Source organism: Perissodus microlepis, chromosome 14 (assembly GCF_051167445.1).
Source record: "Perissodus microlepis isolate ML-2025 ecotype Zambia chromosome 14, ASM5116744v1, whole genome shotgun sequence".
Classification (NCBI taxonomy): Eukaryota; Metazoa; Chordata; class Actinopteri; order Cichliformes; family Cichlidae; genus Perissodus; species Perissodus microlepis.
In genome coordinates this window covers 2,382,014-2,438,574 of record NC_140474.1, presented here as the reverse complement: position 1 = coordinate 2,438,574, position 56,561 = coordinate 2,382,014, and the positions used below count along the sequence as shown (strand labels likewise).

The window sequence follows — 56,561 nt, the reverse complement described above, 5'->3', positions numbered from 1 at the left end:
CCCAGGGAGGCCGAGGAGCGTGATCCCCCTGTAGTTGGAATACAACTGGGGTAGCTCAGGAGGTAGAGCAGGTCATCTGTTGATCGGTTGGTGGTTCGATCCCTGGCTCCTGTCTGCATGCCGAATACACTTGCTCCCCACTTGCTCTCCGATGCATTCATACAGCTTGGTGGCTCCTTCACATCTGGTGTCCACCATTTGGTGCGGGGGTTACCACCACGACAGGCACCAACCACCTTGCGGTTGCAGCTCAGTGCAGCAGCTTCGACAGTGGAGATGCTGAACATGGTCCATCCGGACTCAATGTCCCCAGTCTCCCCCAGGATGCTGTTGAAGCTCTGCCGGAGGTGTGGGTTGAAGATCTCGCGGACTGGAGCCTCTGCTAGACGTTACCAACACACCCTCACTATACATTTTGGCGTGACAGGTCTGTCCAGCGCCATCCCTTGCCACCTGATCCAACTCACTTTATATAGCGGTCATTATCTCCAGATTCAGTTCACACACACAGAGTGACGTTTCTCGTTTCTCTCCCGCAGGCCGAGACTCGGCGCTCTGCTGCACAGAGTCGTTGGCGTTGGTCTGCTCTACCTGATCTTCTCCATCATCGAGGGAATCTTAAGAGTCAACGCTGTGAGTCCCCAGAGCGCTGCAGTACTCTGTGTGTGTGTGTGTGTGTGTGTGTGTGTGTGTGTGTGTGTGTGTGTGTGTGTCTGACATGTTTTTCTCTGCAGGATCGAGGGGACACCAGCAGTAGAGTTTTGTGTGACATAGTGCTGGCCTTCACTGATTCCTGTGTTGTCTGGTGGATATCCTTTAACATGTATTAAGAGAATCATCCTCTCACGCTTATTTAGTTTTCAAAAGATTAATTAAAATCCGTCACACATAAGTGCACATAAATCACTGAAAAATGTATTCATAACCACACTGTCAGGATTTAATAAAGAGGCATCGGCGTGGAGAGGCATCTTTTTGTGTTTGTAGGAGTTTTCCTCTCAGAGTCATCGTTTTGGGAGGAGAGTATTGAAATGAATCATACCGAGAGTTTTTCTTAATTTAATGCAGACAAGAGTCTCTTTTGCACCTGTTGTGGCCGTGTTAGCTTCCATTAGGAGCGTTAATTTATTTCAAATGCCAGAGCGAGGTGTCAGTGCATAACTGGTTTGAGTGGACGGCTCAAAGCTGCGAGCTCCGTGCCAAAGCACGATTTACAGGTTCGGTCCTGTAAATCTCTGCAGGCTTAAAGCTGAGCCCCAAATGTTTCTGCTCTGCACATTTGAACTACATGGACCTAAACTGGGTGTCAAATGCATCCAGGGAGCATCGGCAGTGAAGGTTTCTTTCTCCTGTTTCATGCCTTTTCTTGAACAAACACATTTCTTACAAGATTTTATTTTATTTAGAAGCCTGAGCCCTCGTCAGTGGCAGGTCACCAAAAGTCTTCGACTGTGGGGGGGGGGAAGTTACAGCAGTCAAAATGAAGTAAAACACACCGGATGTATAAGAAATAGCTGAAACTAGTCCAGTCAGATAAAAATAACAATAAGCAAAATGAAAACGTCAATGAGGTAAAAATGGACCATCCAATAAACTAAAATAAGCATAAATTAAAGTAAAAACTGAATTTATAATAAAAAATTCAGCAAAGCAAAAAACCACAGAATTCAACTGACTTTCTTAATATTTTATGACGATATTTATGATATTTAATATTTTATGACACATTTAAGTTGAAATTTAAAGTCCAAACGAAGCGGCTGTTTCAGCTGCAGCCACCACAGGGCGATAAATCTCTGAACACACCGGGTCCTCCTGTTTGTCTCTTCCTGTTTGTTTTTCCCTGCTGGGGGATGTAAATGCGTCCGACCCACTAAAATATCCGATGATGGAGCGACATGAGGGATGATGAATAAACTCCACCCACCTGCTGCACCCTGATGAGCAAAACAAACCTTTTAGACTGAACAGAAGCTGTGCTGCGTGTGGGTGGGCTGTGTGTGCATTTCTCTTCTTCCTCTCACCCTTCTCTTTTCTGTTTACTTCCTCCGTTCTTTTCCTTCCCTTCCTGCTTTCTTGCGTCCCTCCTCTTCCTCTTCATTTTGTCTCCTTCGCCTCATCCTCCGTGTCTTCTCCTGTCTTCCTTTTCTTTCCCTCTCCAGGCTGAAGATGATGTAGTGCTCCTGGCTGCTATTCCTCTGGCTGTGCTCGACTCTACCCTCTGCTGGTGGATATCCGCCGCTGCACCTTCCCCCCTTTCTAGTGAAAGTTTGGCTTTCTCTCCCTTTCTTTTTCACTTATTTCTACCTTGCTACTTTGTTACATATTTAGCCAGAGCTAACTGATACATGGACCCTTGAATCAGAGGTGTCCTTAAACATCAGAGGGTCCGTTTTGAGAGTTACCCTGAAGCACCAGGAGAACTCAAAGCGTGATCGGCACAGAGAAAATCCGACAGGTGCGTCTGCTGTTGGGTTGTTCCTACCTGTGCAGTGGCAGGGAGGGAGTGGATGTTAGCTGAGTGTTAAAGTATTAAATTGTCCTGCGTGTGAAGAGAATGTTGCATGACAAGTTTCAGTCTTCCTCTTGGTGAAGTTCCTTGACCGTGTCGTCACATCTTTGTGAGCCTGACTCAGACGATGAAGCTGCTGCGCCTCAGGAGGAACGTGGTGAAGCTCTTGCTCTACAGACACTTCACCAACACGCTCATCTTTGCTGTCATAGGTATTCAAAGTTCTCTTTGTGTTTAACGGTTTATTTTCATGTCCTTGTTTTAAGGCTGTGATGTTTGTGTGCTTTTCAGCGTCGGTCATCTTCATCATCTGGACCACGAAGACCTTCAGGATGTCCAAATGTCAGTCTGTAAGTACTTCAGCGCTTGGATTCAGTTAAAGCTGCTCTCCAGCTTCTCTCTCTTTCATTTCTTCTTGCTTTCATTTAGTTGGTAAATTTCATTGGAAAATATTTAACTGCAAAAATGAGAAGAATTCCGATTAATTCGATTTATTCTCTGAACCGAGTTTGTTTTTTCTTCCTCACTGCTGAATCTCTCTCTCTCTCTCTCTCTGCAGGACTGGAGGGAGCTGTGGATAGATGACGCTTTCTGGCGTTTCTTGTTCTCCATCATCCTATTGGTCATTATGTTTCTATGGCGACCGTCAGCCAATAACCAGAGGTAGGATGTTGTTTTGGTTTTTTTCTTAATCCCCAGTCTCCAGTTTGTGTCTGTAAAGTAAAGCCGTGTCCTCTGTGTCTGTAACAGGTACGCCTTCAGTCCTCTGGTGGATGAAGAGAGCGATGAAGAGGAGAAGGAGCCCATGATGAACGAGGCTTTTGGTCAGAATGCACACCCGCCTCACTTCTCTCCTCTTTCTGTTTAGCCTGAGATGAAATGAATCCATTAAAGTGGGTTCGTTCGGTTTATTCTTCAGCTTCATGATTCACTGTTCATAATAATCCGTTATCTGATACTCAGTCCATCCTCCGTCTAAGGCGAGCTGTTTTAGCTTTTAGCCCTTTAAACCAGCCTTCTTCTGATTGGATGCCCCTCATTAACAAGAGCTTTGAGGAGCAGCTGTGACCTCATTATTAGAAACTCATTTTTAACACGTTAACGATGTTAAATACGTTTCCATCATTGGAACAGGAGCCATGCTGCACATGTGTGAGGTACCTCTGGTAAATGATCGTCTACGTTTTATTATTTTTCTCACGGTTTGTTTGTTTTTCACTCCTTTGTGTCTCCAGAGGGGATGAAGATGAGGGGCATGAAGAATGAGGCCAACGGCTCAGCCAAAGCTAACAAAGTGGTGAGTCAGAGGAATCCGAACACCGCCAGACATCAGCCCGAGTTAGTGGTTTGGTCACAGAGCGTTTGATCTGTTTGCACAGGAACCTCGCAGCAGCCGTGTTACTGGTCAGATTGTGGCATTAAAATGGTCCTAAAGGCGCCAACAGCACAAACACAGTCCAGAAAAGTTGCTCAATAAAAGGAGAACTAATGATTTATTTAAAAAAATTACAGTAATGAAGGAGGAAATTAGCTGTGGAGACAAAAGCGTATTTCTGTAAACGTGCTTCATTTGTGCTGTAAAGTTTTAACATGACTCAGCAGCTGGAGCCTCCGGTGGACGTCAGAGGAACTGCAGCTTTTGGTGCTCCAGCGTTATCTTAATTTTTTTGGATCCGTTGAATGGATTAGAAACTAAAACTTCTTTTTCTTTTTTTTTTTTACTTTACTCACTAAAGTTTTTACTAAACTGATTATTGTTCAGTCGTTGTAGCTGCTTATTTTACTGCATTCAATCACAGTTTCTGTAACGGCTGATGAACCCATGTTTAGTGTTCAAAGGAAAATCTTCTATTTGCATCATGCAGCATGATCCCTCATGTTTAATCTCCTTAGGATGAGGACCTGAAGTGGGTTGAGGAGAACATCCCGTCATCTATGGCAGATGTGTAAGTCGTGACGAGCGTTAATCAGTGTGAATCTGCTGATTATTGTAAATCAGAAACCTGACACTGAACGTGTTTTCCCTTCCTCGCAGCGCCCTGCCGCCCCTGCTGGACTCTGACGAGGTAAACTTTCACTTCACTGGAAAAATTTGACATCGATTCAAACGTAAAATGAAACTTTCTCCGTCACTGTGGAGAATTTAGAGCACAAAGGCACAAATGGTACCCGGAGTAGACTCACTGGGATCTGACCAGTTGATGGTTTAGTTGTTTTTTTTGTTTTTTTTATAAACTACCAAAGTTATTAAAGTTTAAACTTTATCACAGTTTGAAAATTGTGTTTGAGGCCGCTAACAGATAAATAATAAATGAGATCGTCATCGTTACTGACAATAACCTGCAGGTAACAACGACATTACAACAAAATCAAGCAGCACGCAGCTTTATCACCTGAGTCTGTTTATCTGCGTTAAAGAGAAATGCAGGAAGTGTCTCTGGACATGAGAAGTCCCGAAAGGTCCCCGGAGAGTGTGGGGTCCCCTCATGGGCTGCGAGGTATCGCATTTGAGCCGTCAGAGCTCATTTAATGTCAATAAACTGTTTCTTTTCCAGTTAATTGAAATTCTGAAGTCTGTAAAACTTTGAAATCCACAGGAATATATCATTTTTAAAAGTCACATCTTTTATACTTTAGAGGACAAGGTGCCCAGCTCCTCTGGGATCAGGTGCAAAGTCAAGCAGATGTTTCTATTATAAACTGTGTTTCTATTATAGAGGCCTTTTCCACTTTGGTTTTAAAAATCAACTTTAACATATTAAATATATTTGCATTTAAAAGAGAAACTGAACCAGTGGAACGAAGCTGCAGGGTTTAAATAGTGTTTTCATTTCTGGACCTGTGATTCACCCTGAAACTCCACGTTGTCATTATCACTTTATATTCATTTGTGAAGTAAAGCTGTGGTGGTTTTGGGTGGATCTCCCTCTGGAGACCACAAAGCGTCAAACTGTTCTCACCTGCAGTCTTACTGAGTTTACTCGAAGAGCTCAGTGAACAAACTCGAACTTATTGAGAAACACACACACACATATTCTCGTTTTCATGTTTTGTTTGTGAGGACATCTAATTTACATAATGCTTTCCTTAGCTGCTAACCCTAACCCTCAGCCTGAACCATAACTATAACCTAACTGTAACCCTGACTCTAAAACCACATTTTGAGTCTCAAAAATGCCTTCAGACTCGTGAGGACGGCCACTTTTGTCCTCATAAGTCACTGTTGGTCCCCACAAAGATCTCTAGACAGGTACACACACACACACACACACACAGCTTATGAGCAGCTGGGGGCAGCAGACCCACAGTAGACACCCTGCGCTGCTGGTTACGTCATACTGTTGTTTATCATCCTCTGTGTTGTCATGGTGAGCAGAAAGATGTGACGCGACAGACACGCGGTGTGTGTGTGTGTGTGTGTGCTGCAGCTGTTAATGATCCTCTGAATAAAAACAAAACACATATTTGTATTTTTTCTCATCATTGTTTGTGTGATCAGTAAAAATCCTCCCGTGGCCTCAGACTGACGTCGTTTTAATATCCGTTTGTGTTTTTCCTCGTGTCCTCTGTTGGCTGTTCATTCAAACCATTTTCCAAATTATTTACTCTCTCGTCTCCAAACAGCCTCTTTAAGGCATCCGGCAATCAACAAAGTGCCTCTTATGTAAAATCAATTTCTTACATAAGCAGCCATATGAACGCAGAGGGGTATTAAAACCCACAGAAGATATGAAGTGTGCACACGCTCTGTGTTCCCCGCAGGGCGAGCGGGCTTCGTTCTGCCAGCGAGGATAATGGACGTGTACGTAATGAAGCCGGCTCATCAAAGGGTTAAATTAAGGGGAAATAATGCCTTTAACTCCCTGCTCGTCACCTCCTTTTGGTAGATTATGTAACGCGTTCTTGTTATTTAAGCGATAAATGAGGGCTGAATCTGAACCCAACCTGCCTGTTATGGTAAATTACGCAATTCATCACGATTGAGGAGGAAATTCTGCCTCACCTGCCGTCACCCCGACGCTTTGTGTTGTTTTGCTACCTGAATAAATCCTGTTAACCTGGATTCTGGCAGCTGAGCCAGCGTGTGAAGATTCCTGCTTTGTTTGAAACGCTCGGCGCCCCTCAGTGTCTCTCATGAAAACACGGAGGTGAAGACAGAAGCTGCTCTCTGACCTTCCTTAATCCCCGAGCCTGAAATAACCTGATGTAAAAGAGCTTTTTAATATTTGTAAATGGTGCTGACCTCTGCAGTTTGTCGCTCAGAGAGTGCACCGAGCTGTGCTGTCAGAAAGGCCGGTTCTGAGCAGAACGTTTAGGCTGCAGATCCACTCAGGACCATCGCTGTTTACGTCCACGCTGAGCTCCACTGTCCTGCTGTGGAAACATTTTGACTGCTTGAGAATGTAAAGCAGGGGTCACGTGGGACCAGAACCACCAGAGGATCCAGTTCAGCTCGCCGGGCTGAGTCTGCAAAAGGTGCAAATTTCAGTGAGGTCAACTCCAGTAATTTTAAAAAAGCCACAAAATTCCCCGTGTGGCCATGCAGGAGTGGAACAGCCTGCAGACGATATTCCAGTGTCGAGTCAAAAGGATGTAAATCCTTCCTAAATCTGTCTTTCTGTAAGATATGATACAGATGCTCTAAGGTGGACGCTTCAACAGTCTGTGGGTTAAAGCTCCTGAAACTATAAACGTGCTGATGTGTTTTCTGTTGCAGGAAACGATGACGACCAAGTTTGAGATGTCCAAGATGGAGTGACGCACAAAAGAGGAGCTTTTTTTAAAAACCAAGAGACTGTGGCATCACCGAGAGGTACGCCCACGTGACGAGGAGGAGGGAGAGAGGGAGAGATGAAGCGCTGGATGAAGGAGGGAACCGATGGGAGCGAGAGCTCACTGTCGCCATGTGATTTCATCCCTGAACTTATGAGCTTTGTAAGCCTTGACCTGTACATACGCTGGGAGCAGAGTTGATGCTCAGATCCTTTTATTTCCTGTTTGTACTTATACGCCTCTCTCTGTATACTCTGCATACACAAACAGTATATTTTGACCGATTTAACGTGAAATGTTTTGTTTGTTGGATTTTTCACGTTTACACGCGCAGGTTTTCTGTCTCCTCACTGCAGTGGGTTTTGGGGGCTTTTTAGGTTTGTTTGGTTTTTTTTAAGCTGAATGAAAAAACTGTTTAGATTTCTTCAACCTGCAGAGACTTAAATTGTGAATCATAAAAGTAAAATGTGAGTAAACATGGAGTATTTCTGATGAAGCTGAAGTTTGTCTTTCATGCCAGTTTTGTGTTTTCGTGGAGCTCGTTTAATTCTCATTATTAATTCATAACTTAACGTCCTTCCTGTGCTGAGACGGCTTGTTTGAGTCTGACGCCTTCTGCAGGCTCCGGTTCAGATGCCGTAAAACGTGCGACGAGGCCCCGACGCACAGGCAGGGCTCGCAAAATCGCTAGCCCGACGTCCCGGGGCTAGCGATTTTTCCAGTCGGGCTACCAAAATCTATCTCTGCCCTGCCCGTCGGGCTGTCATAGGAAGGAAAAATATATGTCAATGCTTTTGCATTCTTTCGGAAATGTAGCTGAGTAATTATGTCATTGGCATCGGTGAGCCACTGTCAATATGTGACATATTGAAATTTGAATTTGCGCTTGTTTTTTGCTTTCACTTTGCAATCGCGCGAACTGCGTATAGAGAGCGACAGCACTGATTGGTGAGTGATGATAATTTGTGCACCAATTCCTCTGACATCGTCTTATCACTCATTAGCTTACTATTCAAACATGACAAGTGAAATCTCCCGCAGCTTAAACGTGTGAGAGGTTGATCGCGCAGAGAATCGCTGAGCGTTATGTGAGTACGTGTGTAAAAGCAGCAGGATATATATTTTAGTTCTGCTGAGCCAAATAAGACAGGTCAGGGTGAAGAAGTGACCACAAAACGGAAAAGTTATGACAAATCAGACTATAAGGCAAAAAGAAAGTGCAGCTTTATGGTTTCATGGACAAAAGAATTTCCGTGGCTGCAATATGACGAGCTGTGCGTGCGCATTCGCTGTCAAAATAAAAAAAACGCGCACAAGATGAGAAATGCGCACAAGATAAGAAGGTGCAACGCGTGTTTGCGTACATAAGATTTTCTGGAGGAGGACAGACATTTGTTTAGAACTCTTAAAGATGTCGAAGAAGCGCGTAGTCTCGGAAAAGTGGTTGCAGGAGGTGAGCTGGCTTCAAACAAATGATGAACGCACAGGGATGTGGTGCAGAATGTGCCGTGAAAATCCCACTCTAGCGGACAAAAACACTGCCTTTTATATGGACGCAAACGCGCGTTGCAACTTCTTATCTGGTGCGCGTCTTTTATTTTGACAGCGAATGCGCACATGCGGACCACTTATGTGCACCCGTGTAAATAACATAATGTTCTGCCGGGTGTGTGGTTGGTTTTCCCTCGATTTCTGAGTCGACAAGCGCCTTTGTTACTGGGACCAGTCATTTTAAGAAAGGCCCCCATTAGAACCCATGAGAAATGCAAGAAATGCATCATTGCTCAGTCTGCAATATCTTTCCCAGAACAAACACCAATTGCAAATAACGTACTAAAAATAAACCTGAAAATCAGTTTAAAACAGCGTACTACGTTGCAAAGAGTGAACTACCACTGGCAAAATTTAGCAGTCTTTGCAAACTTCAAAAAGCAAATGGCCTCGATCTTGGTTCCACTTGCCTCTTACCTGTGACTTCAGTAGAAATTTCAAATTCAGGATCTGACACAGACTGATTCATGTCCTACACAGTTCTTACAAGTTCATAGAAATGTCTGTTCAATTAGAACCAAGTATTTGAGTTGATGATTGTAATTTTTATACAATGTTGTAATTTGTGTTTCAACAATTTTTTGATTAATGTTTTGTTTCAGTTCCAATATTATATTTTAGTGTATAATATTGTAAAGGAAACAAAACAGGAAACAAAACATCAATCAAAAAATTGCTCTTTTTTATTCGGGCTACTTAAATTTATTTTGGGCTACCAAAAACTGAAGAGTCCCTGCCCGAAGGGCTACCAGGGATTTTGAAATTTTGCGAGCCCTGACAGGGTTTCGTTACTGCACAGAAATGAGCAGAAAAACGAAACGGCGCGGTCTGTCTTTGGTTCTAGTGATAATTTAGGTCTATTATTCAATCATAATGCCAAAAATCAGACCTCAGAGTCTGGCTGGGGGTAAAATCATAGACTGTATATAAAAGATGCTTTCCTAAATGTTGGCGCTTTGGAGCCAGCGGGGACTGTATTTGGATGAGAGCTGAGGTGCCGCATTATTAGCTAACATGGCTAACACGCTCACATCACAGATACATGCTAATTAGCGCTGAGTCACATCCAAATAAAGTCCTCGACTTTCACTCAGACTTCATGGTTACTACAGTAACCTCACAGCAGCCATATAATTGGTCAGATGATGTCATTAAAAAGGCTCCAACAGTACAAACAAGGTCCAGAGGTCCAGTTCAGGGACTGGAATTAGCCGAGGTGCCAGGCTGGAGCTGCCTGTGGCAGTTTTTAACTTGTCGATTTACTTGTTTCGGCTCCTTTCAGTGTTTTCTGTCAGACTGTGAGAAGTTTAAAGCTAGTTCTGCTGGTCCTCTGCCATAAAAGGTTTCACAGCAGGTGGTTTGATTTTGCAGATTTACGCTGGATTCCCTTCCTGATGCAACCTCACAGGGGAATTGTGGCTCTGGCTTGACCCAGCGACCTTTCTCCTGCCAACTGAATGTATGAATCACAGCCCCGCGGAGCCCCTGTCAGATTTTTTACAAGTCTAAAAGAACCTGCAAACACTCAGACACACCAAAGTAGTAAATTCTCCAAACTCTGGTTGTATCGACAAATTTATGGTCATCTACCTGGAAGGTTGATAGTCTGCAGAGTATTCCTCTGAAAGACACCGAACCCCAAGGTGCTCTCAGATGCATCCACGGCAGTGTGAATGTTAGAAACGGTGCTTGTGTCAGTGAGACACGCTGGATGAAGCCCTTTGAGTGCGCAGTTAAGAACCAGTCCAGTCGCCACACTTGGTTCACTGTCACGACTTGTTAGATCCATTCTTGCCCGATCAGCGTTTCAGCCTGTTGGTTGCTTTGTCGGCTTCTCCTCGTCCAACGTCCAACCACCGACCAAAGATTCTGGGTCAGATTACGATACGGGAATTTTCCTGCCCATGAATCCAAAGTTTCAAGTTTTCTGCAAACTTCAGATCATGTTTCTTGTGACATGGAGCTCCATCATGCTGGAAGGTGCACAGATTGTCAGCAGATTGTTCCTGGATAGTTGCAGGAAGTCGGTCTCTGAGGATTCTTTCAGTGTATTTCAAATTGATTTGTTTGCCGGTAAAATTACCTCTGGTTAGTCTGCACTGCATAAGAGAATTTTTTTTTAAAGGCAAAGTGTTTGAAACAAAACTGCTGCTGACTCACTTTTGGAGCCTCGAGTGGACCCTGGAGGAACTGCAGCTTTTGGAAGACTTGGCTAATGATGTCACAATGGCTGCATCCATCTTTTATATTCAATTCAGTTTTATTTATACCGTGCCAAATCACAACAACAGTCACCTCAAGGTGGTTTATATTGAAAGGTAGACCCTACAATAATACATAAATAGATAAACCCAACAATCATATGACCCCCTATGAGCAAGCACTTTGGCGACAGTGGGAAGGAAAAACTCCCTTTTAACAGGAAGAAACCCTGGAGGCTTCTTCCTGTTTCCAGATATCCAGTCTGTGCTTCAGCCCCGGGAAAATGTCTCCTATTCAAACTTTGCACCATCTTTTTATCTGTCTGTTCGGCCGCCTGCAGTGTGTGTGTGTGTGTGTGTGTGTGTGTTTCAGTTAAAGTGTTGACGCTGACTTGTCTGGATGGACTAAATGCTCCATGAATCGCCCGGATCAGCTGCAGGAAAACTCTCCCTGTGTGCTGCCCGCTCCCATCAGCCTGCAGCGCTTGCTCGCTTTCACAGAAATCAGCTCTACTTTCAGCTTTTTCTCAGTGAGGTTTGAGGCTGGACTTTTATTTTGGAGGGCTGCTGATCCCGAGTCATATTCAGTGTTTTGTGTTTTCTTACATAATGCAGCTGCTCTCATAAAGTGGACCTACAGCAAATCCCGAGCAGATAAGACGGGTCTGACGGTGAGCATTGTCTCATTTTAAATCCAGCGAGCAGCAGCTGTTACAGATGAAAAGTGCGTCACATAAATAAAATCCATGTAATGCAGGCTTTGAGCTTTACACTGGAGTATATGGCGGCGACGAAGAACGAGAAGAGCGAAAGTGGGTTGTTAAATGAAACAGATGAATCAGAACTGGTTTGTAAAAATGCTGCAACTTCACTGGTGTGGAACTGGTTTAGCTTTCGTCCGTCAGATACACAACAAAGCACTATTTTTGGTAGAGCATGCTAGCGGGCCGTCGTTATCACCGTGTTGTTTGGAAAATACGGCACACTTAAAATCATCCTTTGATTTTTCTGAAAGTCGACAGAGCCCCTTATAATCCCGTGTGCCTTATGTATGAATTCTGGTTGTGTTTACTGACCTCGAAACGATTTTATGTGCACGGCGCTCGAAAATCTGTCAAATATTTCAGTGCGACTTTGCTAAGCTACGAAGCCGCACCGCTTGATGGATTGTCGGAGCATTACGGCTATCGTAGGCAGGAGCCTCGCGGAGTGATACGTGCTGTGCTTCAACATAATATTACCGCAGAAAGGGTTTCTTTAAATAAAACAAATTTGGGTTACGTTATCTGTCTTTAATGAAATGAAGAATAGAATTTGTCCAAACTTGTTCAGAGGACGGCTGCTGGAGCCTGGATGTTAGTCTGTGCACTGGTGTTACTTTAATCCTAAAAGCAGAGGCCTGTGGGCCCCGTTCATGTAGGTGTTGCTCTGTAATTAGCAGCTGGTGTCTCTACGTTATAATCCCGATTTGTAATCCGTCTGTTCGGCCTGTTTTTTTCCGTCTTTGACCCGAACTCAGAAAAAGACGACTTTAACCACCGAGCTCCGACATCGTCTCCATCTGCTATTCAGAGCTGTTCCCAACACGAGCGGGTATTATCACACGCCGTCCATTAAGATGTCTTTAAATGACAAAGCAGCAGTTTTCCTCAGGGTGTTTCCGTGTGTGTGTGCACGCTCGGCTACTGTACTCCCACATTATGGCTGTAATAACATAATCCCAGAGATTTGGCCTGACAGCGAGACAGTATGCTGCCGATTTTAACTGACAGCGGGGAATTATCATCATCACACACTTCACAGACGGCGAGACATGTGTCATTACTGCTGCCGTGAGTGTCAACGTTTGGCCCGCGGACCTTCACCCGGACACTCGAAGCTCGACTCTCTAATCTCCACCAGTAAACCTTCTAAATATATACAGCACACGATTTTTCTGTTGCACGGCCCTCGTCTCTTAGCCCCTCCCCTCCACCCTTTGAGACCTATTTGATTTAGGAGTAACAACATCAGGCAAGTCAAATGCTTTTCTTACAAAGGGGATCTATACTGCTGCTCCGACATTCCACTTTCTTTTATAAATGTTGCTCAGATATTGGCTGAAACTCAGCAGGACCAAATCCTCGATGATGAGAGTGAATGGAGCTAAAATGATTTCAGCAATGATTCCTGCTTTAAAACACCAAAGCCTGCATTTTATTGCAGTTATCACAATCCAGCATCAGTCATGGAAAATTACATTTATGTCCTTTAGTTTTCCCTCAGAGTGAACCCGATTGGATCCTACTGGATAGTGTAGTAGTAAGACTACATGCCTTTGGAGTGGGAGTTGCAAGTTCAATTCCAGCTGTGTGGAGGAGGGGACCGCTCTCACGGCTAGAGATCGATGAGGTACATCACGCTACGGCAAGGAGGAGCCAGGGCGGCAGGTCAGGGGGAAGGCGCCATCACCTCCACCCTGAGAATGGGTATCAAGCCCCAAATGATAGGATCATGAACTAGCCCGTTTCCTGTTGTGTGATGGTATCAGGTCCTGCAAGCCCTCACCTGTTGTGTAGGTATCTGATGAGTTTAAGCACGTTTATATAAAACACATTCATTCTGCTTCTGTTGTTCATGAACAAACATTATTTTATGATCTGCATTCTTGCTTCATCCTGGATTTCAGCCACTATGAGGCCCTTCTGTGTAACTGAGGGAACGTGACAGTTAAACTTTGCACAACTTCATTAACTAGAACTAAAATGAATACGCTAAATGGCTACTGACAGCGTGGACTGCTTTCACTCTACTTGTACAAACGTGATCCTTTATTTAAAATGAAGATGTTGCAGAGGTCGCCAAGTCCTTTATAAAGTTTTGATCCACCTGTGCGACACCAGCGTCCGGCATACGGACGTCCTGGACCGTCCACAGGAAGCAGCAGCCGCCTGCTGCCAGATAATACACGCAGATCTACTTTAATACAAAGAAATCTCGTATTATTCCACCCGTTACGTAAAAGGATGAGATTATCGATATGCAGATTAACGAGCGCCCAATCATATTTCAGCATATCGCCCCGCCCTCCCCTCAAACCATAGGAGCCTTCAGGCGTGCAGATAAAAATAGAAACCTGCAGTTTAGTTGTTAGATTTTAGTCTTTATTGTACTATTTCTTTTCTTGACAATTTGCTAGCGGACATGTGAAAACTTGGACCAACAAAACATCATTATTATTATTATTATTTTAATTACAGCATAATCGTCGGTAACAGTGAGAAGATGTTTTTAAAAAATAAAAACAAAAGAAGAATTTAAACCAAACGGGAACAAAACAAACAAACAAAAAGAAACAGTTTGACTTCAATATTCAATGATGGATTTTCTTTTTTTTTCTTTTTTTTCTTTGTTTTAAATTCATGTACACAATATAACAGTCTAAAAACATTAAACACACAGAGCTGAAGACATTGCAGTGTTGGTGGGGAAGTGGCAGTCCTGGGGCGGTTTATATATGGAAGCAACATGGTCCTGCTGTACTGTCAAATATCTACGGGGGGCAAAGATGGGGAGGAAGAAGAAGAAGAGGAGGAGGAAGAGGAGGAGGAGGAGGAGGAGAGGGGGGACTACAAACCAAAATGGCCGTCGATATAAAACTAAGTCTTTTTCTCTCTCTCTCTCTTTTTTTTTTTTTATGTAATCCACCAATCAGGAGTCGGTAGAGCTTCGGGAAGAGAAGGGGGAGGAAAGTGGAATGTCTCGATTTTCATTTTTTATTCTTCATTTTCTCTCGTAGACAATATAAAATCTCACAGACAAGCAAAGAAAGGATTAAGAAAAGAAAAGACTGGATGTTTGTATCGGACAGAGGGGTGGATGGATGACGGATGGGTGGATGAAGGATGGATGGACAAAAAGAAGGGCTTGAATTATTGCTTTCCGAGTAATCATTTTTCTTCTCATCTACATGAATTGCATCTTTCTCTCCGTCTCTCGTTTCTCACCATGTTGGTTTGATAACATGTGATTACTCCATTTATTGGGAGGGATGAAGGGAGAGAGGAGGAGGACGGGGAGGAAATAAGAGGACAAGAAAGTGGAGGAGTTGGGGGGGTGGGGCTCAGAGCTCCTTGCTCAGCGAATCCCGGGCAGTTCTAATCCTCTTTGTGTGGCCTCACACGTTTCCCGCCTTTTTGTCTGGTAAATGATAACAGAAGAGATCGAAAAAAAGGATTAAAAAATTGGAAAAAAGAAGAAGCAACAGTCACATAAAAGGGTTAAATGCTGCACGTGTGTTCAGTGGTTTAGTACGAGGAGGTTGGTCTGACAGGACGCACACAGAGCAGAACAACACAACACAACGACAGCTGACGAGGACAACAATGAGTCGTCACATCATGGAGGATCACGTGACAGCTACTCTACCTGTGCTTGTGCTCTTTGTGCTCTTGACCTTGAGGAGGAGATTTGCCCTCTAGTAAATAAGCCCGACCACCCACTGCAGTCTGTCTTTGCCTCGCTCACACAGAAAAACCTCCGAGAGCGAGCGAGGGAGGAAAGTCTGTCCATACCCAGCTTTTCTCTCCCGTTGCTGTCTCAGCTACAGCTAGTGAGAGCTAGAAGCCACCGGAGGATCGAGGTCAGAGGTCGAAGCGCTGTGACAAAACCGGTGCCTTAAACGTGATTCGTGTAAAACTACCAGCAGGATGCACAGGAGCTTGTGCGATCACGTTTTCATGTAATTCCAGTTTGAACCACAAGATGGAGCCGCGAGTCAGCACGGTATCCAATCTGATCCGAATCCAGCACACATACGAAAGACGGACTGAGCACATCAAGTCCTGTTTAACGCCTCGAGACGTTTTTCACCGTCGCCACCTCTGCGTTTTGAGACCGGATGTGATGAGTGAGCACACAAACTGAAGCACGCTGCAAGCTCATTGGATTAACATCCTTTTCTGAGTCCAACGTGGCCATAATTTACTAAATTAACTCCTTGCTTTATTTTGCCAACGTTAAAAGGCTTTTAAAACATTTCTGCATCACTGATTCCCAAAGTGTGAGCTGCAGCCCCCTGCAGAAAGAATGCGGCTTTAAGGCACTTGTGCACTGGCTTCCCTTCAGACCCAAAAGATGCGTTTTTATATTATCAATGCAGTGACGGTTACAATAACACTTCATGCACTGAACTTGAGAGTTTCCACAAATTAATCTTCCTGCGTTATCGATCATTTCGGCAGCTTGGACTTGCACAGCATCCATATGGAACATAACAGAGAAACCAACTCTGTACTGGCCGGAGAAGAAAGGAGGTTTAAATGCACAAACATGGTAATTCTGTTACTACAGATGTAAAGACATCTGAGTCTTTCTCCAAGAGCTGTGCCACATCATTTATTTGGTTTCCAAACCTCTCACCTTCTCTGCTCATCACACACTGAGCCTTAAAAAGCTGCCAAATTGCTGCAGCATTTTCAGTTGGAAGCTCCACCAGTATGTCAACCAAGCAGCCAATTAGAGGGCTGGAAACTGAAAGCACAGCACCGAAGTGCCAAAAACAGAGTCGGTGTTAAAATGTGCAACTTTACATCAGAAAGAAGCCCGTTCACAGCCTGATACAGACACTGGTCTCACCACCAATTAGGGGTTAGGGGCGTGGCCTCTTTGACTGACAGGTGGACGGTGACACAGGTGGCTGTAGGTGCTAGTGGTCTGCTAGGCTTCACCTCAGCTAACTGGAGTCCCTGAACTGGACCTCTGGGTCGCGTTTGTGCTGTCGGAGCCTTTTGGAGTATTTTTAATGGCATCATGTGACCAATAATACGGCTGCTGTGAGGTCATTCATGCTAGCAGACGGTCCATGAAGTCTGAGCTCCAGTTTTGCTGAGTGAAATTTTAGATGCTTCATCCAAAAATCTGAACTAATTATCAGAGCTGAAATTTTCATCTGTTTTGGTATTGCATTTATTTCCATGCTGGTTCTTTGTGCCACCAAATAAAAACCCTTTACTGAGCGTTTCAGCAGAGCCCAGCTGCTGGTGTCGCAGACAGCTCGGCACACTGTCCTAAACACTGGGCGTTAAACCGAGCTCATTTTAGCAAAAGACTTGGGGCTTCAAAGAGACTCCCCGTGAACTGCACAGCAGCAGCAGGAGGAGCTGCGATCCTCTCTGCGAGCATCTGCCGGGCTGCAAGAGATCAAAGCGAGCCGCTCGCTGGACACCGAGCCTCACGTAGCGCTTGAATGAAGAGGAGGCTGGAAGTGATAAATAATGGAGGAGGAAACAGAGCACCTTCTGGTTCGCAGGCACTTCACCTCCTACTGCTCAGCGTCCAGCAGCTCCTGCCGGCTCCCTGGTGGGAACGGGGCAAGTGGTGGGAACAGGAAGGAAAAGAGCAAGTCCACGGAGCAGACCGCCCCCACGTAAAGAAGAGAAAAGGCTCCAAATGTCAGGAGATGCTAAATTTCACCTCCATCGTCACACTTCCTCGTGCCTGTCCTCGATCCTCTCGTGTGTGGGTCAAAACCTACCAAAGCGACTTCAACATCAAATTAGCTCTAACGGGATGTGCCGCAGAGCAGATGATCTGATATTTACATTTTCATACAAGTCCACGAGCAGCCGGCTTCCTCCCGCGCTCGCCAGCTGAGTCCCGGTCACTGTTGATGGCTTTTTGCTGCTCATCTGTGCATGAACTCTCTCTCTGCTGAACACTCGCAGGCGATTCGCTGCTGAGCAAACATCTACTCTACGACTTACTTAAAGGGATTCAGGAAGAACTGCGTTATGTTTACCGAGCGATCGCCCAGAAAAGCTGGCATGCCTATAAATACAGTGTGTGGTTCTGTGCGTGCACCTTTCAACGTACAGGTAAACAGCGTCAGTCAGTGCGTGGGCTGAATATGGAGCTGGTCACGGTTAGCCTAGCTTAGCTTAACGACTGAATGCAGGCGGGGTGAAACGGTAAGCTTTCAAACAGCTTTGAACCATCAGTCCCAAAATCAGCAGCTCCAGTTTGCCGTCACACCTGTATTTCAGCAGGAGACTGCAGTGAGTCGAGCACCAGTGTAACAGGGCTGTGGTGATATCATAGAGTGTAACGCAAACGGTGACCATAAGCTAGATTTTACCCCGGCTGCGGTGCAGGTCTCTGTCACCGCGGAGGCCAGCAGCTGGTTGGATTGGGGCTTCAAACAGCCACCTCCAGCTCTTTAACCTCTTATTGTACAGGTTCAGTAAGAAACATCTGTATTCACTCATCTACCTGCGCTCTCAGGTGTTTGGGCTGCTAGACTATACATCATCTCTTCTGACCACACTATTAAACTCAGCCAGGTCTTCATGACTCTGCTCCAGGCCAATCTTTCACCAGGACTCTGACCTGCTGTGGAGCTTCATCTGAGTCTAAATAAATTAGATTCAACTCTTTCAAATCGTGTCTTCTTATTGAATTTCAAAGTTCAAAGGAAATCCTGTTTCAAATTCAGCAACTGCATGTTTGTTAAGTCACCTCGGCCGCAGACAGAGTTCAGCATACATCTCAGTGCTAAACTCTGGAGCGCCTGTAGGCGTCAGCTGTTGAGTTCATGGATCTCGCCGCTTCTCTGCAGGCAGCTGTTTTCCTGCTTTTCATTTGTTTTCATTCTGAATCTGATTTTTTTGTATTTGTGACATTTGAGGAGACTGCTCCTCCTCCTGCTTTCAGTCGTTGCACAAAGATAGGCTCCTCCCCTCAGAGCTCCATGATCGCCACGTCTGTGCTAATCTGTGCTAACGTGTGTGTTACTTTACATTGTCACATTTCACTGTATCACGCGCGTGTGTGTTCCTAGTATCTGGCGTCGGCATCATAGCACCCGTTTAACCCATTGTCCACACACAGCTCCTTCTCTAATTGGTCGGTTGCTGCTGACATCACGTTTTGAACAATGACCACGGCCGCCTCTCTTAGATCCCTCTTCCTCATTTCCTCCTCCTCACCCTCCTCTCTCTGGTCATGTGAATCTTCAGCATCGTGACAACCTCCATTCTGCGGAGACTCCGCCACCCCCTGCCCTTCCCCCTTCTCCCCGCTAACAGCTAATGCTATCTGCGTCTGGCGGTCCCTGTGTGCGGCGCGTTTATTGCTATCGTTTGTTAGCGCTTCTTGCCGTTTGCCGTTAGCTTCTCCGTCTTTGCTGCTGCTGCTGTTCTGAGGCTCGTCAGAGTCCCGGTCGGCGTGCTCTAACTCACCGCTGTTCACGGCCGCCGTGGCGTTGATGATCTTGGCGTTGGCCTCATCTTTCACCCCTCCCGCCTCCTTGCTCTTCTTCATGGGGCTGCTCCCCGTCGTCTTTTCCTCCTCCTCCTCCTGGTGATTATGTGTGGCGTTCTCCTCCTCTGTGCCGTTGGAGCAGCCGTTCTCCCCGTTGGTCACCGGAGCTTCGGCCGTCGTCTTCTCCGGCTCCTTCTCCGGCTCCTTCGCCACCTCCGCTCCACTCTCCTCCGCTGGTGTCTTCTCAGCTGCTGTCGCTGCATCTTTGTCGTTGGCCTCCGCGGTCGCTGCGGAAGCTTCGCCGTCAGCGCCTCCCTCCTCTGTCGCCGCCGCTGCCTCTCCTCCCTCTGCGGCCTCCTCCTCCTTGGTGCCCTCGCCCGTGTCCACACTGGTGGACTTGCCCTTCCGCATGATGAAGTTCTTCAGGGAAACCGCACGGCCAAAATGTGAGCGCTTGGCTTTGGCCGACTTTCCGTCTTTGCCGTCCTCTGTGGCGCCTTCCTCACCTGGAGTGGAAAAAAGCATTTGAGGTTAAAGTTCATCAGGTTGTGCATCAATTAGTCGCACAGGATTACAGCGGGTGAGTGGAAGAAGTGTTTATCAAGTGTTAGCAAATATTTATATTACTAAAAACAAAATTATTAGAGTCTGACCTCGTCCTTGAGGTCCAGATCTCTAAGCCTCTAACTTGTCCGAGATTTGTAGTAGCTCCACCTACGGCATCAATGTAAAAATCCCACGTAGCCTCATTCTCACGTTATCGTATTCACGCCGCTGCTCACCCAGCGCGGTGCCAACATTTAATCTAATTACACTGAAGGCTGTAAGTCCTTATCATATCACGTCTTATCAAATACATCCCTTTCTTCTCTTTCTTCTTGTTTTATGATTTCATTAATTTTGCTAATGTGGTCCTTTCTTACACTTGGCAAACATTCATGAAATTCATTCAATCACATTCTTCAAACAAACAGACAAATGTTCATTTGCTTTTTAAGAAAACAGTTGATAAGTAGTAAAACCAAAGATAAGCTGTCGAGTCTATTTTGTAAAGTGCTTCTGATATTTCTGTAGTTTGGTTTCTTTTTTAAGATTTTCCTTCTTCTACGTTAAGGATTAGGGATGGGTACCGGGGGTTCTGACATAAACGGTAGTAACCAGACCGAAAAGCAGCGCACATTTCGGTGCTTTTTTTTTCCTGAGCTGTGATACACTTTAGATTCTAGCCAATCATTTTACCTTTCCGAGGATAGTAGGCGGGTCCAGGTACGTACGTTCTTTTAGAGCAGAGCTACAGATTAAAAATGCCCAAGGCCAAGCGGTCAAAAGTCTGGCTGTACTTCACAGCAAAATATGCAAACTCAGCAGCCTGCAACAAGTGCTTTAAGCTGATACTGTGATACTGTCAAAGGAGGTAACACCTCAAATCTGATGAAACACCTGGCGACGCATAGCGTTTTTTTTTAAAGCCGAGAAATGCGCCGTATTTGATAGCTTGCTGCGAGACCTCACACCGAGCGCATCTACTGCGGGTGTGGTGCCTGTTATCGGACCCGGAGTTAGCAACATCCCCCAAAAACCCGAAGAGGAGAGTCCTGGCCGCTAGCCCTGCCAGTGTAGCAGAAATGATGATGATGATGATGCAGCAGCAGCCGTTCTTCTCTGCGTGAGTAGCTTAATGTTGTTCGTGTGTAATTTACGTTGAGTAGGCTAACCACGTTATTACATTAATGCATGTAAGGGGAACTAGCAAACATCATCATAGTTACATGCGGCTGTCTTCTTGTTTGATGGCAGATGCTCCCTTCACCCTGGCCAAAAAGGCTAAAATGACCAAAGAAAAAGTGGAAAACAGTTAAACATGAGAGGTTTTTGGACAAAGTTTGTGTTTTTTCCATTGTTTAAGCACTGCTTCCAGCCAAGAGTGATACCATATATGCCCCATAGCTGCAGAAAAGGCTAACATTGTTATCTTTTTACAAAAAAACAGCTGAACATGAGAGGTTTTTGGACCAATTTTGTGTTCTCCATTCTTTAAGCACCGGTTTGAGCACCGTTTAAGCACCGGCACCGTTTCAAAAGTACCGGTTTGGCACCGGTATCGGATAAAACCTAAACGATACCCATCCCTATTAAGGATCATTACACTGTTTCTGTTGAGGTCTTTTATTGTGAAAGGCAGGAACAGGAATAAGCCCTTTTGGATAACAATGACATCATGTTATTTAAGTTTTTTTCAGGTTGTGGTGAATATTTGAGCTGCCATGTTTCCCAATGAATAAAGTTTTTCTTATTTTAAAGCAAAAAAACAAGAACAAACTTGAGATTTTTAAAATTACAACATGAAATTTCAACTCTGAACCAAAGAAGGTGGAATATTTTCTGAGCCATTAAAGAAACAAATCTCTCATTTTCACTCTGCTGTGTTTTTGTGTGCAGAAAGAGCAGAAAGTAAAGCTTAATTTAGTCTCTTCTGTTGACCTAAGTTATGCTGTAATTTGAATTTCACATCACCCGTTGAATATTTTATTTGGGACAATGTTCCATTACATTACCTCCCCCAGAGTTAGCAAGCCTTTAACTCCTGCGTGTCCTTGGTGGACAGCGACAGACTGAAACGAGTGCAAACAAGCTGCCGGCTTCAGAAGCTGAATTTTTAAACGGTGTCCAACTGTGGCGCTGACAAAAACACAGCAACGCTTAAGACCTGCAGTCAGACTCTTAATACATCTCTGCTCGCTTTAACTTCCTCCAAAAGATCATGACGACTGGAAATGACGACGCCCAAAGTGCAGCGATTCTCAATCTAAAGGCCAAACCCCCAGTGCAGGTCATGTGATAATTGGCGAGATATTAAATGAGTTTCATTTGGTTATAATTTTAAAAACTGGATGAGCAGAAGCGAATGGATGGATGGAGGGATTTTAAAGAGGAACCTCTAAAGTTTCAAGAGCTGATGAGCGTAACCACCACCAACATGGTCACTCGTCACGTACGGATGCCCACACCCTGTCCTTTAGAAGAACATCTTGATGTGCAGAGTTGAAGCCGTTAAAAGGCTGCATTTATGAGTAAAACAAGCCTAAATTAAAGCAAGAGTCTGCCGAGTGTGGCTAACGTTATCAGCCTTGGCTCCTCCCACATTAACGCCCACATACCTGCAGAATGTGGTTACACACCTGCAGCCACTGGACCTGCACGTGCTTCACAGACAGCCTGGATAAAGACGGTTGCGACTGCTTTGGCTGGCTGACGTCAGGGTGACTGAGGTCAGATGAAGACTTCGTAAAGACCAGTTATGTTCACGCGCTCGACTCTGCGCTGACTCACCCGAGGCCGCGGCCGCAGGCGCCTCCTCCTCGCCTCCGGGGTGGCACTCCGTGTTGGTGCGTTTGCTCTTGGGGATGACCCGCTTCTTGAAGGAGGTCCAGATCTCGTTGGCGTGTTGTGTCACCGTTCCACCTGCTGCTACCGCCTTCTCCTCCTCACCTCCCTCTGCTTTCTCCTTCTCCTCCCCTCCCTCTGTCTTGCCCTCCTCTGCTCCTCCCTCTGCCTTAGCTGCTTCCTCTCCTCCCTCAGCTCCTCCTGCAGGCTCCTCGGGCTTGGCGTTTTCAGCGGAGTCTTTGTCGGAGCCCTTGGCCTTGCCGCTGATGCCGGACATGGAGGTGTCCCTCTTCAAGCCCTGGAAGGTCCAGGAGCGTTTGAGCTTCCACCTCTTCTGGCCTGACTCTTTGGAGTCAAGTGTGGAGGAGTCTCCGCCACCTCCTTCTCCCTCTGCTCCTTCCTCTTTCCCATCCTCACCTCCTCCAGTCTTCTTGTGTGCCTTCTGAGCCATGAGCTTCTTGAAGGAGTGCCAGCGCTTCATGTGCTTAGTGGTTGCTGACGAGGCCGAGGCTTTCTGTTCCCCTTCTGCACCTCCCGCTGCTCCTCCTTCCTCTACGATGGAGTCTGCAGTGGTGTTAAGTGCTTCGGGATCTTCCAGCCGGTCCAGAGACTTGGACCGGACCTTTACTGGTTTCTGGGGCTCTGCAGCGGCGCCCTCCTTCTTCTCAGTGCTGCGATGGGAGAAGATTCTCGCCACAGGCTTCCTGATCAAATCTCGAACTGTGGATTTCGCCTCCGCTGGTTTGCTCTTCTCCGCTTTCTTCTCGTCTTCCTTCTCTCCATTTTCTGCAGCCTTCTCTGTCGCCGCCTCACCTTCTGCACCTCCTTCTGCTCCTCCCTCCGGTGCTGCTGCTGCAGCTTCCTCCCCTCCTTTGTCGGCCTCTTTCTCCCCTCCTTCAGCCGCGCCCTCCTCGCCTCCAGCCGCGGGGGCGCTCTGCTCTTTCTTCTTCCTTCCACCCATCACCTTTCCCAGGCCACTCTTGTTGAGGAAGGAGTCCAGGAACGAGGTCTTGGGTTCAGAGGAAGTGGTGTTTTCGGAGCTCTGAGGCGGCGGCGCATCCTCGCCTGCCGCCGCGGCTCCCCCCTCCTCAGTTCCCACTGTGTCCGCCACCGCTGTGTCGTTATTCACAGTCTCTTTGTTTTCGACAACCTCGCTGTTGACGGCTGTGCCGTCTTTATCGACAGCCTCGTCTTTGACAGTCTCTGAGCTCGTGGTGGCGTTTTTGGCCGCTTGCTCCACCTCTGCTGGCTTATTTTCGGTGCTTTTTCCATCTTCCTGGACCACTGGTGCTGTGCTGGCCTCCGTTGCCGCCATCTCAGAAAGGGAAACCAAACAATAACAACAAAAAAAGTCTCTTCCTTCCGGCCTGCCTTTCTTCCCTGGCCTTCTGTCCTCCTCTTCCTCTCTCTCTCTCTCTCTAGTGTTTCGTTCCTCCCGCTGTGGTGGCGCTCTCAGGTCATGGAGAGCAGGGTTGAGAGCAGTGGCGAGGAGGAAAGATACTCAGCATCCTACTAGACCTCCAAACTCCTGCAGGAGGAAAAAAAGGGAGAGAGAGCGAGAGACAGATGGTTAATAGTCTGAAGCAACACCATAGGCGCTCAACGAGTCTGGTCTGGACTGTGCACCGAATGAGGAATGAAGTGTAACATGATAAGGAATCTCAGCAGGACACAAAATACAGGCATGTTTCCTAATCAGACACACACACACTAACCTAACCATAGCCTAACTGTAACCCTGACACTAAAACCACATATTTTGTCTCAAAAATTCCTTCAACTTGTGCGACTTGGATTTTGGTCCCTATAAGTACAGTAAACTTGCAATTTTTGATCCACCCAAAGATATAAATACACGCAACACACCTTGAAAAGGATGAAATGCAAAACCTACACAGAAGTGGAAGGCCCCGGTGTCGCGCTCGCAGGTTCTTGTAACGCACTTGTTGCTTTGCTTGTTGTCGTTCAGCACGATTTATTTTTTTTACAACCCCATCAGCCATCAGCATCACCGGAGAGTGGGACGGGATGTTAGCTTCAATCATAAATTGACACCACTTGTGTTCTTTATGATGTATAAGAACACAAGCACTGACTCAGCAAAAGTACATTTTGGGTAATCATCGTGTATTTTATAAGTTTGGTACGTGGCACCAATTAGACACTGTCTGTCTTGTTCTGAGAGACGCACATAAAACACCTGCTGGTGAGATCAGTGTGCTGCTGGTGTGGTTTGTTTTCATTGAGGAAAACTATAAAACACGACCAGACTGCTGCTTCCAAACATTCCTCGGTTGTAACACATTTTGACAGTTTAATGAATGAATCAGCAGATCAATGACTCACACACACACTCACACACACACACACACTCACACACGCGCGCGCACGAGTGCCAACGCAGAGTAATTTTCAGCTCTGAGAGTCCAGACGTTTAGTGCGCACAGTCGCACACTCTCAGAGGAGAAGGTGAAAAGAGTGAGTCAGATGCCGATGGAGAGGCACTCAGGTGGAGAGACAATCACACAGAGAGGCAGACGGAGGGAGCGAGGTGTAAACACATACATCACATGCTCCAGATAATCTCACACTATGCTGTTGCCACAACTGACTGACCGGCCAACTGGATGGCTTACTGGTCGACTGCCTGTCTTTCTGGCTTGCTGATGGGACGGATGACTTGCGCTCATTATCCCGTGATAACTGAGCGGCGCGAGAGGCAGATTTACACGCCGTCTGATTTGTTGTTCAACACCTCTGTAGTAAAGATTTGGATTTACATAAATAAATCCCGGTGAGGACGATACGAAGCGTTTCTTGTGTTAGACGCTCGGTTTACCCGGCCACCCCAATCACTAATTTTACAGCACTGCTTTTACCTTTGCACGTTGTTACAACCATCTTACTCTAGAGTGAATGACATAAACTGCTGCCATACCTGCGCACACAAAAAGTGAAACCCCGTCATTACGCAGAAACAATAACTAGAAACAAAACAATGCAGCAAAAAACCACGAGGGCTCTCAGATATCACGGACGGCAATCACAGAGAGCAGTTACTGAGTGATGTGTGCACATTTGCACACCTGCGACAGACCTCGCTGACATTGCTCGGAGGAAATACGAACGAAAGGAAATCTGTGGGAAGAGCAAAGAGCTCCCTGCGACATAGTGCCACATCTAAATGACGCGTTATCTTTGCCCTCTTCGCTGTGACATTTGATACCAACATTATGTGGCTTCGCCCCAAAGTGCTGTCTCCCGGGCTGACCGACTCACTCATTTATATATTCACGCCTGCCAGTGTTGACGCTTTAAAGGTTTGGTGAGGGCAGGTGATAAAAGCCCTTTTTTGCTAAACGAATTGTTGTAATAAAAGATTGTGGCGACAGAGGACGGCGTCGAAGTGCTCCATCCATGCATCATTTCTTTGCTGCTTGCAGCAGTCTCAGCAGAGATGCCCGGATCTCCTCTCGCCATCTCCTTCATCAGAGTCACCTTCACGCCCTTCAGAGGAAGCTCCTTTCTTCCACTCTTAGCTGAGATTATACTCTTTTGGCCGCGACCCACAGCTGGTGGTCGTGTGAGCTCAGCTCAGTTCTCTTGTTGCCACAAATATACTGACTGCGAACGTCGGACGGCACATCAGTACGTCGGTCTTGCACCTTTCCCATCGCTCATTAACAAGAACTCAGGATACTTCAGCTCCTTGCTTGGGACAACAACTCCTTAACCAAGAGGGAGCAATCAGCCTTGTTCCAGCCTCAGACCTGGAAGTCTGACTATGATGTCCAAGCTGTAACAATCGACATCAAAATTATCCAGCTAGGAAGCTTGACACCAGACTGTGTGTGCAGCTGTGGGGTTGGGCCGTACAGTCGGGCAATAAAAACTGCCCTGAATTATGCAAAAATATATTTGAATAAATACTTTTATAGCCGTGGCTGCCTTAGCCACAATGGTCACTTCTTACTCGTGTTTTTCATGCTGTACTGGACTTTACCGCCGTCAGAAAGAGGTTTTGTATCATTTCATGTCTGAGTTATTGAATCTGGAAGCTCAAATGGTGAATATTTTTTCACCTTTACCAATGTCAAGCACACGAATGGGCCTGACTGGCTATTATTCATTTATTTGGTGCGTTTTAAAGAAGGGCAGCATTTAATAAAAACAAAAAATATACACAAATTATATGAAGTGACTGGAAAAAGCAGCAACATTAGAGTTAAAATCCAAGAGACAAAATAAAAGCACTGGCAGAAATAAATGTGACCATGTGGCTGGTTTCTGAGCCCCTGAAGGTTGTAGCCTAGGGATAGAAACACATACACCTCCGCTATCACACAATATTAAAATCACTGCGTCATTTAGCCGAAATAAACACAAATTAGGCTAGCAGCCACATGACGCTCAGCACATGCATTCACCTTTATACTATCCCCCCCCCAGCTGGAGCTGACTGATTTAACTCCAGCTCACTGGACTTCATCACGGTTTGTCAAATATCAGCCATCTTGGTCCCGTTCTTCCAATAATTGGTTTGTTTGCTTTCAGTCATCTGGCGACGCGTTCGCTCAGACTGTTTGGAAACATCACATTAGCAGCTGAGTTTGGACAGAGATTAAGAAGCTCTTGATCAAATATTCTGCTTATCAATAATTCAGACGCCGATGGGCTTGGTTTCATCAAAATACTTCCCAAGCAAACGTCGACTCGCGTTTACTTCGATATGTCATTTCAGTTCCGTGTTTTTACAGGATGAAAAATAGAATAATTTCATTGATGCGCTGCTGATTTATGCCAAAGTACAACAAGTCGTACAGACTGATGGACGCTGGCACCACCATCTGTTTTTCCATTGCAGGCTGCTTTGTTTTGGCTGTTTTCACTTTAATATTGATCATTATTAATCATTTAAGTGAGTCTTACAAAATCTACCAAAGAATCAGACCTGTGGGATTTTAGGGATGTTCTTTGGATCGAATCAAATCCACCGGACTCATCTTTAAACAAAGAGTAGTAGTGTCAGCCACTGGTTTTGTGTTCTAGGCTACCGGGTTATTTATGTGTTTTGTGACATGACGTGAGGTTATGGTACGTACCCCTACCCTAGATTTCATGAGCTGGAATACAGCAGGTATCACGAGGGTCCGACAAGCCCTAAAAAGTCAGGAGCTGGACTTGATAGTTTACAGGATCTACCTGCGTGAGTGAGGTCTGGCACAAAGGTCTCAATACTTACCAGAAATGCAGATGTGGGGCACACCTGGGCCACACATTAATTGTTATTTATTGATTGTTTAAGCAGACCAGAGAGGGGTAACCCTAACCCTTCATGTCTGCATCTGAAAGCCGTTTCAATCCCGTCTTTAAAGCTTCTAACAAAGTCTGAAACTCGTCTCACGCTCCTCATTTGCCGTAACGCTGAGCTTCAAAACTGACATAACCTAACAGACCGTTCTTTACATTTTTAATAAACTGATTCAAAGAACACTGAACATCAGTATTCAGCCAAGGCCTTCAGAGAGCGGACAAGTGCTTTAAATAAAACAGGACCGGTGAGAAAAAGTTGCTCTGCTGTGAATTAGAGGTGACCGATCATCTCAACCACGGATTCATTAAACGGGATTTAAGGATTAATCGCACGGCGACACAGGAGAATAGAAATCCTCATCACTGCAGCTTTAAACAGACATTATAGCATCAGTTGATCCAACTTTCTGCTGGGTTCTACCTCGATGTTTGAGGCACGTTCGCCCACACGAGACGAGCCGGGGCTTTGTTTCAGTCGCTCTTTATTTTGGATGGATTGTGTTTTTGTTGTGTTTCTTGCTGGCGTCTGATTACGCTGCAGCAGAGGAGCATTAGCGTGTTGGATGGTGGATGTGAGGCTGAAGCCCCGAGGTGTTGGAACAGCATCAGACAGAGGACGACGACAAAATGGAGGGAGGGAGCGAGGAAGGGGAGGAGGAGGAGGAGGAGGAGTGGCGCAGACATGGGCTGATTGTGAATCGTCTCTTTCTGTTCGTTTGCCTCTTACCATTCACCTCCGTCTGTCTGGTTTTTTCTCGTCTGTCTCTTTCGTTCTCGTTTGTTTTCCTCTCTTCTTGCACTCGTCTTTATTCTCTCCCTCTCATTAAATCTTTGTCTTTGGGTGTTTTTGCCTCTCCTTTCATGCGGTGTTCTCTTCTGTTGCTTCCTTTTCACTTTTGTTCATCCTCCTTCCTTTTTCCTCTCAGCCACATTCAGTTATTCATTTCACTCTTTCCGTCTCTCCTGCCGTCACCGTCTCGTTTTTGCCTTCGTGTCTTTTGTGATGCCAGCTTCTTCTTTCGGCATCTTTTGTATCACGTTTGTTCTCGTTCACCTTCCCATGTCTCCATCTGTCTCTCCATCTCTGACTTGATCTTTTCCCTCCAACCTGTTTGTCAGTCTTCATCTCTCCCAGCTTTATATTCATCTTTCTGATTGTTAGACCCAAATTCACCATTTTTATTTATTGTAACAGAGCACATGTCCCCATAACTAGTCTAGGGCTGCCATGATTAGTCGACTAGTCACGATTACGTCGACTATCAAAATCGTCGACGACTGATTTAATAGTCGACGCGTCGTTTGAAGCTTTGTAAGATCACAAAAGACGCAGGAATAAGTAGTAGGATTTAAGAGTGTAATAACGGACTGAAACAGAAGATGGCAGCACTGCATGTACAAGGATGACAGCTGCCGTTAAACCCCGAAGAAGAAGAAGAAGCTGTGTCCCAGAATTCATAGCAAAAAGTGTGTAAAGTAAAGTGTAAAGTGTGTGTGTATGTGTTAGTCCCCATAGGGAAATAGTTCCTCTGCATTTAACCCATTCACCCAGTGAAGCAGTGGGCAGCCACCAATGCAGCGCCCGGGGAGCAGTGTGTAAGGACGGTACCTTGCTCAGGGGTACCTCAGGGTAGCCGTTCAGTGGAGTCGAACCCCCGACCTTCCGATCATGGGGCCACCACTCTACCTGCTGAGCTATCCCTGCGCAGCCCAGCTCAGTTTCCAACAATGGCGGCGGCTAGGTAGTTTTAATATTACTCTTATTATTCTTTCTGGGTCACAAAATAAACGTTTAACATATTTTCAGGCGAGAATGTAGCTGTGTAAACCTCAAATATCTGCTCAGTTTATCAAGACACCACATATTTTCAAAAGCGCTCCGACGTTTTCGGAGACGTCTGTTACCCACTAGCTCGATAGCTAACCGGGGGCAAGGCTCACTAGAGCCGTGAGAACACCGGACTCCCGGCAAATAGTTTTCAAACCCACCGCCGTCTTTCGCTACTCAGGTTAAACATGATATATAAGTCACTGAGATAACTTAACAATGTTATTGTTATTATTATTGTTTGGCTTTTTTTAGTATTTTATTTGTTCCTGAGTAAATCGGTTTGGCTGAGATTAAAGTTATAGTTTTTACACAGCTGAATAAACATCGAGCAGACAGCTGATCATCAGAAGTGTGAGATGCTGGAGAATTTACTCCGGTGTCCCGTTATATTTTAGATAGCAAGGAGTTTATTAAACTTCACCGAAACAATCTCCAAATTTCATTAAAATTTAATAAACTATCATCTTGTCTTTATTTTTAGTTAGCACAGACCTTAAACACTTAAAGCTGTAAGCTAATGATAGTTATATAAGAGCAGATGCTGCTGGTGCAATAAGCTGTACGTTTTATGTCCAATGGATGATGATCTGATTAATCGACTAATCGCAAAAATAATCGGTGACTAGTCGACTATCAAAATAATCGTTTGTGGCAGCCCTAAACTAGTCAAATGATACATTTAAATGCTGATGTCCTCAATGTTTGCCACAGGAAGTAGGAGTCAGCCACACATTTCAGCAACATTTAAAATCGAATTGATTCAATCAAGCATAACCTTCACTCAGGCAGGCCACGAAGTCAAGCTCGGCAGATCAGCTGATCTCATCTGGTACCAGCCCACATCATCTGGTGGTTTAGCCGACTTCCTTCTAGACATATCAATGGCAAATATCATAAAGGACACTGAGCCAAGATGCTTAAGACCACCTACATTTGCTTCTGCAAGCCGCTTGGCAATCCACCACCACACCACTGCGTAAAAACTCAACACCACAAGTTCTGGAAACTGAGAAGAGTCCTGAAGCTCGTGTCTCCTGAAAGTATTTAAATAATTAAAATTTGGTCTAATGAAGTAAAGAGAATGGAATCGACCACAGTGTTGGTTCAGACCTGCTACACATCTATTTATGTTCATTTAACCTACAGTCACATCTGCAACCAGCTGTGCAGCCCACCTCACCCCAGCGTCCCTTTTTAAAATATTGTTCCCGACTTTATAAATATCATATCTGCCGTCATTGCCTCGTTCTGCTCTGAGGTCTTGGGGAAATATGAAAAGATGAAGAAAAAATAAAATCTATTTTGATTACACTGCTCCTGACTGGTACGAGAAAACGACCGTCTTCGTTTAACATGAGCAACGACCGCTATCGTCACGCCGGCATCTTGGAAAGGTTTAAACGAAGGGAGTGGATGTGGTGTAGTTTGTCAAGGTCAAGTGAAGACTCAAAGGGCCAACAAGATGTGTTGCGTTTGTGCAGCTGTGAGTTAAGTTGAGCATTGTCGATAATAATACATTTTAGGCACATGAAGCAGCTGGGATGAGTCACCTTCTGCGCGGGGCTGGTACAGACTCACTATGATGCAGTCTGTCTGTGAGCACCGTACGGCCGGGAGTCAAAGTTTAACTTCATGCAAAAGACCGAAAGCACACAACTGCACTTCAATTCCAACGGAAAGCAAAAGCACAGCTGCACAGTCAGAGCTTAGGATGTGTGTAATATGTGGAGTCAAAGCACAACACTGACTGAGTGAGACGCATGAGACTCGATACCTCTTTGTATCGTAACCGTAAACACAGCAACACTGCTGCGAGCTGAAGCAATTTGGAACAGCAAATACAGTTTGGGAGGATGTAATGAATTCATTTTTATCAACGTAATGAGAAAACATTTTAATGAATCCATCTGAAAGCTGCGTAGTGTTCACTAGCAATTTACTTGATTTGTTTTCCATCAGTCTTTGGCAACTTGCAACAAACATCTTTATTATTTCAGAGTTAAGGTTAGGGCAAGATAGCCGGACGCAACATTTAAACGCGTTTCCACACAAAAGATGACTCAATTTTGCCTCTGTAGCTTTATATGATTATGCTGTATGCAGCTAACACTGCATGACGGAAGCTAACAGCAAAGCATCAGCAGTTAGAAAGCATTTCACACTAACATGCTAACAGCTTTTCTTGCATCCTGTCTGCTCTACTCTGTGTGCACGGAGGTGTGCTCGCAGTGAGACTGAGAGCAGGAAAGGAGAAAACCTCGAACTGAAAGCAGTAAGACGCTCACGCTAACCAATCAATGAATAATCCAAAGGTTTATGTAAAGCCTGGTTTATGGTTTCAAGTCTTATTTAAAACAACATGATCCTCATTTTACACATTTTGGTTTAGATTACCACAAAACAAACATGGCGGCTGTGAAAATGCTCAGTTAAGGAGTCAGAGGTTGGACTTTACTAATCAGTGGCTCTGTCCATGTTCAGTATGTACATTTTGTAGATTACCTGACAGAAAGGGAACATTTAATCCATCTACGCCAACTGAAGCAGAAATCTAATATTTATATACCAGTATTTATGTACCAGTGAATTAGGGCTGCCACGATTACGTCGACTATCAAAATCGTCGACGACTGATTTAATAGTCGACGCGTCGTTTGAAGCTTTGTAAGATCACAAAAGACGCAGGAATAAGTAGTAGGATTTAAGAGTGTAATAACGGACTGAAACAGAAGATGGCAGCACTGCATGTACAAGGATGCCAGCTGCCGTTAAACCCCGAAGAAGAAGCTGTGTCCCAGAATTCATAGCGCGGCCCAGCGCAGTTTCCAACAATGGCGGCAGCTAGTTAGTTTTAATATTACTCTTATTATTCTTTCTGGGTCACAAAATAAACGTTTAACATATTTTCAGGCGAGAATGTAGCTGTGTAAACCTCAAATATCTGCTCAGTTTATCAAGACACCACATATTTTCAAAAGCGCTCCGACGTTTTCGGAGACGTCTGTTACCCACTAGCTCGATAGTTAGCCGGGGGCTAGGCTCACTAGAGCCGTGAGAACACCGGACTCCCGGCAAATCGTTTTCAAACCCACCGCCGTCTTTCGCTACTCAGGTTAAACATGATATATAAGTCACTTAGATAACTTAACAATGTTATTGTTTGGCTTTTTTCAGTGTTTTATTTGTTCCTGAGTAAATCGGTTTGGCTGAGATTAAAGTTATAGTTTTTACACAGCTGAATAAACGTCAAGCAGACAGCTGATCATCAGAAGTGTGAGATGCTGGAGAATTTACTCCGGTGTCCTGTTATATTTTAGATAGCAAGGAGTTTATTAAACTTCACCGAAACAATCTCCAAATTTCATTAAAATTTAATAAACTATCATCTTGTCTTTATTTTTAGTTAGCACAGACCTTAAACACTTAAAGCTGTAAGCTAATGATAGTTATATAAGAGCAGATGCTGCTGGTGCAATAAGCTGTACGTTTTATGTCCAATGGATGATGAGCTGATTAATCGACTAATCGCAAAAATAATCGGTGACTAGTCGACTATCAAAATAATCGTTTGTGGCAGCCCTAAACTAGTCAAATGATACATTTAAATGCTGATGTCCTCAATGTTTGCCACAGGAAGTAGGAGTCAGCCACACATTTCAGCAACATTTAAAATCGAATTGATTCAATCAAGCATAACCTTCACTCAGGCAGGCCACGAAGTCAAGCTCGGCAGATCAGCTGATCTCATCTGGTACCAGCCCACATCATCTGGTGGTTTAGCCGACTTCCTTCTAGACATATCAATGGCAAATATCATAAAGGACACTGAGCCAAGATGCTTAAGACAAAATAATCGGTGACTAGTCGACTATCAGAATAATCGTTTGTGGCAGCCCTACAGTGAATACCATCGTCTCCCTTCTCACCTGTCTGCAGAGATTTACTCTGTTCATATTAGAAAGTTTGAAAGTTCTGGAGGTAAACCCTCGCTGGCGCAGATAACTTTGTCATCATGCGAGGGCCTTCGGCGTCTCTCGGGTGCATTTCCAGCTGCATGTGTTTTCACTCTCTGTGATGGCAATCTAATCCTGCAGGACGCCCGTTAATGCAGCTATAATGGGGAAGCGTCAGAATGGCCAGTCACAGTTTTCCACTTCACACTGCGATAATAGCCCTTCTCTTCACACCTTCCTGATACCAACATGGACACGTAAAAACACTCAGTGCTGCATCCACACACAAATACACCACTCAGCTTCCTCATCTAAGCCTTCGCAGGTTTCACACTCACTGTCAAGCTCCACATTTAAACCTGCTGATGGTTATCTGAGGAACTGAAGCGCTCGTGGATACTTTTACTTCCAGTAACGATATCCCCACAAAAATATGGTTTACTGCAGCTGCCATTCACTCCGATTCTGTTCTGATCTGTATGAACATGATAAACAACACAAATACTGCCAACAAAGACTAAACCAGCTTTTACTTTCAAGACATTTTCCAACCTGCAGCACCTAAGTAGGCATAGCAATCTCAGTCCACACCCACCCTGTTGCAGGAGATGGCTCCGCCCACTGTGCCTGGTTCTGCCAAAGGTTGCTTCCTGTTAAAAGGGAGTTTTTTTCCTTCCCACTGTCGCCAAATGTTTAGTCGTTTGATTGCTGATTATGATTTGATTTGTCTGCATAACCAAGTCTGTACCTTTCACTACAATATAAGGTGACTGTTGTTCTAATTTGGCGCTATATAAATTAAAATTCAACGTTAAGTTTAAGTAGAGTTTCATTGTTAACAAGTAGAATTTTCCTGCTGTCACATTAAAGGAAATGCCTGAGGTTAATGAAATAAAGAGACTGTTCTTAGTGAAGCAGAAAACACAGCAGGAAGCCGACGCTGATGATTCAGGGCCGTACAGCGTGTGGCTCAAATTTGAACCAGATGGACCGTTACATGTATTGAGGGGCACATGTGTGACCAGGACATATCCTAAGATTCAAGCAGTCTTTGTTTTGCTCAACAGAAAGGTTGATAACACAGCAGCAGTGGAGATGAAGCTTCTGGTGGAGCCGCTTCACATTCAGCACTGCTTTCTTTTATAGAGACGGCAAACCTGAAGTAAAACTTGAAACTAAACTTCTGCTTATTCAGATAAACTGCTGGTTTAGTTTAAGTTGATCTTATTTTTTGTAAACGTAAGAATACAGATGTCCTTCCTCTCTTTTTCTAGAAGACAGCAGCATGCAGGGAATCTAAAGAGGGCGCGGTGTAGCCTTCACATTTATTATAAAGCTGTGTCACAGATTAAACAGGCGACATAAATCTACAGTATGTTGTAATGTTATACATAAAGCTGAGTATATAAAAAAGGCTCCAACGACTCGTCGCGTGACTTGAATTACTTTGAATTACTCAGCTATAAAAAATAAAAAAAACTTGATGCAAACGACTCAGTTGTCACCTTGTAACTAGTTTAATGTCGAGGCTGAGTCTGTGTACACGTTACTGTTTGTTTTACACAGTGAAAACTGGTAAACCTACAGTAGAATATAAGTGCATGTATGTAGATGAACTGTTACGTGTTTAAATCATCAGCCGTCCCACTTTCCATCGCTGTCATACCTCCAATAATCAGGGGAGCATCTAAAGGGGGGCACTGGATTCATTTCAAGGCTTTAGTAACATTATTTGCAATTTTTAGATTAATATAAAATATTCATGATATACACACACGCATAAAAGCACACAGCAATCTAGCCCATTCATGAGGTACAACAGCCTCCTACCAGGAAAACAGTCGAACGCCTGGAATGCTTTCCTGCATTAGTAAGAAAGCTCTCCAAGAAGACAAAGTAATGGCCATTTCATTTTACTGCATTTGTCATTATTTTTGTATTTAAGAAAATGTTCTCTTTCAAAAATATTAAGTAACAACAAAAGGTTTAGTTGCTTTTAACATCTATTATGTGCAGTTAAACTATTTAATTGATGTTAAAAGGCTTGTGTTTCTCTTTTTAATACTTATTATTGCCTTCTCATTCATTGATAGAATAAATAATACTGAATTACTGTAATAGTCGAAGGCTGCAGCCCTAACATAAAACAATGCTTTATTCATTTTCTGTCCCTGGGACATTATGTTGGACAATCTCTAAAGTATAATCTCAACAAATAACATGCTGATCATTGAAGACTTTACAACTTAACTTTGATTTTTAAATATATTTATACAGGTGCTCGTCGCTCGCTCTCTTATTTGTCTGGTTATTGTTTAGTTATCGGTGACAAAGATGGTCCACAGCTCAACGTCTGATCAGAGAGGATTTGTGGGTAATCTATTTAGTAAGTCACAGATGACATGGAAACACCGGTTCCTGTCCAATAGCTGACTCAGCAGTCGCCGCTTTACCTGGAAGCTTTTGTGGAGGTTAGTTATTGTTAAAGGGAAGCACAACAACAGCAAAAATAAGATGCGCCACCATTTTACCCGTCACACTGCTAATTTACATAATCCTGTTAGTAATTGAGTAGATTTTACCCCTGACCTCATTTTATTTCTGGTTTAACAGCAAATTAAATTACTGTAATTTGGTTTGAGCTGCATGTGAAGCAAAATGTCCGACACACAAACACAAACATCTCCAACAGCTGAAGGCCACAATTCCTGCTGCTCACAAACGCCACACTATTCAGTCCAAAGTGACAAAAGCCCAGTCTGACAGCGCGACGTTAGCACACGGCTCTTCAACAGCTTTCACACACTTAGAAGTAAAAACCTCTGCTTACTCAGTTTGACACCAGCAGAGTGACTTCATTGGAAAACATTTCAGAATCACGTGGTGCAGACTCGTTACTGTCCAGTGGATGTGTTGGGGTAGAAAAAATAAACTTTCTGATAAAAAAAGCAGAGGCTTCTTATAAAACATGCCCTTAGTGAAAGCTAGCTTTCTTCTGATTGGCTGCCCAGTCTGAAAAACAGGTGGGCGGGGCTTCTGGGTCTCAGATGACCATATTAGTAAAATCCACTGTCTAAGTTATCAGGTTGCAGGGACAGGGAAACGTCTTGAAACTTTGTGAGGAACCAGATGTGTAACAGTATAACAGATAACAAAGCAAACAGACATTCACAGGTTAAGTCATGCAACAGCGATAAGCTTCACTGTGTGAAAGTACCGGTGAAGGTGACATTCCAGGTGATGTGAGGTTACACTCATGAAATATCGAGCCCTGAACGCCAGCAGTCTGCAGCGCTTTGTAATAAAAACCATTAAATGAAACCAGGCCTGCAGGAAAAGGTCCACTTTACAGAGCTGACAGAAGTACAGCGATAAAGAGCCGGGATCTTCCTCCAGGACACAGTAGCTGCCGAGGGAATTGAACCTGTGACCTCTGAGACGGAGGCCGAGCATAGCGGCTGAGACGAAGGCAAAAGCATTCACAATTTAACTGAGCAGCCTTCAGACAAACAGCTGGACGACGACAACAGAGAGATGATCAGGGAGGGACGTTTCCCAGGACAGCAGCCTTTACACAGCGTGATGCATTGAAAGTGGCAAAAATCAGGGACTAACCTTGATAACATAACAGAAAACTCTGTCTTTAATATGCTGAACGCTGTACAGACAAAACCAATTCAACCTCATTTGACAACAAATTTCCAGCGCCTGCTGAATCAACAGCCTGAGGATGACAGATTACAGAGGGAACATGTAAAGTCAAAATTAAAGGCTGTGGATTTGTCCCTCATGCAAAAACCTCGTATCATCACAGGCGTGTATAGGTTTGTATTTTCACTCCACGCATACCATTAAAAACCCAAGGATAAGGTGGGATTTAATGGTATTAGCATTCCATTAAATAAAAAGGTGCACGTTTTTAACCACGCATCCATCATCAGACAGTTTCCTCTGTTTTCATTATAGATAAAATATTAAATAATGGAAAACTGAATTTTTAAATTCAGATAAGAAGAGCATGCAGGCAGGGTGGAGCGGGTGATTTGTGACTGGCAGCGAGAAAAGGAAAGGGAAGGTTTGGAGATGGCGGCGCTGACGGAAAGACAGGAGGCAGCGCTGAAGATGTCCAGATTTTTATTAGGGATGAGAGAGGATATACTGGACTCCAGCCGGACAGGAGGAAAGAGGAAGACCTCAGAGAAGACTGATGGATGTAGTGATGGAGGACGTGCTGAGGGTTGAGGCGACGGAGGAGGATGCTGGGATCACGTGGAAGAAAGAAACTGTTCTGTGTTTTCACCACAGATAAAGAACTGAAAACTGTTTTTCATTGTTATTATATTAAACAGAATAAAATTGTTGTTTTGTCCACTTGTTAAACAAGAGAGAAAATATAGAAGTAGTCCACAACGACTGAACGCTACCACAGAGCGCAGCTACCTGGGCTTAAACCAGCGGCCGGAGTAGAAGTGTGTATAAAACCGGCTCCGGCACACATGTGGTCATTTCATTTCTGGCTTCAGAGCAGCAAACGTATCACGCTTCACAAATACCCAGCTTACTGTTGCACCCAGACACTTGAGCCATATTTCTTCACTGATTCTATCAGCGAAGAAAACAGGACCAGGGAAACTGAAACCAAAATCCCGAATGGATTATTTGAACAAGGACTTTACCTCAGGAGTTCATTTCGCCTCGTTTCGTGTGCCGGCAGGTAACATCAGAGCATTTGGTGGATTAATCAGAGCCTAAAAGTCCCACACCGCGTCCCAACATACGACAGAAGAATTTAAATTCAATCGGAAACACAGGACCTGCTCTGATCGCCTTGATTACTTGATTGAGACTAATTACTTCTTTGTTCCTTGCCGGTTGTAAAGTTTGTCCCTGCTGGCCACCATACTGTCAGACTGTGAGCCAATCAGATCAAAGCAAAACACAAAGCAGCACATTTTGATTGATTGTAAAGCCAGGAGCTGATTTTACAGTGGGAGGGTTTAAGGACAGGTAAGGAGGCTTCTCAGAGGTGTTTCCTGTGAGTCTGAACAGAAAGTGAACCCTGCCTCTGCTGTCTGAAGGTGCTTTGGTTGGATTAGCATTACTGGTTCATTTAATACATTTGAAACAATTTGTTTATGATAATTAGTCTGAATAATTTTGGTAATATATTCAGTAATAATTTCAAACACTGGTTTGCTGCTGAAATCTAAAACCCAGTCAGAGATGACGGCACCCCAAACATGAGCATCGGCTTTCTTTGCCAGCCCGGGCCTCAGGCTCTGAGCACGCTCACATAATAGCAGGACGTGACATCATTTTGCTCACCTGCAAAATAACTGAGTGCTGCCCGCTTCACAGACATCACAACCGCTAAAATTATAACAGCAAAAAACCAGCTCAGTTGCTGCGATTCAGACGAGAGCCTGAAGATGGAGAGGTGGAGATCAAGATCAACGTGAAATGCAGCTTCAATATTCTCTGCGATAAACGGACAAGAAAGAGACAAAAACATTTTCCAATCCATGTTCAAACAGGCTTAACAGCCAATTAGGACCAAACAGAAAAGTGTAAATATGCATTTTCTGAGTTATCAAATGAAAACATAAAAATTCAGTCATATTCCAGTTTGCACTGCTGCAGCTTTACTGCACAGCCTCCTCCGGTGCTCGGACTTGAGCTCAGCATAGCTCGCTTGCTTCGTACCGATTCTGAAATGTTTCGAAGGCTGGTTCACGTCACTAGTCAATAATGCAATTAACTGCAGGCTGCTGCCCACGAGTGTATGAATATGAACATTTAAAAACAGCAAGTCTTTATTTTTTTGGGAGGTTTCACAGGTCGCCTGGGAGCTGAGCGTGAATCGCAGCAACATTACTGCTCTGCTACAGTGTGTTAGTAATTTAAAATGAAACATAATTAGGATAAAGTTATTGACTTGTTTTAAGACAACTTGTTGAAATATTTTTTAACAACATAACAAACGTACTTGGATCAAGTAAAACTTCAGCCATGAACATGACGTTATGGCAAGTTGTTAATAAGATAATGGTCTGTAACAGGAATCCTTCCTCTTACCCATAAAATCATCAGATTTACAAACATGCAGGTTGTGTGAGTACTCTGTAATATTCATAGCATGGCTGCAGTTTCTTCTTGATTGTGTCTTGGGGGGTTTTTACAGTTGGACATGGTGGTGTTTTTGCATGACACAATCATAAAATCAAATAAAAACAAACTGGAGTCTTCAGATTCTCCATTTTATCCAACCAAAATCCAAAGATACTCCGGTTACCAGCGAGGAAAACAGCACCTTCACATTAAAGAACCATAGAAGAAGAAATAATCTGCTTTTAGACCAGTTCTTGATTCAATCTGCGTCAATGAACTTATCTAATTGGCACCAGTCTCCCGTATCCGGTTGTTGTTAAAGAACTTGAAAGCTCCCCATAAGCTGCACCTTCCTTGACCAAAACAAAGATGGCTGCCAGAAACAGAAACCGCTTCCTCGTTTGCATAAGAACCGATTTACTCTGTCTAATAATTTCCCAGATTTCTGTTATTTTTTTAAACTAGACTTTGAGCTCGTCGTGGTGCGATTCGCCTCCGCCAGCTTCAGCCACGCACTTGTTGTTGTTGTTGTGGATTAAAAGCCGGGTGTGTTCCTGCAGCAGATTGCCCTCGGAGAGAGCGGAAAGGCCTTTTAGTGTAAAGGTATTAAGCCCAGGTCTAATCCTGAGCGAGGAAAGCAGCCAATTTAAACTGGATTCAGCCCATGGGACCACACAGTCTCTCTGCTGCTGTCTGAGAGTTGCCTCCATTTATGTCTTTGTCTCCCCTTTGTTTTTGAATATTTGACTGTAAGGATATGTGTGGTGACGTCCTGTCTGTAAGTTCAACAGCAAGAATGAAAAGCAACAGGAAAACCTGCAGGGCTTTCTCCTGTGAATACCAGAGGAGCACACTGTTGGTTTTGGTCTTTCAAAATTTAGTGCTATACAACGCAGTTAAACAAGAACAATGTTTAGGATTTCCTAGTACTGTGCCAGGACAAAAAGCAGAAGTTTGTATTTACAAAGACAGCGCAGCTACAAGACTGTAAGAGCTGAGAATTCGGAGCTTTCTGCAGCTGACCCTGTTGGATGTGTGTTTCTGGGACTTCCTTTCTCAAGCTGCGAAATATCAGGGGAAGAATATTTAAATCCAGTGTGCAGACTGATTTAAATACTTATTTGTTGATATTGAAGTGAACTGACTGTACCTGGATTTAGACAACGGCACAATTTCTTTAAATCCCCCATAAAATCACAACTATTTGGGCTTTTTGTGATACTTTGCCCCGTTTAGTAAATCTGGCCCCTAATGTCTGCAAAGGAATAGAAACAAGCATTGTCACCCAATTCAATCTGTTTTCACCTCAAAAAATGCATTCTGGGTAAACTTTAAAGGGTCACACCACCATGCAGGACAGTTGGCTGCTCATCTTCTAGCCTTGCATCCACCCGTGTCAGGAAAATGAGAAAGTTCTCAGGGTGTTGCATTTACAGAAGAAGAAGCTTGGCCAATGAGTTAACCGTTTGAACCTAAATATCAATTATTAGTGCCATCCATCCATGTAATGCACTGCTGGCTGGGCCCTTGTTCATTTGTACTTTCATAGGTGGTCCTTTAAAAAAAACAAAAAAAAAACAGCTGCAGTTCTTCAACAATCCTCCCAAAAATGCAAGACTTCCTGCTCTTTCTTTCCCTGAATAACCAGGAACAAACGCTCTCATCTGAACCAGCACACACAAATCTTTCTTTCTTTTTTGATGAAGGAGTTGAGAATAACGGGACCCTCACTGCGCTGCACATGAAAGCCTTTTCAGAGCACCCCTCCTGCTCCTGATGCAGAACTACGACAGCACGGATAATTAGGGAATTGTATTTTGAAAATATAGGTCTGCATGGTAATGAGGGCACAACGCTGAATCAAAAAGCCTTCAATTCAGCTCAATCTGCCAAAGAGCTGCAAAAAGGAGAGTAGCTACAAGGCAGATAAAGAGAGAGAGAGAGGGGAAAAACACATTACTACTGTGGATTAAAAACAGATCACACGTACAGTGTTAAGTCTCCACAGGGCCGTGACATCTGCAGTAATGCAATAACAACACAGCAACCCATTCAACCACTACAAGAGCAGAGAAAAACAAGACACCGCTGTCCTCCTGATTCATCCTTCAGTTTAAAAGAGCCCACAAAAGAGGGTAAATATCCCCCGAACGCTGACATGTTAAACAGTTTGTCCTGAAACTCAAGGTTGTTGGATTTGATAGCAACAACTCTCAGTGAGAAATAATCAAATCCAGGAAGGCAGGGCCAGTTTTGCACAGCAGAGCCAACGTTTTACCAAAGAAAATGAAGATATGAGAAAATATGTTTAGTGTCCTTTGTCCCGCAGCAGATGAGTCCCTGAGCCTGGTTCAGTCAGAGGCGTATCCCGTTAAAAGGGAGTTTTTCTGCCCCGCTGTCGCCTTGCTCAGTGGAAGCCCCTTTTTTATTGTTGGGGTTTTCTCTGCATTATTGCAGGTTCTTTACCTTACAGCGTAAAGCACCGTGAGGTGACTGCTGTTGTGATTTGGTGCTATGTAAATAAAACTGAACTGAAAAGGCCACGTCTATGAAGCAGACTGGCTCTTAAAAAGCTAAGATAGTGCTGTTTTGCACGTGTGTAACCACACGTATACGTGATGGACGATTAGGTTTGTGACACGGGGTTTGTTTTAACCCAGACCACCATCTTTTTTAAAGCCTCCGGTGAACCTGAAGTAGAAAGGACAGAAATGGAATAATCTGCGACTTATTCTTATACCCCACCACCAGCCTTACAGCCACTGAGCGCAGACCTTATTGCCGTTAAAATTAAAACCATGAAACATGCTCTCTGATCTAAAATGCTACCCTGATGCACGGTGGGGCCGCGGGACCACCGTCACCTCCACCCCGTGTCTGGCTCTGACACTAACCTTCATCTCTGACCACAGAGTGCAGAGGGTCACAGACAGGACGACTTCGCTGAGCCATAAAGTTTCAAATGACACGGCACGTGCTTTAAGCATGTTAGATCCATCTGCAGGATCAGCAGAGACCACACACAGTGTCCTCACACAGGTTTGCCTGTGTAGGACTTCCCTCACACATCTTCAGTGTTGACATAAAAACTTGTTTAAATGGATTTGCAGCAGAACCAGCAGTTTCTGCTGGTTTAATCAAAATCAAGTCTAACAAACACAATTGCTCCGAAATGTTTCTGAAAATCATCTGACATGTGACCCTTCGCTTTCTTGAAAATTTGTGCAGCAGGTTCGTTCCAACAAACTCTCACAGCAGTTCATGAAGGTCCATTAAAGCCTTTAATGTGACGATAAATAAGGATTACTTTGAACTTTAGCGCTTCAGCTGTGTTAAGGTTACCTAGGACTTTCAATTGATGCCACAGGTGCAACTACTAGAAGGCCGAAGGGTAGCATTTTAAAGATTTGGAGGCAGCCTCTAGTGGTCATTAGAGAAACTGCACTTCAGTGTTGGCTTTTTCAGCCTGCCGGTTGGTTAAAAGTTGGCGAGAAGGGGCTCGTCTTCAAAGCCAGGCGCATTATCCTAGCAGACAACACTAAAATTCTTTTTGTTTAATCATGTTTCACCATCTTTAAAAACCTTGATGGATCATTTTTGCTTTGCCAGAAACTTTCAGAGGACACGAACGTGAAGTCTTCTGTGGCAGCTGTGACCCTGGTAGCAGCAGAAAAGGCCACAGTGGAGTCAAACTAATGTCACCAGTGTCCAGACTCAGACCCATGGCACAGAAATCTGTGTCGTGCTGCGTTTACTTTTTACAGTGATTTGACACTAGAGGTTGAAAAGCTGCAACTTGTAGTCATTCTGTGTTTAAATCAGTTCCAGTTGGAGTTCTGTTGAGAAAGGCGAAGAACTCGATGAAGAAAAGCGGACATAACGACTTTTTGTTGTATATTAGCTGTCGGGACACACTGATACATCAGCTCAACCACTCTATTGTCTGGACTGGCAGGTATGTAGATATAAAAGCATGGTTCCTCCATTTAAAATGATCAAAACCAGTCAAAGTTACTGTTACTGCACAGTACACAGAGCATTCAGCCAAGTTGGTGGAGGCCAAGTAGAAGCTTGGTTTTATCAGCCTTTTATGGAGATATGCATCTTGTTCCACTTGTCAACTCTCATATTAAACATAAAGGTTAACATGAAAACAATCCCAGTGAGCGAAAAGCTCAGGCTGCTCTAAACACTCAATTTATAACTGTTTTTTTTAACTTTTGGTTCTGTATGATGTCATAGAGAGGGGATATCCCTAATATGGTCATCTCAGGCACAAATGGAACCGCCAATCAGAAAAAAAGTTATCCCAAAAGGGGGAGGGACTAGAACAACTTCTGTCAGACAGAAGATGAATTGAGTGGTTGCACTTAGACCGAGTACAAGACACACAAGGATTATTTTGAACAGTGAATAATGCAAAGCTGCTCTGATAGAGTCCATGAATAAAAATATGGAATTGAATAACTGAATACCAGTAAAGCTAACTGAATAATTACCTTTACTGTTGTGCACCCACTAAAAGAAAAATGCAGTTTTTGGAGATGGCACAGACAGAGTCTGAACTCACTGAAATCTTCTGACAGCCAGTAAAACCTAAAAGGGGGAAGTCTCTGTCACACCATCTTAAGATGGATGGAGACAGCAGTCCTAATCCAGACTAATTTGGGCTGATGCCAAGCAAGGAGTAAGGACAGTATTTAAGATTAATTTATATCCCCGGGGCACCGCTGTAACTTTGGACTCTGCTGTTTCACTTGCAGCTTGATTAACAGCACGGTTTACATTTTAACTGAAGAACTACAGTGACGGTTTCTGTTTGAGAAAGTTATTCATTAATTTAGCCAAGCGGAGGAAGTCTCAGAGACCAAACTGTCCATGCACAGTGAAGTCAGAGTTTAAGGTCTGTTTTTACTTCCTGGTTCTCTTACAAGCTGAAATCAGGAGTTTTATTTTATCTGCACCACACCCGGAGAGTATGAACACACAATCTGGGAGAAAAAAAAAGAAACATCGGAGCTGTCGGCTCATTGTTTGTATTGATCTGTTAGAGCTGTGTGAGGTTCTCCTTGCAGACATATGTATGTAGGTCCATGCAGGTCATGATGGGCTAATATGCTTGACTCAAGACAAACTGGGTGACTTCTTATGTCCTCTGCAAAAGTTTCATCTGAACGGCATCTTCAGCTTTAGAAGCTGAAATGTCTTCAATAACCTAAAAGGCCGACTCAAACACTGCATGGACCCTCTTGGAATTTGGACCCGGTGTTTTCCGTCTTTGCTGTTAATCATTTGTCAATATTTTAAACTCTGACACAACAAAGGTGAAACCTTTTCTGACCATATCACACCAGTACTCACATATGCAAAATTCAGATTTGATGCCTTCCTGTTTGCCTGCATCACCTCACACTCTGACACAGTCTAACTAACAATCTTCCTGTGTCTGGTTCAGATTCAGCCCTCCTATGAATAGAAAGGATGTTTGTGTCCAAGTTAGGGATGCACCAATCCAATTTTTTTCCAGGTCCAATACTGATACCTTTGCTTCTGGTACCTGCTCATGCTGGGTTAAAAAGCTGTAACCCTGACTGTGAAGCAGAGACTAGGAATGATAGGACAAAATATTTTAATGTTATTCAACAAATTTACTTGTGATAGTTTGATTTCAACTCAGTTTGAGAGTCATTAGGAAACTGCTGTTATTGACTTTCCTCCTCTGACTCGGAGTTTACCTTCCTTTACTGCTCCTCACAGACACATTTTGGAGCTGATCCGAGGTGACAGGATTGGACTGATATCCCATTCAAATGTCAGATCAAAGCATTAATATTCCATTTTAGTGGACTTACTTCCTTTCTGTTCTTTAGGCAGTGGATCATCTGCACCTTATTTGTGGTTCAGAGCATGTGTGTCCCATAATTCCCACCATCCAACAGTGAACCAACAGACCAAACTTCCCTCTGACAGAAGTGATTTAAACAGTGTTTTCTATACATATATCATTATCTTTAAAATGCATTATAATGAATATGTCATAAAATCTTAAGGCACACCTGGAAGTGCTGCTCATAGGGGGTCATATGATTGTTGGGTTTTTCTCTGTATGTATTATTGTAGGGTCTACCTTACAATGTAAAGCGCCTCGAGGCGACTGTTGTTGTGATTTGGTGCTGTGTAAATTAAACCGAACTGAATTGAATTAAATAGGAAAACAGCTTTGCACCATGTTACAAACACACATTTAATGTAGAATCCTGTGAAAAGTGTTGACGATATTTCACATATGAAATACGTGACTGATAATAAGTCGGTATATTTCCTGACTTCATTTAAATGGATACCTGAATCTGAAGCTGCTGTCTGCTCGTCCTAATAAAACATATCATTCACTAGTTGGGAAGAAGGAATTTTCCTCTATCTGGTCAGATATTTGTTGACAGTCTGAGAAGAATAAAGGTTTTTCTTTATAGAAGTCAAAATGAAATCCAGGCTGTACAGATGTGACGTTCTCTCAGAAGTCAGCCTTTTATTTTATGTTCAAATTCGAAGCTGCAGAAAAGACCAAAACGACAGCATCTTCTGTTTGAAGCTTGGCGTGAAGGAAGCGTGGGCGACTGGAAGCACAGATGCATCGTGGACAATGAAAAACATCCACTGCAATTCCAACTGTGAAACTACTTCCCACATTATCTGAACAATAGGCAAGTTTCCCCAACCATCAGCCCTGCTTCTCTTCTTTAACGACAGAATGATTTATATTCAAGGTTCAACACAGGAATCCAAACTTAATATGTAATTTTTGCAAACCTATAACATTTCCAGTTAACACTTATTAACTTCCAATTAAGTTCTCTTCCAAAGAGACCAGTTGCTCATTAAGTGAATATATGAAAACTCACGTGTGAGCATTAACCAAATTCCCCAAAACAATGCTTGGAAGTCCTAATAGAGTAGCTTTGCATGATTCACAGTTCAAAATAATCCTTCTCAGTTCATTCTATTTAAAACAAGCTGTTTTAGCTCCTCCTCCTTTAAGCCGACTGTCTTCTGATTGGCTGTGCCTCACAAAAATCACAGAGAAAAGCATATTTGGTCTATTTAATGGTTTAATAGTCACAGTGGAAGATTTTCTTTTCTTTGCTCAGTGTTATTTTAGCACAACTCGTGAAATTAATCAGCAAATGTTCTTTGATACACTTACAGATAAATTTAATCTGTGTAGATTTACGTTTTTCCTCAGACTGTATCCTCTTTGGGGATTTTAATCATTTTCTTTCAATCCACTTTTTACTCACCATGCATTCTTAAAACCCATTCTTTAGGCACCCATAATTAATAACTCACATATTTTCCTTTCATTGGCTGCCCCTCATAAGCAAGTCTATACTGCAGGTGGGCGTGGCTTCTCTGCGTGAGATGACCATATTGAGGAAATCTGCTGTCTGTGACATCTAAGAGTAAAAAACTGAGCACTGGGAGCAGAGAGAAGTCTGACCTTCGGTTTCAGGGATTACGTGTACATACTCTGACCTCACTATTCAAAACTTTGCCCATGAAGTAAGGAAAAGTAGGATAAGTTGACTTTAACAGAGAGTCCATGTTACTGCAGGCCCTCCAACAGCTCATCCACCTCCTTCACACTACAGGCATTTCTCACCAAAAGCTCAGTTTAAAGGGACATTCTGTGTTTTCTCGTCCCTGTCCATAGTGGCATCATTATAAGAGCTTATTATGGCGTTCCAGAGGCCGACTCACAGACTAAATGCCTTGTTTCTGTCCGCCATGGGAGATTTCTATAGAGCCTGAACTCCCTCCTTCAACAGAGAGGCCCCTTCATCGTCCTGCCCTCCTCCTCCTCCTTGCTCTCTTCTCCCTCTGACACAGACGAGCCTTTATCTGCCCATCATGTGCTCGCTCTCGTTCTCTTTTTTCTCCGGCCTGACCCTGTTTTCCGCAGGCATGCTGGGTAGGATTTGGGGGGAGACACACACACACACACACACTCTCAGAGTAATGTGGGGGGAAAAGGCTGATTTGGAAATCCAGCTAAATATTTTATCCATGGCAGCGCTATCTGTCTGCGTAGCTTAATACCGATTTGATGTTATCTCTTAAGTCTTTCCAGCAGAGGTTTTCTTTTTTTCCTCCACATTTTATTTTCTGGTCAAATAATCTCTTCATATCAGCCATTCAGCATCAACACACAAACATATGCGAGACAACAGCCACCTCAACGAGTCAAAACCTGCTGCGGAGGTGCAGGTTGCTGTTGTTTTTAGTTATTCCCAGTTTGTTCTGGAACATCTCAAAACTTTCCCAAATCACTTGTTTTGTTGGGTGAACAGTCTCGACAACCACAAATATTCAAAGAAACAAGGGGGGTGATTATTAAAAGAAAGTTTGAGAATTTCTGGTTAACTCTGCACCTTTTCTAATGTTATCTCTTCAAAAGATTTTAACTCTTCTTAAAATGTTAAATTCTCAGAGAAATGTGAACAAAATGCAGCAGAGCATTCCTTAAAGACATCGTGTTTGGACTTTAGTTAAATTAAGTTAAATATTTCCTTACTCATATATTCTTCAGCTTTGAAAATCCAGTTTATTTACAGCCCAAATCCAGACACCTCAGTGTATGTGTCATCCAGTATGTGCCAATATAAAACCCTTATGACTGGGGTGCTTCAGAAATGGCGCCGTCACATCCACGTCCATTCACTTCAGTGTTTTTAACTCTTTAACTTTAACTTGTCTGCAGCACACGCTGGAATCTGCAGCTCAGACGACAGTGAGTCGAGCTGCGTCTTCACCTTAAGTTGCTAACCAGCCCATTCTCATTCTGGGGAGTTAAGGTGACAGGGCAGTTTTTAGAGCCAAAACTTCCTCACCACTACTACAGCTTTCCAATGTGCACCTTGTAGGTCTCCCTGCATCCAACGCTGCTGCGTCAGCTGGCACCTTTGCTAAGCCACAGGTGATGTCTGACAAAAGCTATCATCATGTCACACTTCAGGGGGAGTATGTGATGTGCCAACTAGTTCGCAATCACAATGCTGATACCAAAAAATGAGCAATGCATAAGCTAACATATCAACCAACCAGCATCCGACCCAGAAACGCAGCGCTGGTCAGACACTTCACATCATAAACTCTGTTTCTGACCTACCAGAGCGATGCTGCAGACACATCGCTGCAGACATGCAGAGCATTACATAAATCAAACATACTGAAAAAACCACGCTGTAAGGTGAGAAGTTTAAAAAATGAGCATGACTAAGCTAATCAGAAATCAGGGTGAAGCCGTATCCCAATGATTTCCCATCGATGCTAAACACGTGACCTTTTAACGGTAAAGATGAGCGTATACGGAGAAACTCGTGGATCCATCGTAGTCTTGCATGACAGAAAAGCGAAGACTTTGCACATGTTGTGCATTTCACTGAATTTAAAACAACCACATGATCCACGCGTGACCAGAGGAAACAATCCCCTCCTCTGCTCTCCCATCGCGCTCGCCGCGTTCGGCATCTATACATCCATTTTCCTCGCTGATTGTTCGCGGTTAGCTGCGATACGTGATGCTGAGCACTGCCTCCTGGGTTCCCACAAAACTTCTGTCATTTTCCTTTTTATCTTCTTTATATTTCACTCACTGATTGATCATTATCACCCTCAACTATTTTGTCTCCTCTTCCTTTAAATGCGACCTCCTTCACCACTTCTCATTCCTCCCTTCCTTCCATTTATTACCCTTCACTTCTCTTATTTCTTCACTCCTTTCCTCACTGTCTCTTTGGCTCCTAATATCCTTCTGCTCCATCTTTCTTTGTTAACATCTTCCTGTTTCCTTTTGTGCCTTCTTTCTCCTTCTTAACCTCATTTCTTCTCCTCATTCTTACCGTTTTCTTCTTTTTCTGTCTCTTTAATTTGCCGTGCCATCCTCTGCATCGCTCTCTCCTTTCCTTTATGCATGTTCCTCCACTTATAAGCCATCATCCATCCTTTTGCTCCTCGTCATTGCTTCCTGCCCATTTCTCTTCTTACTTTCGCCATTTTAACCCCAACAATAATTTGTCTTTTTTGTCTATCGTTCATCTTCGTCGTCCCGTCTTCTCGTCTCCTGCGTTCGTTCATTTATCTCCCATTCATCATTCAGCCCATTAACCTTTGCTTATCAGCTAATTACTCTTCTTTCTGACACAAGCTGGGACTGCGTGTGTGCTGAAGGTGACCATATCGTGTTGGTACTGAGTCAAAACTTGAAATATGTTTTTAAACGTTATACTGACTGTGCAACGATGAGCAGCCTAGGGTCAAAGGTCAAACTAAACGTTCGACATGTTATACACAGATGTTTGTAAGAAAAATCAGAACTGGGTGTGACATCACAACTGGACCAATAGCTGACACCGATCTCTCTCTCTATTAGTGATTATTATTTATCCCCCTTTCCTGCAGACAAACAGAGAAATCTTAATCATAAATATTTACTAAATGCCATTAATTTGGTGAAAAACTGATGTAACGCAACTGACATCGGCTTCTGACTTCAGTAAATGCCGTTTTCTTCTGTGCCGATGTCAGTGGACAAGGCCAATACCGATTAAAACACGGGGCTCTAGTCCAGATTTCCATCTTCTGTGCGTCAATGAATCAGTGTTTACTATGAATTCTGTCCCAGCATCGATGTTTAAAACAACCAAAGCTAATGGCGACATTTTTCCTCCCTTTGATCGTTATGTAAAAACACCAAACTGCAGCCTTTTAGCTTTTTCAGATCTTTAAACATTTATCTCATGAAAAATTAATGTGATAAATGTCAGATTCTGACATCAGTTTTATTCTTTAACCATATCAGCAAACATACAAATATTCTGCAGATTTATTCATACTGGTAGCAAACTGTTTGTAAAATGTAAATACTATGAGTTTGGGTTGGATGCTGATATTTTAACTTTGACTGTTGAGTTCTGATTATTTTTAATGTTTATTTTGGTTTTCTAGTTTTTCCACTTCTACTTCTTTTTTTATGTAATGTGCAAATATTATAAAGCCACAAAATCCAGGCAACATCAGGTAAATATCAGGCGCTAAAATCAATAAATCTATAGATGTTGGACGGATATACTGACGCATTTGTGTGAGGAAGATTAATCTATTTAACTGAAACTAAACTAAAGGTGTTAAAAACATTTAAGCTGAACAAAATAAAACTAAACAATGTGTAATAAGAAGAGTATCATTTAAATTAAATAAGAAATATAAAGAAAAATATAACAGAAACAGGAGAAACTATGTGAGAATTCAGTTTATGACTAATATTCAGACTAAAGTATCTACTACATTTTTCCCTGATAAATACCAATATATAATCTAACTAAAACTGAATGTATTTAATAAACTTATGGAAGCTAAATTTAGTACAAAATACATAGAAAATACTGCCCTGTGTCACAACTAGGGCTGCCACGATTACGTCGACTATCAAAATCGTCGACGACTGATTTAATAGTCGACGCGTCGTTTGAAGCTTTGTAAGATCCCAAAAGACGCAGGAATAAGTAGTAGGATTTAAGAGTGTAATAACGGACTGAAACAGAAGATGGCAGCACTGCATGTACAAGGATGCCAGCTGCCGTTAAACCCCGAAGAAGAAGAAGAAGCTGTGTCCCAGAATTCATAGCGCAGCCCAGCTCAGTTTCCAACAATGGCGGCAGCTAGTTAGTTTTAATATTACTCTTATTAATCTTTCTGGGTCACAAAATAAACGTTTAACATATTTTCAGGCGAGAATGTAGCTGTGTAAACCTCAAATATCTGCTCAGTTTATCAAGACACCACATATTTTCAAAAGCGCTCCGACGTTTTCAGAGACGTCTGTTACCCACTAGCTCGATAGCTAGCCGGGGGCAAGGCTCACTAGAGCCGTGAGAACACCGGACTCCCGGCAAATAGTTTTCAAACCCACCGCCGTCTTTCGCTACTCAGGTTAAACATGATATATAAGTCACTTAGATAACTTAACAATGATATTGTTTGGCTTTTTTTCGTATTTTATTTGTTCCTGAGTAAATCGGTTTGGCTGAGATTAAATTATAGTTTTTACACAGCTGAATAAATGTCAAACAGACAGCTGATCATCAGAAGTGTGAGATGCTCGAGAATATATTCCGGTGTCCCGTTATATTTTAGATAGCAAGGAGTTTATTAAACTTCACCGAAACAATCTGAAAATTTAATAAACTGTCATCTTGCCTTTATTTTTAGTTAGCACCTTAAACACTTCAAGCTGTAAGCTAATGATAGTTATATAAGAGCAGATGCTGCTGGTGCAATAAGCTGTACGCTGTACGTCCAATGGATGATGATCTGATTAGTCGACTAATTGCAAAAATAATCGGTGACTAGTCGACTATCAAAATAATCGTTTGTGGCAGCCCTGTGTCACAACACACTTCACTTTGATCACAACTCCAAAAACACTCACACTGAAAGTTTCCTCTCAGACTTGTTTCAACCCCTCCACCACCCCAGCATCCACCTGTAGCCTCCAGGCAGACGTTTGCTCATCATGCACCAATGTTTACATCCATGATAAAAAAAAAACAGCAAGCCCGGAGTCTAAACACCAAACTCTAAATTTAATCTGCTGCTGTGACAAATCAGTCATTTCAGACATGAGCCGTCTGAACGAGGAGACGCTTGGCTCTCCTAGCGCCATTTAGCTGGGAGCAGTGCACCAGACCACCTGACGGCACCCTAAAATATATAAAAATGGGTGTAACAATAGGCAACAGTGTTGAGCAAATCACATAAAAATACTGCAGAGTTGTAGCACAGCTGTATGCTTTAATTTCTTCTATTTTAGCATCTTTGAGTCAGAGGGAGCTGAAAGGATTTGGAGTGCTGTCTCAGGGTTGGTTTGATTTTAGAACCTGAAGGAGCGTTTGGACCCATAAATGTATGACGTCAGACTTTCCAAGCAGATAAAATAACCCTACATGTGCGTTAGACCACAACTATCTATATTTTATCCTGTGTGAATGTGAAATTTGAGTTTAAATAAGGTGACCTCTCATTCTTCACTTTTCCTTCCTTTTTTCCTCTCTCCTAGCTCTGTGTCCTTCTTCCCTTTCTAGTTTAACTTGAACCCTAACCCTCCTCCCACATTTTTATTTCCCCTCTTTTCCTCCGTTTATTTCCACCATGTTCTGCTAGAAGCTGCATGAGAGGGAGGAGTGCACGAGCTCTCCTCCTCCTTCTTATTTTATTTATTTATTCTTTATCCGTCAAAGCTCCTGCAGCGTGTGCGCGCAGTGGAAAATGGAACATAAGTCTAATGAGAAGGAGGCAGAGGGAAGGAGGGAGGGAGGCGCGCACACGAGGCCCGAGGAGGACGACGAGGGGAGGAAGCCAGCCAGCCAGCCGCGCGCATGCTCGAGACAGCAGGTGCCCGAGCCCCCGATGAAGAGGGGAAAAAAACTAATTTGCATTGCTAATGAGCTCCTCTCCGAGCCTCCTCCCCCCTCCATTTTGGGGGGCAAAAAAAGCTTCTAATATGGCGACATGTTTTAAAATCGTGTGCCCCTTCGTCTTTCCTCCCAAACACACCAAAGGAGGGGAAGACGTTTAAAATCCTACCACCATGTTGCAGTTTTAAAGGATAATTCTGTAAGTTATGTATTAAAAAAATCCAAATCAGAGCTGAAACACTGCAGAAATATGAACAAAGCAATAAAAACATGATGATCCAGAAGGTCAGCAGACTTCAGTGTTTACTACACCTGCTGCAGACACACTTCACATCGATGCAGGAAGGACAGAAAAATATCAGCGCAAACATTCGCATTCAGCTCCAACTGGACCCAGTTCAGTGTGTCTTTATGAAAAGCTTTACACGGGGAACAATGGACGGCACATGGGCCCCCAAAACAACCGCTAAATGATCGATTAATCACCACCTGGTAATTTAATCATGATCAAGATAAGCAGCAAATGAGTGAGGGGTTCATGGCTTTACGATCAACAACAGAGAGAGGGGGGCTCGCAGAGAATCCATCACTGAGCAAAACAAGTGAAGCGCCAGATTCCCAACAAGCACGTCGTTGTCTATTGTTGGAGGAAGAAAAGAGTGGCATACTTCTCACTTTTAACCCCCAGCCTCGACACATCAGGGCCAACAGGACGGGAAACAGCCGATAGTGACACTACATACACGAGTTTTCCCGCTTTCCTCGCGCTGACCTCGTTTACGTTTCTCACGTGCACGCTGGGCTCTGATTGTGATGTGATTCTGTCTGTCGCCATGTGCGCACCATTTTTTTTTTTTTTTTTTTTTTTTTTTTTTTTAAAAACACGCGCTTCATCGAAAATGGCTTAAAGACCCTCACGCGCCCTCTCCCCTCCCCGCCCCCTTTCCAGTCTCTTTTCTTCCTGCGCGCGCATTCAGACTGAGATTCTGTGTTTATTGCGCTCGCTGCTGCCCGGGCGCGTAAACAACCTCACGCGCCTCGACGGGTTGTTTTTTAAATTATTATTATTTGTTCTAATTCACTGATTTTATTTTTGTGGTAGGATATTTTCCAGACTGCACGCGCTCAAAACAGAAACACACACAGGCGCGCGCGCGCGCGCAAGTAGGAGAAGATGACAGACACACATGTCAGAGCCACAGGGACCGACCTAACCGTCCGTCCCGGAGAGCAACAAACGCCCCTTGGAGCCGCGTGGAAGCACGAAGAGACATTAACAGCTCCGTGTGACATCAAAGTATCAACCGCAAGCCCCGCGCGAGTATCATCACCTATCACACACAGCTCCTGTGAGGCTCCATAACGTCACAAAAACACGCCAACCATCCTGTGTTTCCCCCCCACTCAATTAAAGAAAAAATCTATGTAAATAAATATATATAAACGTGTCTCTTTGCAAACAGACTCAATTGGATCAAAGGCTTTTTGGGCACAAGCGCGCGCGACGTCGCCAAACAACAGCCCCCGTTCATTGTCCCCCTCCGCAACCGTCACCGCCGACAAAAACAAGCCCTCGCACGAGGACCCCGGATCAGCACACCCGCACGCCACCACCACCTCCACCACTACTACTACCAGGTTAATATGACCGTTAAAGGCTAATTACCCGCCGGCTAATCGCCATTAAACACACTCCTGCGACCTGTAGCCTCCAACTGCAGCCGAAATAAAAGCCTCCGCTCATTAAGAGGTGAGCAGGAAAACATGAATAAGACGCCAGAGATGTGCCACTCGGCAGAGTGATGGTCAGAGTGGAGAAATGCAGAAATAAAAGAGGCAAACAAACCTCCTTTCGTGTGCGTAAATCCGTTTCCAGGCGCGTGGACAGAAAGGTAATAAGCTTGTTGTGTTGGACGGGAAAAGACGCTGCCGGGGCTAAATCCTACCAGCCATCCCCTCTCTCTCTCTCTCTCTCTCTGTTGCTCGCTCGCGCGTCTGCCTGCGTCGTCGCTCTCTCTCTCTCCCTCTCTCTCAGCCAATTGTGTGAGATGAAATTGGCGCGAGGGGTTGAGCAGCGGGACGTTGGCAGGTTCTTCTCTCTCTCTCACACACACACACACACGCACCGTTCACCTCTCAACGTTATTTGGTTGCCCCTAGCAACCACGAAGACCACCACCCCTTCTGCGCCCCTTGTCCAGGAGCCCCATCATCTCCACCCTCACCACCATCACTTCACCCGACTCCACCTCCTTAGACTGCCCAAAAAAATGTTTCTGAGAAAATGTGAAAATGATTTTTCTCTCCATCCCTCGTGCGAGGGATGCGCGTGCAATCTTTGAATTAAAAGAGAGAGAGATGAGTGAGAGACAAAGGGAGCAGATGGAGTGAGATAGTCAGCGGCGCTCCTCTGTGCGCCAGCAGCTTACAACTCTCCCTGTGGTGGCTGCTCCATTCACGCTTCACGCATTGTTTTCCATCTTTGTGTGTGTGTGTGTGCGTGTGTGTGTGTGTGTGTGTGTGTGTGTGTGTGTGTGTGTGTGTGTGTGTAGGCCGGAGAACAATGGGGGCAAAGCATCAATGAAAGAAAAGAAGAAAAAGAGAGGAGGGTGCAGGGCGAGGTGGCCCCTTCCTCCTAAATTTAAAATATGCACAAAAAGCTCGGATCTTCTCTGGATTTCCTCCTTTTGTGTCCACACTGCATCTTTACTGTGTGTACATTATGGCTGCAGTTTTTCTTTCAGCACAACTGGAAACCTGCAGAACTGCAGTTGCTCTGAGGTCCACTTTAAGGGGAAATGATAGCTCAGTGGAGGCAGCTCATTGGTAGCTCGCTGGAAGCTACGGACTGCAGAGAGGATCTGCTGTCAGAAGGGGGCAGTGTCAAAAATATTTGGCTGTACTGTGATAATAACAGTCTCACAGCAGTTTGTAAAATATTCACAAGTGTTAATTTACTAATTCAAGGCAGTTCAGTTTTATTTAGATAGCAGTAAATCGCATCAACAGTAAACAGCAGTAAAGGTAGAAAACTGAAAAATGACCCCCATGAGCTAAAACTTGGTGACAGTGGGAAGGAAAAACTCAGTTTTACCAGGAAGAATCCTCAGCAGTTGGGGGTTAGGGGAGCAAGACAGGACAAAAGATTCACATTTCTGTTTCTGGGCACAACATTTCTAGTTTTTAATGTACCTGAACAGACTTGGCACAACCACAGTCTAATAA

At 44.0% G+C, this 56,561-nt stretch overlaps 2 protein-coding genes and 1 long non-coding RNA gene across 4 annotated transcripts in view; 1 reads left to right on the top strand and 2 right to left on the bottom strand.

The window, feature by feature from the left end:
- LOC146372852 (transmembrane protein 87A) overlaps positions 1-7,781 on the top strand; it is a 19,203-nt gene extending 11,422 nt beyond the window's left edge. The window contains exons 12-21 of one of the 2 annotated variants that reach the window (XM_084950659.1): positions 540-633; positions 2,163-2,233; positions 2,618-2,724; positions 2,804-2,862; positions 3,072-3,175; positions 3,263-3,336; positions 3,748-3,809; positions 4,406-4,458; positions 4,548-4,578; positions 7,230-7,781. In XM_084950659.1, coding sequence (XP_084806785.1) covers positions 540-633; positions 2,163-2,233; positions 2,618-2,724; positions 2,804-2,862; positions 3,072-3,175; positions 3,263-3,336; positions 3,748-3,809; positions 4,406-4,458; positions 4,548-4,578; positions 7,230-7,271 — 697 coding nt within the window. In that variant the 3' untranslated portion in view covers positions 7,272-7,781. Of the gene's footprint in view, positions 1-539; positions 634-734; positions 812-2,162; positions 2,234-2,617; positions 2,725-2,803; positions 2,863-3,071; positions 3,176-3,262; positions 3,337-3,747; positions 3,810-4,405; positions 4,459-4,547; positions 4,579-7,229 lie in introns of both variants that reach the window. The other variant, XM_084950661.1, reaches the window with a different exon arrangement.
- LOC146372853 (uncharacterized) lies at positions 1,673-2,169 on the bottom strand. The gene is made up of 2 exons (XR_014802194.1): positions 2,025-2,169; positions 1,673-1,937 (listed from the first exon to the last, which is right to left on the bottom strand). It is a non-coding gene; the product is annotated as an uncharacterized LOC146372853 (long non-coding RNA).
- A 6,377-nt stretch (positions 7,782-14,158) lies between the features above and the next one.
- Positions 14,159-55,451, bottom strand: LOC146372851 (uncharacterized). The gene is made up of 4 exons (XM_084950658.1): positions 55,183-55,451; positions 22,606-24,187; positions 19,254-19,781; positions 14,159-15,216 (listed from the first exon to the last, which is right to left on the bottom strand). The coding sequence occupies exons 2-4, from the start codon at positions 23,972-23,974 to the stop codon at positions 15,194-15,196; spliced, it is 1,920 nt and encodes a 639-aa protein (XP_084806784.1). The 5' UTR covers positions 23,975-24,187; positions 55,183-55,451; the 3' UTR covers positions 14,159-15,193.
- Between the last annotated feature and the right edge of the window lie 1,110 nt (positions 55,452-56,561).

What these genes read in the sequence shown, in the direction of transcription:
- LOC146372851 (XM_084950658.1), bottom strand. Translation starts at nt 23,974, where the DNA reads ATGGCGGCAACGGAGGCCAGCACAGCACCAGTGGTCCAGGAAGATGGA. An exon ending in GCCTGCGGCCGCGGCCTCGG is followed by an intron (nt 19,782 to 22,605) that starts GTGAGTCAGCGC and finishes TTTCCACTCCAG; the next exon opens with GTGAGGAAGGCGCCACAGAG. An exon ending in CACGGCGGCCGTGAACAGCG is followed by an intron (nt 15,217 to 19,253) that starts GTGAGTTAGAGC and finishes ATCATTTACCAG; the next exon opens with ACAAAAAGGCGGGAAACGTG.